The sequence below is a fragment of the Akebia trifoliata genome, chromosome 15 (assembly GCF_017979445.1).
Source record: "Akebia trifoliata isolate Shusen 1 chromosome 15, ASM1797944v1, whole genome shotgun sequence".
Lineage (NCBI taxonomy): Eukaryota > Viridiplantae > Streptophyta > Magnoliopsida > Ranunculales > Lardizabalaceae > Akebia > Akebia trifoliata.
In genome coordinates this window covers 331,159-397,300 of record NC_141389.1, presented here as the reverse complement: position 1 = coordinate 397,300, position 66,142 = coordinate 331,159, and the positions used below count along the sequence as shown (strand labels likewise).

The following is a 66,142-nucleotide window of genomic DNA, read 5'->3' as shown; positions in this document are numbered from 1 at the left end:
TTGGTTAGAAATAGTAGGTTAATGAACTTCACATATAAGATGAAAGATTAGTTATCAAACTATGGATTCAACTGAGAAAGTGGGGTATTGATTTCACTAGTCAAAAGAATTCTTTCACAGACTCTGGAAGTTTTATTAGGTATAGCATATAACTTCGAAAGCCATAAGTTACTATATTTTAATAGAATAAAAAGAAGCTTTAAATAAATAAAAAGGTATATAAAAATGAAAATCACAATGGAGATGCCAAGGGTTTCTTAGGTTCAAAAAAGAAGAGTCGTGAAAATCTAACTACCCATGTGGCACACTCAATCTACTCTCCTAACGTGACAAGTTTGGGAACCATAGATATGTACATCTCAGGATACATGATTCCCTCGTGCTACACATTTTTATGAGAAAGTGCAGTTTTGGATCCCGAGACATACATATCTACGATTCTCAAACTTGTCATGTCAGGAGAGTCGATTGAGTGTGCCACGTGGGGTAGTCAGATTATCACGATTCAAGGAAGAAAGAAAAAAAATAAAACTTATACCAAAGAAGAATTGATTCAGAAAAGGTTTGATTTAAAAATGGTGGTGATTATCATCATCAACCAAAGCCTTATCTTAAAGACTTTGTGTTCCATGTTGAGCTTACCCAACCCCACAAAAAGAGAGAGAGAGAGAGAGAGAGAATATTACAAATCCATCTTTTTCAAGAGGTTGGACAAAACTATGTTCAAAGATGGGATTAGGTAAGTGAATCATTTTTAGAGTTTGCGAAAAACAATGTATTGAACGTCTTCTTCACGAGGCCTACTAAAACAGCTTTCTAGTCAGATAATGATATAGGAGGGCTATGTTGACTAATGAGCATGGTTTTAAAACTTGTTTTGATGTCTTGTCTCGCCCGTGAATGAGATTGAGTCGTCTCAGACGAATTTGTCAATACGTTTGAGATATCTTATTCAACAATAAGTTATTCCATCTCGTTGTTGGACAATACCAAGACGACTTAGACGATACGTCTTAGACGTGTTTTGAAACCATACTCATGAGTAATATGCAATGCCCTGAAAAATTAATGACTCATAAAAAAATATATAAAATGGACAGTTATTAGGCATATGTGATGGGGCCTTTGGATATATCTTTCATTCTGTTAAGGGTATATGTTAAAATACATTGTTATATAATAGAGTCCTAATAATATGACTAGCCAAGTGGCATAATCAATTGACTCCTTGACATGGACATGTTTGGAAATTGTAGATCTGTACGTCTTGGAATACATTTTTTTATTATTATTTAAATGTGGAAGTGCAATCGTGTATCCCAAGATGTACAGATCTACTATTCCTGAACACGTCTACCTCTGGGAGTCGATTGAGTATGCCACCTGGTGAGTCATATTATATTGTTACACCAAAACATCTCTTGTGAAGATCATAATAATAATAAGATCAAGATAGGAATATGGTATATTTGATTAGATTAAATTTTCTTAGGGATATTTTTGAAAAAGCAATCAACTTTAATTTTGACAAATTTACGATTCCGGCTCACTGTGTTCATTTTAATTACCAAAATGTGAAAGGCAACAAATTCGGAGGTTTTATAGTGACTATTTCGCAGGTCTAAAGTGATTAATTGGAGTTGGAATCGTAATTTCGTCAAAATTAAAGTAATGGATCAATCCTTCGTGCAAATCTACTCTAGAAAAATACTGTCATCCTCACCAACAATTATTTTAACATTAGTTACAAATTCATCGTTACATATATTTCCAAACATTGCTATAATGGTGGAAAATAATTTCTAGGATTGCATAAAAATGTTTCCAATTTGATTTTTTTTTTATGAGAAGATGAACATCATAAATATTGATTAACTTGGGCTAGAACTTCTAACCTAATTATAAAAAATATTCAAAACTATTGAAAAATGGATGCACCAGATTGGTCTGAAATCCAATTTTTATAAGGGACGAGAAGTTTAAGACTTGATTATTTTTTATGTGGACGGACTTTTCATCATCCATATCATTTACAGATTAATTAAGTTAAACCTAGACCCATCTCCATCAATGTGTTACGCTACAAATGAACCATAGTACGAAAATAATGTGAGCGTAAGGGCTCGTTTGAATGGCCCCAATAATAGATTCGTTAGACCGAGAAATGAATTGACCTAACACTACTTAGAATAAAAATGGATTGTATTATGGGGACGTCCAAACAGTCTCTAAGCAGGAAGAATAATCTGAACGACCTTAATATATTTGGAAAAAAAAAAGATCTCAATCAGTCTTATAATCAAATAAAATAAGCTGTTTGGGTGTTTGTTGCTATGATAACGACTCTTTCGGGGTCCATAAATCAACTATTTTAATTAATTAAGTCTTTTTTATTTATTTATTTTTTTTCATTTATAGATACGAAAAAAGTCGGTGTATCGATATATTCTCTTTCTTGTGATCTCGATCTTGATCCCAAAAGCAATCAGCTAAATTAAAATAATGATTCAAAACTTACATTATTAAATCAGTTAATTAGCCGACATTATTGAGTTCGGAGATTATAAAAATGATGTTGGAAGAGATGAGAGACCTAACATAAACGTACAACCCTATCAAAAACATTATATAAATGCCTACCAAAACATATATAATTTTTTACAGTGACCTCGTGCAAAGGTTGTAGCTTTGTTTTGGATTATAGGGAATGTACATGGGATGACATCTCTTCCCATGATCTCATCACAAATATTTAATGTTTGTTTGGCAACTTTTTCTTGAGTTAGGATTCTTAGAATGTATATGGGCCATTTTGTTTAAAATGGGTTGGTTAGTAATTAATCCTAGATGATTAGTAATTAATTCACGTAAATGACCATGACCATGAAGAATGACTCGTGAGAAAACACATGATCTTGACTGTATGTACATGAAATTCATGGTGAAGATTTATATGTATCTTAACACTTCGAGGATGAATATTGACAATTAGATTTTGTGTCAATATGAGTTGAGATCATGTGTTTTTTCCATGAGTTATTCTTTACGAGTCGTTATAATCTGATCCAAATACATTTATTAAGTAATTTTTCCGATTTAAATTGGATAAAAGGTGTTTGTGGTCAGCAGGTGCACCACATTATTTGATTCCCTTTGCTGCTTTGGTGGTCTCTCCTTTAAATTTGCACCTCCCCTTCGACTTACAGCAACTAGGATTTCGAGAATACACGTACCCACTATTGTACATTATCGACATCTTTCACAAATCTCTAAACTCAATGGATTAAAATACATTATTATTATTATTATTGTAATTAAAGAATATAAAATTTATGTGACCAGGCCAAGATTTTTTATACTACGAGACAAAAAGAATAAATAAATTATGGTGTGATGTGCAAATAATTATTATACTTTTTAATAATCATACCCCCTTACTATTTTCTATAATTCTTTAAAGTTTGCTTACACAAAAAATTTTAACCAAATATTGATTTCTTCATATTCTCAACATTCGATTAAATCAATTTTGGGTGAGAATTAGGTATTTTGGAAATATGCTGAAATTGTCAAAGAGATTCAAAGCATGGCTATGAGATTTGCTACTTGTTCTTTACGAGATTTGCAACATGTTCTTCGAGTTCTTTTGGAGAGAGCAACTAAAAAGCATTTTTATGTAATTGAGGATGACGCAAATATTCCTCAAGAACTTGCGAGTATTATATTTGATGATATCATTTTGTAACTATTATCGTTCGGATTCTGAAATAAAATGGGAGCCCCCCCTCCTCAACCTCAGATTACTGTTACCGATATAATAAAAAATCTAACCATCTTCTTTATCCATTTTCTCCACCATCCACTTCTCTCTCTCTCTCATTCTTTTTATTTTTTTTTCTTCTCCTTTGCATCTAGAAAAGATTGAACAAGGGTCTTCTCCTTCTTTGATCTTATGTTTCTATTTTAATCTTAACACCTCAAAAACCAATCGACTTGAAGTCATTCATATGGATATTTCTTGTGTCAAATCTCTGGTTTGGTATACCAATACTGAATCCTTATTGTAAAATTTGGTAGGTACCTATACACAAAGATTCAACACTAGCATACCGAATCAGAGATTTACATGCACAAGAAAGTTCTACTAGATAGGTACTTATTGAATCTGTTTTGTAATGAATGGTAGGTACTTACTGAACAAAATTTTCTCATATAAATCTTTGTATTTTGTATGCCAATATATACCGAATTGATTTTATAATGTTTGGTAGGTTCCTACCGTATCAACAAAAACAAGTTAAATTTTAAACCTATTGAAGTTCGTTTGATGAATTTTGAGAATTTTATTAAGTGGGTGTAAAGAGTATTATGAAAAATTAGGTAGCTGCACAGAGACTATATGGTGGGCACCATTAACACATCTTTAAATTAAACATTTCTTTCTAAAAAAAACATACTAGCTTGACTTATGTAGTAAGACTTGAAATCTTACTAAGGATCATTGGACACACATGGATTATCAAATTAAAAAATCCCTTATGTCAGCTTTCTAGATTTTATAGAAAAACTCAAATTGAATGAAACAATTCAAAAAAGTTGAGCTTGATCCTACGTGTTGAAAATGGACAGCTACCAAATTCTCAAATTTAAAATTGAAATTCAAATGTGAAAATTAGGTTTTTTTTTTCAAAGTTCTGTTTTTCTTTCTTAACAAACCTTATAGTGCGACCCACATTTGAAAAAATTAGATACTTACAATACTCTATGTATGATGGGTATGCAATTAAAGGAATTGAAGGTATTATAATTATTTAATCATTTAAAATGATATGATTCGTGCAAGATTTTTTGGGTAAAAAAATTGGTAAAGTAAGGGAGTTATTGTAATAAAAATTTAACAAGTAGGTATATCCGGTAAATCTCTCTCTCTCTCTCTCTCTCTCTCACAAAAAATAAAAAAAAACAAAAGACAACTTCCTATCTCAAAAGAGATTTTTTTTTTAAATTGTAATCAAAAGTTACGACATGTTACTCTTCCATTCTACTTTGTCTAGAGTTAAGTCTTATGCTTTAAATATTAAAAATGAGTTTGCACTACCTTTACCAATATATATATATTTTTTTTGGTTTCCGCTAATTTTTAGGACCTTCAACTTAACTAATTCCTGAAATTGTTATAATCAATTTTTGTTGAATGTCCTTAAACCATTTCAATCAAATTTATCTTAATTTATAATGTATCAAAATAATTTCTATATTTTCTCATAAAGTTCTATTCGAATTTTAGAAAATAATTGTAGAAAACCTTTAAAAAAATATATACAAAGACAATGATTGACTTCCGAACCTTACTTTTTTTTTTTGTGTGTCACTATATCCTTATTTGTTGTGTTTTGTAAAAAGAGTTGGAGTGGTTAGGTAAATTCTCAGGTATTTTGAGTAACAAATGTGGTAAAGTAAGAGAGTTATTGTAATAAAAATTCGACAAGTAGGTCTGTCCCCTAAATCTCTCTTTAAAAAATCAGCAACTCCCTATCTCAAAAGAGATTCAATTTGAAAGTGTAATAAAAAGTTACGACATTTTCTTCTTTCATTCTACTTTGACCCCGAGGTTAAGTTTTATTAAAAATGAGTTTACACTACCTTTACTTATTTGTTTTTTTTGTGGGTGGGTGGGGGTTTCATTGTTAGGAACTTCAATTTAAATATTTCTTCAAATTGTTATAATCAACTTTCTCTTAATTTATAATCTATCAAAATAATTTCTATATTTTCTCACAAAGCTCTATTCGAATTTTAGCTTTTCCCATCTTTCTATTCAATCATTTCAATATTGTCATTAATTGAATAAAACCTAAAGAAAAAAACAAAAACAAAAGAAATTGTTATAATTGACTTTAATTAATTTGTTGAATATTTTCAAATCATTTCAATCAACTTTCTCTTAAATATAATCTATCAAATATTTTCTCACAAAGCTCTATTCGAATTTTAGCTTTTCCCATCTTTCTACTCAATCATTTCAATATTGTCATTAATTGAAGAAAACCTAAAGAAAAAAACCAAAAACAAAACAAAGATTGACTTCTGATCCTTAACTGTGTGTGTCTCTCTTTGTCCTTGTTTGTTGTTTTGTAAAAAAAGTTGGTGTGGGTAGGTAACTTCTCAAATACTAGAGTAAAAATTACCTAAGCCTATCTCTAAGTCAAGATACATGCATGTTCACTTTTCCCTCCTTCAGATTGTTATAATGATGCCGTTTATAAGACCCTACTTGTTGACATTGAAATTAAACATTTATAGGACCTATAGATTAGCCAAAGAAATGTTGGTCCAGTTAATAGTCAGTCAGACAACCTCACCAGTTCTAGTGCAACAAGAGATGCTACAGATGGTCAATATGGTCATCATCAACGTCTATAACAAGTTCATGCATGAAGAAATAAAGCTATATATATGTGTGGTACAACTTTCTACTACCAACTGCCCTAATAGCAAGTCCATATTTGATGGACCATATTGGACACAAAAGCACCTATCACCCAAAATGCCATGTGTGCACTTCTTGGGCCTACTGATCTAGGGAACTTTATGCCACCACCTTTTGTGGACCAACATATTTATTTATAAAAAAGTGCCATAAGCTTGATTGGTGATTTATAATCATTAGATTTGAGTTTCTTTTGAGGATGGATTCTAGTCATTTGAATTGGATACTTTTTGAAGTATTTGGATCTAAGGGTTAAGAATTATCAATCAAGTTGATTTTTTTGTATGTATGTCCAGTAAAACTTGGCAAAATATTCATGAGATCAGTGGACTCAATTGAGACTACTAGAAAAAAGACTTTAGGCATCACTTTTTTTAATGATGTTTATAAGAAAAAATGATGTCTATATGAGTGATGTTTATTCTTTGAATGAAAAAATAGTGTAAAAGGTGGGTTTTAGACATCGGTTTTTTCAAAAAATGGTATTTAAAGATTAATTATAAATCGATGTTTAAAGTTCCACACTTTTTGTAGTGATCCCTTCATCTGCAAAAAATGCACTTTAAATTTAAAATTAGATGTTTGTTTTTAAAAAGATTGACGTCTGGAGAAATTTTTCTAATAGTTAACCTGTTGTTTTTTCCTATTCTACTCACCTTAAAATAAAAGAAATATTAAAATTGAGAATGAGACCTTGTTTGGGAATGCGTGCATCAAGCACTTTTAGGAGAATTACACGACATAATTGATTGTTTGATGACAATATTTAAAAAGTACTTTTTGTAAAATATTTTTTTGGTATTCTTGACAATATATATATATATGGATTATGATCTGTATACACATAAAGCTACTCATAAAACTACAACGTGTTTTGTCTTATATGGGCAAAAATGTTTGGAATGGACTGATTTTTTGTGAGGATGATCTTTATAGTGAGGAGATTATCCTTGCCAAAAATCAGCCTATTATGAAATTTCTAGCCCCATGTTTACAAGTTGAAAATTTCTAAACCGATCAATTTTTGTAAATCAATTTTGATGGGGTTAGAAGTTGTGAAATGGGATGATTTTTTGCAAGGATGATCCCCTCACCATAGAGATCATCTTCACGAAAAATCAGCCTATTTTGAATCTTTTTAATCATATAAGACAAAAACGTTGTAGCTTTATGAGTAGCTTTATGTATCTACGAACCCGACCCTATATATATATATATATAATTTAAGATCATCGAATTTTTGGAGAAGTTGAAAACAAAAAGCTGATCTGCATAGATTTTGCTCTTGGCCAAATTTTAGCTTATACATTTAACGAAAAGTAGAAAATTGAACAATTATCAAACTAAAATTTAAAAAAAGTACTTTTAGAATCAAAAGCAAGGGGGAACAACCCCACAAACATTTCCAATGCTACTTAAGTCATTGGTGCAGATGTTGAGGTTAGGGCAATCATGTCCCGATTCGCTAACGTGTGATAATCTGATTCATTTTTTTGTACACACCCTCCACAAAACTATACAAAACCATAAAAATATGTACTTGTGTATCCTGAAACAAAAGATCTACGATTCTGTGAAAGGAACTTACAAGAAAGTGAGTCAGACAACCACAACTCATAAAGAAATGTTACCATGCATGTATCATTTTACTTTCAAGAAAGATATATAATATAATAGAAAAAAAAAAAAAAAGTAAACCTTATTGTAGTTGGTGGTGATGGTGCTATAATGAGAGTGGTTGGATTGTAGTTTTGTTGTTATGGGAAGGATCTCTCTTTTTAGATGCATTCTCTTTCAACCTTTGGTCAAAAAAAGGAGTTGTTAGTGATGCTCAAAAGCGCTTTTTTTTTCAACAAAGGCTGCTTTTCATGTCTTTCTTGGCAAGAAAAAGAACAACACCAACTAACCCTAAGAATCATATAGGTGATTTTGGATGTCTCCCTTCCTTAACTTACAAATACCACGTTTTGTAACTGAGGAACATGGGGTGGTGGCCGACACTAGTCATGGCCCCTACATCATGATTAAATTTTCATTAGTGTTTTACCAAAACGGTGTCAAAATTATCAGTCCAAACACATTTTTAAAATGTTTATTAAAAATTATATATTCATTTTGGGTATCTCTGTAACATTGCGTATGTTATTTTACTTTCATAAACATCCTACGATCAGAATAAACGATCGATCATTTGAAAGAAATTCAAATCAAGGGTATAAAGGTAAATTTTAATAATACGACCGAGACAATAGATACCCATTTTGAAAAAAAATTGATAAATACCAAAATGGTTAATTATATGCTCTTTTTAATTAATATTTTAAAAACATGTCTAAGTCGATTGGTACTTTCCTCATATTTCATCCATAGAGTCAATTTTCGTCAGCTAATAATACCTTAAGAGATAATTAATACATGTCAGTTTGTTTGTGTTCGTTACTTATAAGCATTTCAAGTCAACACCAATTTATAGATTCTATTTAGAATCTCAAGGTTGACGACTATGTGTTTAATAATTAAGAATAATATGAAATAATTTACATGGAATCCTTAATTACGTTTAGTAGAACTTCAAAAGTTTTACCTAACCATTATTCTTTTTAATAATTTTTTATTATTATTTATTTTAAAAGAATCATTATTTAAAGAATATAATTACTTTTACTAAACACCATTATTACTCTTAAGTGACACCTTCATGGCAGGTGCATTCCCCTTAGTGATAATAATAACCTAAGCGGCCACTCTTTTTTGACAAAAAAATAAAATAAATTCAACAAAAAAATTAAAATATTCTTTTGAAGATTTTCATTAAAATATTTTCTTACCAAGAAAAAAATATATATTCTTTCATTTGTTTTTAATAAATTTTTACAAAGAAAATTTTGCTCCATAGAAATTAAAAATTGTAAGTTCGTCTACCATCCTTTACGTCATGTCTCTACGGTCTGGAGTCGTGTTCCTTCATTCCACTTTACGAAGTCGTGTCTTTTGTTAATAAGTCGTTCTCTCGTTTTTTCAAATCCTTCAACTTGAAATATATTTTCTCTAGTTAGATTTGTAATTATTTTTCATTTAATTATCTCAGTCAACATTCTCTTAATTAAGACACATTATGTAAATAACTATTAATTTTATAAGGATTGGTGTGTCAATAAAATCATTCGTTCTTTTAGTAAATTTTCAATTACTAAAATTACTCCCTCATAAATTTTTTTCATAATGTTAATTATTCCCTTGTATTCCTCATGTATGCGAGAACATTCTGATTATTCTTCTATAAAATTTAATATTGAAAGTTATTTTCACTAAAATAACTTATCTTAGGTCTTCTCTTATAAACTAATGGTAACTGTTGGAACCTCATGATTAATACATTAGTATAATAACACTACATCCCTCTAAAATTTATGTTGTTTTTATATTTGCTCCATGTTTTGAAAATGAAAGACCATTAAATTCTTAAATTTAAAATTCAAATTCAATGGTGAAAGATTATTTGTTAAATTTAAAATTCAAATCCAACATTGAAAATTTATCTTTATAATCTTTGTTTTTAATTCTTTAAAGGGTGAATTATCATTTTGTGAGCTGAAAATGAGATTTCTACTATTCTAGCTAACTGCTCATTTTAATTACCAAAACGTGAATGATCACGTTTTCATTAAAAAAATTTCAGAAAGATCAAGAATTCGATGATTTTAACATAATTATTTCGCAGGTTTAAAGTGACAATTTCCAATTAGTCACTTTCGACCTGCAAAATAGGTATTGTTCACATTTTGGTAATTAAAGTGAACAGTGGGCTGGAATCATAAATTCGTCAAAAGTTTATCACTTTTTCGTAAATAATATCCCTTTTTAAAAACTTGTAATCCACATCCCTTACATCAAATCATATTTTATTTTTGGATTCAACCATCTTGTCCCGTCATTCGGATCAATTTGTACTGACCCAAGCATATGTATCAACAATCGGTCAAATTAGGTTTCCTTATCTCTCACGCTTCACTTCCTCGACACAATGGCCAAATTATAATTTATCCAAAAATGTTTCTTAATTTTGATTTCCAACATTTCTACTTGCAGATTTTCAAAAGCAGAAATTTATAGTTTCCAAACAAGGCCTTAGTATGTGGGGGGAAGCCATGGACCTCCTCCTTCACATGCAGCGTTATGGATCGTTACCAACTTATGAAACCAGCGGACACTGACCGACACGTGGCGTTAAAAGATTAGTATGCACGTGTAACTGAATTCTCGTCATCATGCAAAAAAGAACGAAACGGTTTCCCGAGCAGAGAAAACGTAGAAAAACAAAATAAAGAAAACTACAAAAACAATAAAAATTAAAAAAAGAGAAAAAAAAAAAGAAAGTTGGTTTGAATTTACGTTGGGCAAAGAAATAAAGGCAGAAAAAAGACAGAAAGAGAAAACCGTTCTCTGTCCTCGCAAGCGGGGACGTTACTCACACGTGTGCATGTCACACGTACCGAAATGATTCTCTTGGTTTTGATGCAAAGTGGTTTCAACTTTGAAATAAAACTCACACAATGTTCAAAAACCAAAGGCGTTACGAGTAGGGAGAATTCGATGTTTCCTTTTATACCAAAAGTTTGATGTTATCCTATATGATATCTTGTACAACATTTTGGGCCCACTGGTTTTCGAATTAAAATTTGGAAACAACAATAACACTCACAATATCAATGGTATCGTTTGCATCCATCAAATAAATAGATTTCAAGAAAAGATCCAATGGTCAGAATTGAAGGAAATGTGACCCATACTATTTAAGACTAATGAAAACCTAACGCGCAAAACTGACGCTCTTGACATGACAAATGCATGGAACCATAGATCTTTGTTTTATTTAGATCCTTTTTTTTATTATCCCCAGAAAACAAAGATCTATGATTTTGTGCAATGCCACATCAAGAGCAAAACTAATCACAATTCAAGTTCAAAATCCGTCTTCTCTTTAAAAATTTCGTGTAACACGAGTCATGCCAAATTCTCAATCCAACATAATATGCTTAAAAAGCCAAAAAAATGTGATTATAGTAAAAAAGAGAAGAAATAGAACTTATCTCATTTCTGAATTTAGTTGAGAAAATTCTAATAATCTAACAAATATTCCCTAAGATCTATCTAGAATTTCGATAAAATTTTACTATTGTATTTTGTGGTAAGCTTGATATTGAAAACCCATAACCAGTGTTTTTCCCGAACTCCTTGGTGTTGGTAAGATGTTCAAGACCACACCTTAGGATGCAGTGGTCTCAAGTTCAAATCACCCCCAAGGATTTAACCCAAAAATCACTCGGTGTATTGGGGATTAGAAGACACGTGCCCAAGGGAATAGTCGAGATATCTAAGAGGCCTGGGATATCTTGATTTCCAATATATATATATATATATTTCCTGATTTTTTTTATTTATAATTTTATTAAAAGGCATAATTATTTAATTTTAAAATTAATTATCTAACTAAAGTATAGGGAGTTTATATATATATATATATATATATATAAGTTAATTAACTTCACATTGAAGATAACACATTAGTTATGAGAATATGAATTCAAAAGAGGAAGAGCGCCAATGATTTCATTAGTCAAAAGAAACTTTTTTGAAGGACTGTTGAAGGTTTTCTAGCTTTAATGTAAAACTTCAAAAGCCAAGGTTGCAATATTTTAACAGATCAAGAAGCTTTAAATAAATAAATAAAGACAAAGAAATAATAGTTTAGAAAAAAAAAAAAAAAAAAGGATAGAGATTGAGGTTATGAGAGGTAGCTAAGTTAAAAGAAAATGAAAAAGGTAATTTTAAAGGGATTAACAAACTTGTAATCATGAAAATCAATCAATCATTTAATTTCATTTAGACCTTAGCATACTTTTGCTAGTTTCATCAACAAAAAATTGAGGGGAAGCGGGGTGCAAAAATTGGAGGGAGGTGAAGGTGTGAAGGCAAATGGGGAAAAAGGTGAGGGAGTGGGGACAAATGGGACATGTAATTAGTTGAAAATATAGGGGTGTCTCAAAGTTTTGTGGGAGCAATTACCCCCACCAACTCCTTACTAGCTCTGCTCTTATCGATTAAGTAGTTCAGATCCATATTAAACTTATGAATAGATCATGGGATTTTAGTTACCTTTAATCTCAATCTGGGGTGGGTTTACAATTGAGGGCAATGGGGGCACTTGCCCCCCACAAGAATTTTTATGTTATTGCGATTGATTACAACAGTTGAAAGAACAATCCACCATTATTGTCCTCACAAAAAGTTTTAAATTTTTTGATGATCTTAATTGCCCCCATGTAGACAAAATCCTACTCCACCCTTGACTTCAATCTAGGTATCTTCTATAGAAGCCCAACATATTATGACACCTTAGTGCATGGCTAGTCAGTATTATACAATAATCCATTCACTACCATGAATACATTAATCCCAATTGTAACCATGTTGATGATGATGAAAACTTACGATGTGTTCATTAGGGACATACTAGGGCTTACTTGACTTAGACTTAACAGAGTATAATCATATATGACTAGTTTAATGTAGAGCCCGTCTCTTTAGGATTGGATTAAGAAACAATCCGGCCGATACCCACCCATAACATCCCTACTTCTCTCCCCTTCTCCCTCTCTTTTATCATTTTTAGTATTCTTTCCCCTCTTATGCCCTCCATTTTCATTTTAGTTAAAGAGAGAGGAAGAATGAGTGTTCATGAATTTTTTTTTTAAGGGTGAATTATTATTTTGTGAGCTGAAAATGAGTTATTAACGATTCCGACTCATTGTTTATTTTAATTATTAAAACATGAACAATTACATTCCGTTAAAAAAAGAATGAAGTGACTATTTCGCATGTTTAAAGTGTAAATTTTGTAGATTTAAAATAAAATTGTCACTTTAAAATTTTCCAAATTTGTTATCACTGAGCTTGAATCATTAATCCGTCAAAAGTTGATCACTTTTTATCGTAAATATCTATTTTAAAAAAGTATTTATCCCATTTCCTTAAAATTCAATTAATTTGATTAATAAGATGTTGAAAATTTTAGAATTCAAAGGAAATTTTTTGTGTAAAAATAGAAATTCTCAAAAGACAATCTCAATGAAAAATACAAAGCATAGCAAAACATCTTACATGGAGGAAAACAAGTTCCGGTATTTTTGTCAAGGTTGAGAGAGACACGCGGAAACACAAGCGGATTTAATGAGAGTGGCTCCTACCCCACACGTGGGGTTTCTTGTGTTCCATGCAGACCAAACCCAACCCCACAAGACTTCAAAAGAAGAGAGAGAGAGAGGTGTCAGTCTCAAAGTAAGGACTCTGACCAAGAGAGAGAGAAAGAGAACCGTGTGGGTGTTCTCATCTTTATTGTTTTTGTTTTTTTCTTTCACAGGCACATAGAAAACCCCCTTCTTTCTCTATAAAACAAACCCCACTTAGGTGAAAATGGGTTTTAAAAATATATTTTTCTGTGATTCTCTTCTGATCAATCTCTCACTTTTTGGATTCACAGAAGGGAAAAAAAAATTGGGTTCTCTTTGTTTTCTAATCAAAATCAAACCTCTTTTTCTTCTTTTGTATCAGAGATACAGAGGAGAAACTAATTGGGTTCTTGCATTTTTCTCTGTTTTTTTTTTTTTTTTTTCTTAACTGAGGCCTTTAGAGGGTTTCTTGTTGAAATGAGTTCAAAACATCTGCAATTCTCCACTATGTGTCAGAAGAGTGATGGTGAAGTTTATATCAGAGGTTTTGAAGGCTTGGGCTTTCCTCCTCCAACGCCTCAATCTTGCTTCCCTCCTAGTTTTGGGGGTTTAATTTCTCAAGGAGAGAGAATATGTAAAAATGCTGAACTGGGTTTTCAGATTTTGAGCTCTGATGAGAAAGGTTGGAACTTTCAGACCTCTGAGGGCAGGGGTATAAATGGAAATGACGATGGAACTGAAGGGTATTTTGGGAATCAAAAAAATGGGATGTGCATGAACCAAGGTGGTGAGGAAGATGAGAGCTTTATAGTAGGGAAGGAATATGAGAGTGGGCAGTCTAATAAGCTCTGTTCAAGAGGGCATTGGAGACCATCTGAAGATTCCAAGCTTAAAGAGTTGGTCTCTCAATATGGCCCACAGAACTGGAATCTGATTGCAGAGAAACTTGAAGGAAGATCAGGTAATAAAGTCAACAAAAATAGAGAAAAATGTTTGATTGGTTGATCTTGATCATGCATGATTTATGAATTTTTTTTTTTTCTAATTGGCAGGGAAAAGTTGCAGATTAAGATGGTTTAATCAGCTAGATCCAAGGATCAATAAGAGAGCTTTTAGTGAAGAAGAAGAAGAAAGACTGTTGACTGCTCATAGATTATATGGTAACAAATGGGCTATGATAGCTAGGTTGTTCCCAGGTAGGACTGATAATGCAGTTAAGAATCATTGGCATGTAATCATGGCTAGAAAACATAGAGAACAATCAAGTGGTTATAAAAGAAGAAAACCCTTCTCTTCTCAAGCCCTCAATAAAAAGATGGAGATGATCACCAATCAAAACAATGCATGCAGTGAGTCAACCATTACAAATAGTTCTTCTAGCAGAGTTCATCCTAGTTTGATCACCACAAATAGTCCTCCCCAACCCTATGAATTTCAAATGGGTATTTTTTTTTCTCTTTTATATTTCAATTTTTTTTTGTTCTTTTAACATATATAGCTATTTAGTACAAATGGGTTTCTTTTTATTTTTTATTTTTTTGGGATTGTAGGTTCATCTGAAGAAAAGATGGTGGGTTTGAGAAGCTTTGAGAAGTTGGAAGGTTATGGTGATGGCTTTTATCATCCTAAAGGCATGATGATGATGATGGGTGTGGATCAATCTGGTAATTCAGATTCAAATTCTGATGTCTCAGCAACTGAATCAGTGGCCAACAATATGAAGAATCTCTATAGAGATGGAGAAATTGAGAATAAGTGTGAGAAAATCAGTTTGTCCTTCATTGATTTTCTAGGAGTTGGAGCCACTTGAGAGAGAGTAGATTTTAGTGAGGAAATAAGACAGAAAGGGTTGGCAACTTGGCATTGAAGGTGATCTCTTTCAATGGAGAGGCAAATCTTATTGTCTAATGTACAGTTATTCCAAAAAGAAAAAAAGAAAAAAAGTAGATAAAAAGATAGGAAGAAAGAGAGAGATTAAGGGGGATGGAAACAATTTTGTTGAACAGAAGAGAAGACCCACTATGACTAATTATGCTTAGTTATAGTTCTTATTTCACCTTGTTGTTTGGACTTAGTTTCCATTTTGTTAATCTATCCCAAGTTCTCTTGATTGATTACTTTGCTTATCTTACAAGAGATTGTCAATCTTCACTCTTCATTACTTGCTCTTGTGTGTGGTCCATGGAGTTTACATTTACATTGAATAAGGAGTAAAACTAAATGTGAACTTGTGAAGTGTGAATCTTTTAAGATTTGCTTACTTTTTATACAAAAGTTACCCAAAGTTTCTTTTTCCCAAATAAGGGAAATGCTCAAGTGTTTTATCCTTGCTAAAGAAATTTGGGTTGTAAAGTATATCTTTGAAAACAACCTCCTTGAAACAAATTGTGTTGTTAAGAAAACAGGTGCAATCGAATAAGGAAAACGAATCGAAAAACAAACCCAAGACAAGATGCAAACACACAAAGAAACATAAAGATTTTATGTGATTCTCTTAAGATTGAGGTACATTCATAGATCACACCGATTCCACTATGAAGAGAAAACTCACAATTACTGATTACAATCTTTCAAAGTGAGAAATATAAATGCCCTGGGAAACTTAATCACAACGTGAACACGTGGCGTGATTTACAATACCTCCTTGTTGACCAATACTATCAGGCTCCACAAACCACAATATGTGCTTCATATAATACCAAACAAAGGATTCTTAGGTAATAATGTTCCTTGAGAAATCTTAGCAATATATTTGGCCAAATAATACCATTAAATTATGTCAGAAAAAAAAAAAAAAAAAAACCACCTCCTCATACCATTATTGTTTTTATTTGATCTTAATTACAGAACTCGTTGATTGTTAAGATTTGGGCTAGAATTGCTGATCCCAGGTCCAGTTGTCTTACGGCACACTTGCCTAAAACTTGTCTAGATTGTGGCAGGAAGTACCAAAGTTATAAAAACTGGATAGAATTTAAAAGCAAGATAGGATTCATGTTGCCAATCACAAATAAATAATCGTTCATGGTTAATAAGATCTCAATTCAAGAAATTAAGTTCATGGTTACTTGGGTCATACAGACTCTAAGATCACAATTTAGGAAACCAAGTAGCCATATTAGGGGATCCCTCCATAGTCACAAAATTCTCTGAATTTTTCTGAAAATTCATGAAATTCTCAGAATAAGAGATCACCTAATTAATTATTTATGGATCAATCATCTAATATAATAATATGACAATATTTTAATCTTTCAACCTTAAAATCTTATCTTCTTTGACTCTCAAATCTCAGGACTTCTAGGGAGGTTAAAGATGATAAGTTTTTGGAATTAAGAAACCCATAAACGTCATTTGTATAATCTCCTAAAAAAAATTCTGATTTTTTTACGGAATTTTTCCAAATACCTGAATTTACCAAACTGACGCCCACCCCCACCGCACCGAATAATTGCCGAATCGAAACTTGGTTATTTCTGAAATACAAATTTTTTTTTTTTTTTGGCAGTTTACACTGCAATACTATTGAAACTATTGACCATTTTTTTCATTGAATTTGAAAGATTATTGGGCAATCTGATTGCAACCCAGAGATGAATTGTTCATTATAAGCACATTTTAATTAAAATTGAATTTCATTGTCAACCATTTAATCACCTTTTTCAGATGAAAGATTCACTGAATCATCACTAGTTTTCATTTTCCTCTATGTTCAAACTAAGACTAGTAATGACCATTTTCAAGAGACGTGACCAATCTGCAACCAAACAAATTTTCAAAAAGGGAAAAAAAATAAAAAGAGAGAAAATGAAAGAGAGCAGTTGAAAAACATAGATAGAAAAGAAAAAAAAATAAAGCTGTGTTTGGATGGAGAGAAATGGAGAAAAAAGAAGAGAAAATAAATGAGCTTCTCTCTATTTCTCTTGTTGGGATTGTTAAGCGGGGAGAGTAGAGAAAAGAATTGGAGAGAGAAAAAAACAGGTGAGTTTTCTTTCTCTCCAAAAAAAATAGAGAGAATCGGAAAAAAATCCTTTTAAAATATTTTATAATTCCAACTCTACCCCTATATCTTTTAAGATATTTTAAAATGCGTCGTGATCATCTGACTACCCCACATGACAAACTCAATCAACTACCTGACATGACAAACTCGAAAATCGTTACTCTATGCTCCTCCCTATACACAATTCTCTCGGGATACATTTTTTTATGGGAAAATGCAATTGTATATACCGAGGAACACAAATCAACGATTTTTAAGTTTGTCACATCAGGATAGTTGATTGAGTTTGCCACTTGGGGTAATCAGATTATCATCATTTTTTTAAATTTTCAAAATTGCCCCAAATTCTCTGAATTGACATGCTTAAATCACATGGGGTCAAAGATTCTCATCTCTTACCCTTAACAGTTTAGTTGATATAATGGTTAATGTGACTTCTGATGGAGAGATGGTGGCTTTGGTAAGTCATGGCATGACATACTCCCCTTTATTGTTGAAGACTTATTAGGGTGGTTTTATTAAGGAAAATGTTGAAATGACAAAAAGTATTTACTGCGATTCTCACAAATTTGACAAGCAATGTGCACATAATAATAAATGTGTTTCCTCGTGATACAAGTAAAAATCATCTACGGTTATGTATGCACGTCCACGTTAGAATTGTGAGAATCACAATAAATCCTGTGTCATCTCAGCACGACTCTTTTATTAAACAAGGATAAGGTGTTAAAAGGATAGTCCAACATCTTTTATGCGAGTCCAATCCGTACAAGACAAGGTAACCCTCACCTTGTGATTATAGTTTTGAGGTTGAGTTAGGCCCATGGACCTTAATATGATAGGAGAGTTGAGCCCGTCTGGGACTATCCTTCCAACATAAGGGGTATTTAGGATATGAGAAATTTTATTAACACACCAACTTTTACTTGCAACACACCAATGTTTTTTAAAATTAAGTTATGAATGTATTGGTGTGTCATAAGTAAAATTGGTGTGCTAATAACATCTATCTATTTTAGTCTAAAATCATAATCATCTTACGAAAATGATTGATTCTGGCTAAAAGTTGACTAATTTTACGAACATGTGATCAACTTTTAAAGTATGGTCTTTTCCTTATAACATTAAAAGTTGGTGTGTTAATACCATCTCTCCATTAAGTTGGAATAAAGTTACACAAAACCATACTTTTTCAACTTTTTTACAAACTCTACATTTGCAAAAGCATTTATTTTTAAATGACATGTTTCCCCTCAGATATAAGGATTGAGTATATACCATATTTCTTGCATCTCTAGCTTTCTCTCTTATCTTCTATGTTTTTATTCTTAATCAAGAAGTCTAATATTACGGCAATGTATCAACCTTGGTGTATTTAGAACAAATGCGACTCTCCTAAGACTTACAAGATTAATATCTTTATATGGAAAATAAAACAAATTTTTTTCATAGACGCTCCCCCAACTTGGATTAAGCTTCATAGACCCATCATATCATTCTTCCTATCTTTGTTGTGTACCAACATTCTTGGACACTTTTCACCATATTGTCATGCAAAGCTCTCTTACATAAAGGCATGGGGTTTGGTCATTGCACATAGGGGTGTACATTGGATCAGGCCAAATCGAGAATCGAACAGAATCAAGGCATTTCAGATTGGTTTTTAGCTTATCAATTTGATAATAATTCACAATTTTAAAAAATCGATTGATTCAATTTGGTTCTCTATTCAAAAAGTCCTAAAATCGAACCGAACCAAATTCATTATACATATAGGGGAATGTTAACGTCCAATATTTTATAGGGATGTTAGAATTGTTTAACACTTTTTTTCCAGTAATCCCCCTCTTCATATTGTTTTTTAGTGAAAAAGACAAATGTGTGTTGGTCTTTTACACAATAAATGTTTGTTTACATATTAAATGCTATGACTATTTAATTATTTTGAATTAATAACTTTTCTATAGTAAATGCTTTAACAATCAATACCAACATAATAAATGCATTTATTTTTTTCATTAAATGACAAAACGATGAGATGTATTAATGAAAAAAAAAAAGTGTTGGACAATACTAATATATATATAGGGTCAGGTTCAAGGACCATATGAGAAAACTTTCATTTTTCAAAATAAGGGTTAGAGATTTTGGATTGAGCTGATTTTTTGCAAGGATGGTTACTATGATGAGAAGATCATCCTCACAAAAAATCAACTCAATCAGAAACTTCTAAATCCATCAAAAGTTATTTACAAATTAGTGATAAAAATTGGTAAAAAATCGACGATCCACATTCTAAATCACTTTTAATGAGGTTAGAAGTTTCAGATTGGGCTGATTTTTTTTTTTTTTGGATGATCTTCCCATCATAGAGATCATCCTCACAAAAATCAGCTCAATCCAAAATTTCTAACCCCTATTTTAAAATTTTATTTACCGTCGAAAGTTTTCTCATATGGCCCTTGAACCTGACCCACATATATATATATATATATATATATAAAGGGCTTTCATTGTTGCTTTTTATATTCTAACAAATTTAATCACCAATCTAAGTGGTCTAAATGACATAGTCCTAACCATTTAACGAGTTTCAATTTTGAAAACAATCACTCATGCTATTAATTAGATAATTGAGATTATAGAGATATTAATATTATATGGGTCTTGTTTACGTATGCCATTAAGGCACATATTAAAGTGCAATAAATACATTTTGAAAATTAGATTTTATATCGAAAATGCCCTTAAATTTTTTTTTTACTAAAATACCCTCAATTCCAATTTTCAAAGTGTATTTATTGCACTTTAACGCGTGCCCTTAGGGCACACATTAACAAAATTCATATTATATTGCCAATGTCATTCTCTTTGTTGCGTCTTTTGATTGAAATTATTAATGATCATTGATTTTTTTAGCCGTAAGATTTGATAATTGGTACCTTGATATTTATGTTTAGTCCAAGATACTTTGTGGTGAATGTTTTGTCTAATATCGACTGAAATCAAAATATCCCATCATGGCAAATCTAAACTAGCACGAAACTTTGAACCTTGCCTATAACTTAATTGTTCAACATTTTATAAAATTTGCATTCTTTAAGTTTATGTTGTTGAATATGAGTTTACTTTTACCCAATTTCAAGATTAGATTACAATTCATGTTAGATAAAAAACTAATGATAGTTTGTGTTTCCATTTACAGCCATAAAAACTAGAGAGAGCAAATTATCATCCACAAATGGGTAAGTTAGAAGGGAAAGTGTTGTATTATTAATTATTTATTTGATCATGGTTTCAACTAAACCCATTTATAATTATACAATAAAATGCAAGTCCTATAGGCCTAATAAATATTATTTCCCATTTTAGTACTAAGAACTTTTGGGAATTAAAATTAATTAAATAAATAAAATTGAACTGTATTCTTAACAAGCTTTTTGATCTCATTTTATTACATGGTTTTAAAATTTGATTTCACATCTCATCTTGTTCATGTCAGATATCGAGTCTTATCGGACAAGTTTTTCGATACGTTTAAGATGTCTCGTTCAAAAATTTGAAAAATAAATGTGGGATTTTAAATTTTTTCTGAAAATTTGACTTGTCCATCCATCTCATCAATGCCTGATATCGAGATCATTCGGACAATATGTCTCGATCTCATACGAGTTTTGAAATCATGTTTTATAAAGTTAAATTTGACCTTATTAAATAAATTTGTAGAGAGAGAATGAAAAATTCTTCCTTCTCTCTTTCATCTCAACGGGAGCAGCGATGATAGGAAACCAATAATGACAAGGGGGGGTACCCTTGATGCTTGCTTGTTTGACTCAACTTGGACCAAAATGGGAAACTGCACCAACAGAATGGAAAGGACTAAGGAGGTGAAGGGCTGTCAATGGTCAGGTTCAGGCCGGCCTAGGTTGAGTCCAAAACCAGCCGTACCTTTGACCAGATATTAATTCTTATTGGGCCAATGTTGATTAAGCCCAAGTTCAATCCTAATAAGGTCTGAATTGATTTTAGGGTTTTATAATAGAGATAGAGTTTACTACGGCATGATCATCCTCTTTAGGGTTAAGGGAGATAAAAGAGAAAAAATAATAAAATTGAAGAGATATTATTAAGAATTAGAAGGTGACGTGCGAACACACATATATCTAAGGAGCTTATTTGTAATTTCAAATTTAATTAAAAGGTGGTTTTGAAAACTAACTATCATGATTTCAGGGACGTTGATTACAATTTCCTAGGTTTTTGAAAAAATTGAATTTGATTATATTAAGTTTAAATGTTAAGATGGGGTAATTTTGGTGTCCAATCACTTTTACTCCGCCTTCTCTCATTATAATTATAAAGAAGAGTGTAAAGGGGCACAGTTATCCTCTTTGGGGTTTAAGGGTCAAGGAAAAAGATAGTAAAGTTAGAAAAATACGATTGAAAAAGATGATAAAAGAAGAAAGATAGTAAAATTGGAGAGATTATTGAAAATGGTAAGGATGAGAGGAAAGACAATAAAATTGAAGAGATGAAGAGAAAATATAGTAAAGTAGTAGTTGGATTAGGACGTTTATTACCCACAAAATTGTAACAAAGTGGAACCCATTGTTGTCTTTTATTAGGTAGATTAAACCATTCACATTTTGAATCATTTAAAATATTTTCTATCAAAAATCAAAATTGGTCTAATCTACAATTCATTTGAAAAAATAAATATGGGTGTATATTTATTATTTTAACTATTTTTTGCTATAAAATCATACACCCAACTATATATATAGTAACCCACTAAGTGGTTCCTAATCCAAAGCTTGAGATCAAGGCCCTAACCCTTATTTGTTCAAGTAGCTCAAATTGGAGAGCCATCGAGTTAGTTGATAAGCACTTGAGTGTATCTTTATTTACTCAAAGTTCGAGATGGATAGTTTGAGAGAGATTTTAACCCGATTTACATGGTATTGGCACGTGTGAATGGGGGCGTGAGGTGCTCTTTCTCTCTTATATACAAAGCGTACAATGTAGTCTAGTATTAAAAAGTGGGGTATTTCTAGGGGTGTCAATGGGTCGATTCCTTTTTTGTTATGAACCAATAAATTTTCTCGATTCCGATTCTCAAATTGATGAATCCAATATTTGAATCGTAAAAAAAAAAACACTCCTAACTTCTCCTGCGGGCATATTCCGAACTTCTCTCTCTCTATTCCTCACTTAAAGAGCTAAAGCAACCAACTCGAGGACGATAGTCCCTCATGAATTCCCTCCCTATAGAAGGGAGAGTGGAGTTGATCAACGAATACTGCTCAACCCTTAATCAACGATTTTGTTCTCGGTTGTTATTTGTTCCTATCAATTCTAGTTTTCAATCAATTGAGTTCCAAGAGACCTGACTCTAATTGGTTCCAATAAAATGTGATCCAGGACTGTCTTATTGGTTCTTGAGATTTGAATAGGGCTATCAATGGGCTGGGCCAATTTGGGTTTGGATCTGTCCAAATCAGGAGCATAGGTCCAAGCCCAACCTTCATGAAATCGGGCCCATTTGTTGGCTGGTCCATATATTATGCATTTTGTATATAAATTACATTCAAAGCACTTGAAACCATGACCTTTTAGCAAGAAATTTTCAACAAACCATCTTTACAGAAGCAACCCATGACCTTCCATCTAGAAATACAAATGAATAATATATGGGCTAGCCCGCAAATGTTCATAGATCGAGCTAGATCCATCGGGCTTGGAGACCCAGTCTGACCCATTAACAGCCCTAGTTGTGATATCCGAGAGAAAAGGTTAAAAGAGCCTCTCTTGTATGTTTTTCATCTCATATGGTAAAAGTTCCCGACCATTGTCACCCATGGACATAGTCCATTGGGAGACGTCGGTGTGTGAAGTGTAGAGTGGACCCAGGAGTTTTCCCTTGTGGGGGTAACCAAGAGTAGAAATTTTTTTGAAGGGACAACTAAGAGTGAAAAAGAAAGAGTTGTGGGGGCAACTAAGAGTGGAATTTTTTTTTGTGGGGGCAAGTGCCCCTGCAACTCCAAGTGTAAATCCACCCTTGGTGAAGTGTCGTGACACTTCACAAAGGTGCTTTAATGATCATGAAAGGAATTCATCTATTGAGATAATTGATGTCATGGTTAGTTCTAAAATGGATTAAGAGGTGACGATTACTTGATACTTAAAAGAATTTTAGGGATGGACTAGTTGCACACCACCCAGTGCTAATTGCACTCCATCACAAAATAATAATAATCTCCTTGCACTCAGGGGCGGAGCCAGGATTTAACTCATGTGGGGGCAATGTAAGAGTGTAAGTTTTTTTGTGAGGGCAACGGAACTTGTAATTTTTTTTGTGGGGGCAACATAACAATGGAAACTGTTTTGTGGGGGCAATTAAGTGTGTAAGACAAATTGAGATGCAATAGTTCATTACTCCAAAAGAAGGTTTGAAAATTCTTATGGGGGCAAGTGCCCCCATTGCCCCCACTCTAAATCCGCCCCTGTTTGCACTCCATTTAGATGATTGCACTTCTTTTTTTTTCCCCAGTTCTTATTCAATCATACTCACATAAATTATTGTTGGTTCAATAATTTTTGAATGAAATACTTGGTCATATGACAAATATGATTACATTTTATACGAGCAAAGAAGATGAAGCCATGACACTAATTTTGAAGTGAAATTAGTAGGTTAAAATATAAGTTATGAAAAAAATAAAAATGTTTTTCAAGGTTGGTGTGCAACTAAACGATCCCTTATTTTATTTATACTATGGAGTTTGTGCCTTATTTGAGAGTTGTGGTGGATTTTAAGATAGGCTGATTGAAAATGGGGAAACATTTAAGTTGTGCACAGTATTCTAGACCCTCCATACCCATGAAATCTGTCGTTGAAATTCAAAGGAACCCATACCAATGTCATCTTTTAGATTATATTTATAAAGAGAGCTTCTTATTTCCCCCACCAACTTTTACTAAGATCACCCTAATGTGTGTGTAGAATAGGGGTAATAGAATCTTTCTTTTGGTTGGTGTGGCAATAGAATCTCTCTTTCTCTCTATATGTGAGATGGGTTTTCTCATTTGGTTACATTCCAGAATTCTTTTCAACAGTAGCTGGATTTTCTTCCTACGAGGCACATGGTTTAAATCTCGTCCAGGACCAATACGTCTCTGTATCGTCCACCAACAAGACGGATAAACAAGTCAAATGTACGGGACAAGAATTAAAACTCAGGTTCATTTTTCTCATTGTTGAATGAGATGTCTTAAGCGTATTGGAAAACTCGTTCGAGATGACTCGGTCTCGTTCACGGATGAGACGAGCTGTCAAAACGAGTTTTAAAACATGATGAGGCAGTAGAGATGTTTGGCTAGAAAGAGTTTGGACTACCCCCATCAAACACACAAAAAGTAAAGAAAAATAAAATGAAACCATGCTTCAAACAACCTTCAATTTTAATCAAAAAATAATAATAATACAAAGAAGTGGTAACAACATATGATCCCATTTTACTCTCCAAACACTTTTTTCTGTATATATATATATATTTGAAGACATATTACAATCACTCACTTCCACTCAAATTCTAAACAAACAAACACACATACACATATTATCTCTCTATCTTTCTCTTCTATTGCAATACTTAATACCACCAACATTATGAGAATATCAAATATGGGTGGGTGACAAACCCTGTTCACCTCAACCAAAATAATTAGCTCACCCCAACATTGATACAAAACTCCCTAAATTTAGCAGAGTTCCTCTAAATATAGCAGAGTCCTCTTCACACTAGCCTTAATGGTGTGTGGAACAATAAAACAGTCAGACATGACATATCAATCAGGGCATTTGAAAAAAAGACCCACCATGATATCTTCATAAATACTAAAACACTATATATATTATATAATTAATTAAAGATTATAAACTCCTACTAAAGTTAGAGGTGTTCTTTGTTAATTGTGGAGAGAATTTGAGTTGTTAAAGACTTAGAATTGACTTCCACTGAAGGTTTGACCAAAAGCCCAGTTTGATGGAGTAATGTTGTTGGAAACTATAGTGTGCCCATCACTTGTTGTGATCTTAAAAGAGAGGACTTGACCATTAAGATATAAGTTGCTCTGCCAATTCTGGCCCCAATTTCTTGACATGGATTGCCAACTAGTTTTAGACCCTTTGATGGAAACAGCCACAACATCTCCAACCCCACCAACATTAGTGATGAGGACAAGATTGAAATAAGAGTGACCATTTATTGTAAATCTGATTCCCCCAGTCTTCTTGCAAGCAACTCTGCAAGCAAAAGAGAGAAAAACAAGATAAAGTAAATAGAGATCAGGGGTAGAAATGTTTTAAAAGAAGAAAAAGTTATTTATGTGTAAAGGGTTAATGGTCCATTATTTAAACTTGAGAGTTAATATTGGCACCCCAACTTTTACTTATTATTTATCACACCCTTCAAAACATTACAAAAGTTTGGTTCAAGTTATTACCTCAACATTACAAAGAATCATAACCATATATGGTTTCAAAACTCATCCAAAACTGAGACGTATAGCCCGAGTTGTCTCGATATTTGGCATGGACGAGACGGACGGACAAATCAATTTTTCAGATGGGATTTAAAATCTCATATTCATTTTTCTCATTTTTGAATGAGACGTCTCAACCATATCGGCAAACTCGTCCGAGACAACTCGGTATCTGGTATGGATGAGACGAGAATCGAAACCAGATTTTAAAACCATGATCATAACACATTCAAACAAGTTCAACAGTTGTTTACAATTAGGATTAAGCTCATATAAAATCTTTCAAATGAGAGAGTTTCTATTGACATCCCAACTTTTACTTACTCTCAATCATTGACTTATTATTATTATTTTTTATTGGGGTGTAATAAGTAAAAGTTGGGGAACTAATAGTCACTTTTTTTAAAACTTTGATGAAGTGGGTAAGGGTAAAATGGTCTTTTTCTTATCTAACCTTCTATATTGAACAGGGACAATTCCTGCTTTGAATTGAGCTATGTGTTGGAAAACAGGTTGTGAGAGATCAAAGTGTTGTTGAGGAGGGTTACACCATCCTCCTGCATTGTTTGGGAGAGCATTGTTTGGTGGGCAAAAGTTGGTTGCAGTCACAATGATGGATCCTGGTAGGCACCACTTAGGGTCATTAACACATTTGATCTCATAACAAGCCCCACAACTCAACCCATTGTTGAACAAAGCAGTACTTAATGCAGCTGTGTCAGTCCCATAACCTTGACTATAAAGATTTCCATACCCACAAGCTCCTCCTGCCAAAAACCAAAAAAAACAAAAAAAAAAAATTAAGGGCCAGATTTTAAGAAGAATTTAGAGAGGAAATTTTTTTTAGAGCTTCTATTGCCACCCCAACTTTTACTAACTGCACCCCCAAGAAGTGTGTTAAATCTATGGTGATTTACATATGAATTGGGGTGATGTTAGCAAAAGTTGGTGTGGCAATAAAATATCTCTTTTTAGAAGGAAAAAAAACTTACCCATTGTACCAGAAGCATCACCACCTCCATAGAAAGTAGCATGGGCACTAGACCAATCACCTCCATAGCCATGAACAGTTTTCAACATGGTTAAAAGGGTTATTAAGGAAAACTTAAGAAAGTCCATCTCCTGCATAAGAGTCAAGTGAAACCCATTTGAGATTTTAGTATTTTTAGTAAGAAAAACTTGAAAAAAATGAAGAAAAATGCATGACTTGTAGGAGAAAAAAATGGGTTTATTGGGCTTACAAATAGGCTTTAGAGACTGAAATGTGAAAACCAAGTTGACAAAGGAGAAAGTGAGGTAGAGAAGGTGAGGAAGATGAGAGGGAGAGATGGGTCTATTTATAGATGTGGATGGAGAGAGAGAGAGAGAGAGAGATGTAAGAGAAAAGAATAAATAATATAAAAGTTTCTAGAATTTTTAGGAAAATTGAAATATGGGAGAACAGAATCATGACTACTAACTGAAAAAAAAAAAAAAAACTGCTAAAATAACCAACATCCACTTTTTTTTTTTTCTTTTCTAGTGTCCCTTTTGTAAAGCATATTTTACTTTTCCAGCACACCCAAAAAAATTAAGAGAGCTGTTATTGGCACCCCAACTTTTACTTATTACACTCCAATTAAAAATATAGTAAGTGAATGACAGAGAATAGGTAAAAATGTTGGGGTGCGAATAGATCTCTCTTCTTTTTTTCTTTTTTTTATTTGGCTAGATTTCAATTTTTCAGTCTAGGATTTTATATCATAAATGTAAACAACTATGGAAATTGTTTGAATGAGTGTCATAATCTTTTGTAAGGTTGAGATTATAATTTGAGCCAAAACCCTTTGAAATGTTTTAAAAATGAATTTTAATCTTTAATTGGGATAAATAATTTAAGAAATTGGCGTGTGATAAGTAAAAATTGGAGTGCCAATAGCAGCTCTAAAAAAAAAAATTTAAGGGGAAAAAAAAGTATTTTGAGCTCCTCAGAATCTTATCCTATAAAGATAGAGTTATTTTAAAAGAAAAGGTAAAAGTTGCTGACTTAAACTTTGTTTGAGACCTACATGGAAAAACATCTGCATTAAAAAGACATTAAGTGCTGGAAACCACTGAGGTTGGGAGTTGAGGATTTGAATTTTAGTCTTTTTGGTCTGCTTGGCAAAAAGTTAAAATTCTAACTCTTTTTTCTTTTATCAGCTTATGTCGAGAACTTCCAAGAATCACCCATATTAAAAAGTCAATAAAAGTAACCTTGTTCTTGAAGTAAAGTATAATTTACTAATAATATAGATTAACTAACTAAGAAGAAATATCCTTAGTTTATGTGGAGGTTTTGTTAGGGTTTCCACTCCTTGAGATGCTTTTTACCTTGATGTCAAGCTTGGTCTTGATCTAATGATTTCCTCCTCTTTAAGATGGTGATCTGACTCTTGTTGTGATTGTTGGGACAGTAGGAGGTAAAAAGGTGGGAAGGATGGGGTCTTACTGTGGTGCATGTCAAAGATCACGTTTTTTCTTACTCATCATTTTCAACCTCATTCAAGTATTAAATCTAGTTTTGATAAATACTCTTTTTTACTTGCAATGACCATTTGATATTTGATAGTTTTAGTTTAGTATGTTATCTTGGGCCTTACTCAATCTTTAGGGACATGTGTTCTCATCATAAAACGTGGTAAAAATGGCCTTTACAGTTTAAAAGTTAGATAATAACATTCAATTGGAACTACGGTAATCTCGGTCGGTCAGCGCTTCGAATTACAAAAAAAAAAATTTCCAATTTTTTCAAGAACATTATTTAATAGGTACTTCCTTTTTTTCTGTAAAATTAAAATATTATGTGTATTAGATTACCCAACTTGGCACATGAGGTGATGAGGTTATATATTTGAGTTTTATAAGTTGTAAATATTTACTTTACCCATCCTTGTTGGGAATCCACCTCTTGACTATTGGAACCACTAGTAACATAAGAAACCATATTTAAGACAGAATATTAGGACCAGCTTTACTAGACTGCCTAAAATTCAGGATCTAAAAGGTTGGATCAAAGTGCTTTGCATGTGACATGCCACACATCTTGAAAGGATAAATGACAATCTTACCCCCTTCAACCTGTCTCTCTCTCTCTCTCTACTTGCTTTTTATCCACTTTTTCATCTGTTTTAGCAAATCTTAGCTGTACCCATTTGATGATCATCAATGATTTTTAAGCTACAACCTCATTATAGTCTACACAAGTTCTACTCTTTACAGCTAAACAGAACAAACCCGGACATGGTGACTTAAAAGAATGAAAAATATAGATATTTAATCCTCAAAATCTCACTGACTCTTTGTGCTTGAACCGATTAGTTTTTCAAACTAACAACATGGGTATCTCCAGTTTTCAATTGGGTCAAATCATTTGGTTTGGCAAAGAAAAAATAAATACTTAGGCACATATCATCACATGTCAGTCTCATTAGTCATTCATTCTCTTTTATTTTCTCCATTTCTATGGTTAGAGTGATCTCACTCTTCCCCCAAGTTGAAATATTAAAAACACAAACTATTTTGACTTTCTCTCAACTTCCATAACTTCAAAGCAATATAATAAGGCTTATACTCCAAAGAAGTTCAGTTTCTTCCATGGTTTTAAATCTCATGGATTGAGACGAACTTCCATAACTTCAAAGCAATATAATAAGGCTTATACTCCAAAGAAGTTCAGTTTCTTCCATGGTTTTAAATCTCATGGATTGAGACGACGTGTCCGATACGTCTTGGTATCGTCCACCAACAAGACGGATAGACAAGTCAAACATATCAAATAAGATTTAAAACAATAATTCATTTGTCTTATTGTTGAACGAGACGATTCAAACGTCGGTCTTGTTCATGGATGAGATGTCAAAACAAGTTTTAAAACTATGGTTTCTTTTCCCTTTTTTCTTCAATTTTTGTTCTAATATTATTTTTTTGTTTAATATTTTTTATTTAATGATAGATAATATTTTTTTTTTCTCTCTTATGTCCTAAACAAATATAATCTCTAAGGGTGAATAGAAAATTGCACATGGGATCACATGGCCACTTGAAAAGCTTAGAATGGGTTGAAAAGGAGAGCCTATTTGCCTAAGTGAATAGGCCTTCCTACATCCAATTTGCCCCATATTTTATCCAAAACCTAGACTTCCATAATTCACAAACACATCAAACCATAGAAAGACTAAAAAGGAAAACTGTGTAATCACTATCACACGTGTGGGCCCACTCAACATAGAAATACCCACTTCAAAAGCCCAATGAGTAAACCATTCCATAGGACCAGTCTCGTCCCCTCCCCATGTACTTGTGTTTATGGCCTCAGAAATTGAGGCCTACCTGCCATCAGCATTGTCTGGGGTGGGCTCATGTTACATGCATGAACTGATTGGGCGAATTGGGTTACTTTTGAAGACCAACCATAGAATATATTTTTTGCTTATCGTGGGTATCCGCACCTTTCAGGGTGAGACTAATCCCACACGGTCACACGCAACACCCTCTAGGAAAGTCCTACATGCAACTAGTTGAGTCGAGGATCAACAAGACCCTGGAAGGTGGCCCCAAGGAATTCATAGCTTCGTGGGATTTCGAACACTTGTCCTACCCTTCTTGAGGAGCTTATCAAGGCTCGGCTTGCCACTAGGCCAACTCCTTGGGGTTAACCAAGCATAGAATATATGAATCGCAAAATGGTTATTTTATCCCAGAATTTAAAAAAAAAATTAGAGCTGTTCGATCCAACCTTGGAATATGTTGTCGTTGCCAAAAATATAAGGCTTCTTATGAATCATAAATGCCGCGGCCTTAGGACTTGAGGAGTGATTATATATGCCTTGTTTCGGGGTGGTGATGCTTCCTATAGAAGTGTTTCAATTGGACAATTTAGTAACCATGTTCTGGAAGTGCTTTTTGGGGTCGAGAATTGGGGAATAATCATTTATTGAAAAATATATCTTGTACAATAAATTGTGCATGAATGACATTTGTCCCTTAAAAGATAGAAGATCGTTTATCGTCACATCTTGACTAATAATGAGAGAAGGTTCAACACGAAAATTTAAGTGGTTATATATGCCCCCACTTTTATATTTAAATTTAATATAATCAAGATCATTTTAGTCAAAAATCCAAAAAAATTGCAACCCACACCCTAGAATGACGTTGCTTAGTTTACAAAATTATAAAAAGATACCCTTCTTCTATTATCTAATCTACAAAAACCCTTTAGTCAATATTTTAAATTATAAATAATCCCTTTTAATGAAAGTACAACAGTACAAGGAGGCTAGTGGTGTATTGTAATTGAAGGGAGTCATCTCAAACATGCCTCAAAACCTCCTACTAGTTGCTCTCTTCCTTCCCTTCTAGGCCTTCTCTATGAACCAAGGAACCATTGTTAGATTCTAATTTAGTTATTTTTATTAAAATCATATTATGAAAATTGATTTCCACCCTAATGACAACGTAATTTATTTTTAGTTTAAAAGAAAAACTGATATCAAAATCTAAAATCACGATCTTCTGTTGGTGACACTATTTTAAAAGTCATGATATCAGATATCTAAATGTTAAAAATTCACATTGTTAATTATCCTCTGCCTTATTGAGGCACTTCTTTGACCTATTTGGGATTTCTTGGGTTCTTCTGAACACTACTTTTTCTATCTTTCAGAGATGAGATTTGTCTTGCTTCTCGAGGAGATTGAACATTTTGTGGAGGTTTCTTTCTTTTGCCATTTGTGGGGGAATTTGGTTGGAAAGGAATGAGAGAATTTTTAGAGGGGTGATCTCAAACTTTCATGAGATTACCCTAAACATTTTAGGGCCTTTAATTTTTTTGGTGTAAGCTATACCCTAATTTCAAGAGTGCCTTCTATGAAGACTTTATCTTCTAGTAGTAGACTTTAGTAAATCGTTAGGAGCTTTTTGGGTGGGTCACCTCAACCGCCTTATAAGTCTCTTTTGTATTATGTTCCTTCGTTAATAAATTTACACTTATCAAAACAAAAACAAAAAAAACTGGAAGAAACGAATCTTTCCTTGCTTCTGATTGTATACGATATCTGATTTTGATTATGGGAGAATCACTTTTATAATTCCAACCAAAAGTTAATCTTCAAAGAATTACATGGTAAAATATTTTCTTAAAACTTTTATTATTCAAAATGAAGTGAAATTGAAAGACATGAGCTGATCTGAATTTATATATGTTGTCCATAAACATAACGCCTTCGATCTGCCAACAAATTCTCGCCTCTATGATATCCACGCTCGACAGAAATTGGCTTCATGACACAATAACGAGTGTTTGAACACGAACCACCGTTCTCTCTCTCAATCCCTTTAGAACCATTCATACCCATACCAACCCTTCTCTTATCTATTTCATGCCTTTCGGCCCTCTTGAGATTTTGCTTCCTAATTGGAGAACCAAATTTTCCTTTACTATGTCTTCTTGTTATGGGCACTGGCATAACATCGAGGCCCATCAACTTGGCTACGACACCCGGTTTGCACCAAACAACACTTTCTCCTGCTAAAGTTGGAGGCAAAGTAAGATTTCTCTCAAAATCTAAATCCCTATGAAGTCTCCCTCTTAGTCCACTACTACAACAAACTGATTTACGACCACCTTCGTACCTTCCCATGACACGATCCATGTTTCTGAATGAAGAGCGATACATAGCATCTCTCCCATCTAGAGAAAATCGAGGGTACTGATTCAATGCATTCTTTGCCGATCGTAAGACGTCAGAGTTGTTGACGCAAGACATCCTACGTCTAGTCTCGCCATATTCGTCAAGCTTTGTCTTCCTTGCAGCAGCCTCCTCTAATTCTAGCTGCAATATCATCTCCTCCAAAGTTGGTGTCTTGTCTGCTAAATTAGTGTCATCTAAGTAGGAAGAGCTATCGAAAGAGGGGGTTACCAGGCAAGGCATGTCCTGGTTGGTCTTTCTTTGGTTTAGTGTCGAAGTCGAGCCATCCCCATTGCAGAAGCTTCGAAAACCCTTCTTCATCTTGGCTCCCACTGTGTTCTTGAGAAGAAAGAAGGATAAGTCTTTCATTAGTTGTGGTGAATGAAGAAGAGGAGTTAAGAAGGAGAAATGGGGTTGAAGGAAAGGAAGAGAAAACTTTAAAGAGATGCTGGTGGGCAACATTGAACGTGAATGGAGTGAATGGGGGCGGTTTGGCTAAGAGAATTAATAGAACTCACATGACAAAAGAGGGAAAGTTTCACAAGTTTTCTCACCTCTGCAAAGCTTAAGAAGATCAAAGCCATAGCTTTGGAGACCCAACTATCACAAACTCTCAATGCTCCAAGGTGAAGCCAACAAAAGATTGACATGTGTCACATCATGCATGGAATCCTTGCACTCAAACCTCGTCATATTTATTAATTAGTTTAAACTAAACGTCAGATTCTTGAACAGATAATGTACATTGGCTCCCTATTACAGCTTTCAAAAAAAAAAAGGACCACAAACTAAAATAGGAAAAAAAAAAATGAAAAACCAGAAGTACGCAATCTCAAGTACACCTCCCACTACCACCTACTTTTTTGAGGATCTAGAGGGGCCAACTGGGTCACGGGTTGAAGACGATGACCCAGACCTGCGAAACACCTTTGTTCGAAAAAAATCTTTTCCTGCCTTTCCCTTAAATGAGAAATGCTTCTTAAAATTATTTTTTATCAAGTTACTACCACCACTTGGTTCTTGCACCGGCCGACACTGGTCTCGTTTCAAAGTGCTCTCGATTAGTTCTGAAGACTGATCACTGCCACTAATTCCCGAGGCATCAGAAATCACAACCCCTTGGTTCCTTCGCACCGATCTTAAGGCCATCTGCAATGGTTCAGAAATGGATGGGGATTCGTCCATCTCACCAATGGTTTTCAGGCACAGAGGGCAAGGAGGATCATGGATCTGAGTCTTCGGTGTTGTCTGCTCCAAGCATTCCGCATGGAAAACATGACTGCAGGCTAGTACCCCAACAATGGGCATGTCACCACCTCTGATGATTCGGTAAGAACTCCACGGGGATTTCTGCCACATAAGTCTCCCACACAACCCACATTTCTGATCTTCGGTCAAGTAGTTTGGTGATCGGAGGTTCTCTAAATCTACATGTTCTGCTAGATCAAAGCTTTCTCCATCAAACCCTAGATCATAACTGCTAGCGTTACTCCACCTGAAGCCCTCTCTTCTAGAGCTCATGCTTGGGTGAGGGGAAGCCTCAGTCTTCTGAAGCTCAGAGAGGGTTTTATGGAACTTGAGCTCGACAATTGAACTGCTATCCGGCCAATGATATGGTGAAATTCTATTGTCTCCAGGAGTCAACCTGCTAAAACTATTCGTGCCAACAGAACCAAAGGCCTCGCTGTCCGAAATTGGTGAACCAAACGCCTCACTGTCAGATATGGGATTGCGGAACACTAAAGGATAAACCGGTTTTGACATGAAAGAGCGCCGGTTTGAGAGGGAGAAGGAGATCGGTCGTTTGCTAAGAGACTCCCATTGGCTGGACTCGGAAAGAGATGATGGAGACCCAAGACTATTGGATGCTGCAGATGCTCTACTATTAAATCGCCTCTGCAATCAGGAGAAGGAAGCAAAGCGATGACACTAAGGAACATTATGAGAGCTATCTCACCTAGGGGTGCAACTTGGTCCGGTTCAAACCGAGAACCAAACTGATAGCTTTGGGCTGGTTTGGTTCGGTTTGGAACAAGTTGTAGTTCAGTTTTGGCTTTAAGAAAATAGAGAACCGATCAATTTGGTTCGGTTCTCGGTTCAAGGCATGTATAGAACCGAACCAAACCAAGAAACGGACCCTCATGCAACAATAAATAAATATTGGTTTATTATGAATTATTTTAGGAGTTGTGTATAAATTAATAAGAAAAATATTAATAGGTTAATGATTTATCATATAAATTTTATGTTCATAATCTATATATTTCAATTAACAATAGGTTACTGCCGAGAAAGTTTATAGAATATTGGCAACCCATAGAACCGAAAGAACTGAACCAACCCAACCTTAGTTCGGTTTGGATTGGTTTGTTTCTATTAGTATTTGGTTTGGTTCGGTTCGGGTGCTTTTTTAGTGGAACCGACCAATGTTGGTTCGGTAGCAATTTGTCCCCAGACCGAACCAAGTTGCACCCCTAATCTCACCCATAAAGTTGAAACAAGATGTTACCTCGGTTGAGTGAGGGAACAGAGACGTCTCAGACCTAGATCCTGATCACAATGAAAAAACATATCTAGGTTACTCATGACGAAATGGAATAATTAAATAAATATAGGAAACCAAGAAAAGATAAGCTAGATAAGGTGAAAGGCATAGGTAACTAATAACTGGACTTCTTTTCTCGGACTATCAGGTAGAGTACAATCAGCAATATATTCAATAAATATGAAGCTGAAAAGACTTTTTTGGTAGGCAAGAATACAAAGTTTAAAAATAAATAAATTGAAAGAACAAATTGTAATAATTTAAGCAAGTAGTCGACATAGTGCTGCACCAAAATTTAGATTACAGGTGTGTAAGCTTGAATGCACGAACAGGATACATTCAACCAACCTTAAATTTTTGGGATGATGCTTTTATTATGATGATATAATATTATTAGTCAAGCAGCTCCATGGTAATGACAGTATGTTTGGATTTTGGAATAGATCCCATTTTGAGAGATTTGAAAACAATATCTAGTTGAAAAGTTCCATAGATCCTCCGTTCCACAACACATTTCTTAAGTCATAATAATACAAGAAGATCAAGTGGTTTTTTTATCTGTCAAGGGCTCAGAAATGAAAGACTACAGCAAAGATCTAGTTTGCCACATGAGAAATTTAAAGAACTTATTAAGAGTCCCCCATTACTTGCTCCGTAAACTTGATTTTTCAATTAGATATCCATGACCACCTAGATAAGAGATGATGATTTTCTTTTGCCAGGCAAGTAAGGTGGTCAGTAATCGACATGAAAGTGGGTTCATTGAGATTTGAACCTAGGTCATGGGTTCAATACCCCACATGCCTTCAGCAACTTAGCTAAGTTAACACCTTTAGATAAGAGTTGATGATGCATAAGACAATGTTAATAGAAAAATACAGCAGGAAAGAATTCTTCCTTACAATTTAAAGGAATTTAAATGTTCTTAATTTCTTATTGTGCACACCAAATACACAATCATGAGATTATAGATGAAGAAAGTAAAGGACTAAGAAACTGGTACTAGTAGGAAAGACAAAAAAATAGACGGTATAAGGAAGATGATGTTGAACTAGATTTTAACCATAGCCTGAAAATATTACTAACCATCATGAGATTATAGATGAAGCTAAGATAAATCAAACACACTCAGACAGTACTTCAATATCAGCATCAACCTTAAATCATAAACAAGACACAAATGATTAAATAACTTAAGTGGGAGTTGTCACGAATCAAAGATCTAGAGTAGACATTAGTATGGGGTACATGTTGACCAAAGATAGATGCTTGACCATATTTGTGCACTTCAGTGCCACTAGTAAACTAGATTATTATTCCCCCACCATAGCTGTTGAAGTAGCTTCGCACCCACGCACTCTGTTACCTACAGATTACAGAACATATTGTTTGCATTGAATTTCAAAAACAAGCACTTCCCACTGCTCGTAAACCAGATGATTTGTTTTCTGCACCATTGAATAGTTTGTAGCAATGTCACAACGAAAATTAGTGGGTTATTAATGACAGCTATGGTCACCCATAAACTTCAAAATGAGTGTGGCACCTCCGTCTGACTTTTCATTTCCAGCTTTTATGAAGGATTCACTAATATGCAATGAAACAATCATGACCTGTAATTCTGAAAGTTGACGGAAAACAGATAAATCCAACCGGCTAGGATTACAAGTATCAAGCTATAGAGATTTGAGTCCACATAATAAGACTAAAGCACCGATGACATGTGTAAGTTCATTACAGTTCTAACCTACTAACTGGTTAATTACGTTTAAGTGAGGCTGTGGAATGCAAATTATAAGACATTGTAACTTTTGGCTTAGTTTTCCACAGCTTGTTTAGGTAACTTTTAACGTATCCTAGACGTTGCAGATCTCAATCAACCCATTCAAGTACCAGAATGACATCTGCGTTTGCTTGGACAACAGCATATCTCAATCAACTCATTCAATTACCAGAATGACATCTGTGTTTGCTTGGACAACAGTATTCAAGTCAAAGATGAGTTCATTTTTAAAGATCTAGGACCTTCATCCATACAAACATTCTTAAATCTCAGTACCAAGTTTTCGAATTAAAAATAAAAAGGAAAATGACATTGAAAGCCCAATCTTTCTAAAATGAAGAACCCATAATTGAAATATTGACGGCAATGCTGTATCAATAGCAAAGAGAGAAAATGAGCATATATTACCTCCCATAGAAGGGGTAGAAAACTCATCCGAATTAAGCTTCTGAACTGGTGGTGTCCACTGAGGGGGCTGGAAATTGTCAGACGGGCTTCCAAAATAAGAAACCACGCCATCAGACATGGAATGGTGATGATTGGGGAACTGGTCCCTGCTCAACCGGCTTCTGTGTCCTTTACTATTTGAAGCAAATGATGAACCGCATAGTGAAGCTCCTTGGAACCCATAATGTGAGCCATCTGACTGAAATCTACACTCCGGTCTCCTTGGAGGAGGAGGAGAAAAGCTTGAATTTGTCCGCCATTGAGGTTCAATAGAAACCATGGAACAGTTCCCACCCACTGTATTTGATTCTGCTCCATGTGGCCCAGCGGCCACACAACAAAGTGCACCCGTCTTAGCTATTTTCTAATACAGAAGTCAAGATGTGTTGTCGTCTCAATGAAAACTTTCATGAAAGCATTGGCCCCTCATGCCAAGCAGAACGGCATAAACGTCAAGAGCTAGAAGGAGAGACGAGAACCTTTAAAATATAAGGCTGTAGCATAGGAGACAAGGATGGCAGTGACTGTCTTCCAGAATTAACTCCAAAAATGGTGAAGAGCTAATAACCTCCCACCATGAAGATGGACCACAATATGCAAACTTATAAATCTCCTATCTTGCTCAAAGATCTAGTGAAGAACTTCTTCAAATCCAGATATTCAGGTGGGTTACATCTACTACTTACCAGTCAAGTTGTCCCGGCAAGCACCTCTCTACACAGCTAGTTTTTTGTCCAGCGCCTCATGGAAAGAGACCACCTTTATTCTGTAGAAAAAAATGTTTCAGCCGACAAAAAAAGGACAGACCTTGTACCCCCCAAAAAATAAGGAAAAACTTAAATGTGTTTTTTTTTTTTTTTGCTATTAAAATACACTTAAGATGGAATAATGTGAACCTAAATAAGTAGCAAAAATGCCTTAACTTTTAATTTTTATTCAATAAAAATAAGGAAAGAAGTATTTCGAAGTAGAGAGTGAGAAGCATTCTTATAGCACCATATCAAATAAATGCAGAATAGCAGTTATTTTAGAAACATTCTTAGAGGACATATTATAATAATCCTCATTTAGAAGTTACTTTCATGGAAAACCATTAAAATGAACGGTGTAAAATAGCCGAATCTTTGAAGGAAAGGAACATCCCATAAATGAAGTTTTCATACCCATTATGGGATGGATTTTCTATTAGAGTAAGATTTTTAAGGATTCTGGACAATTCTTCTTTGAAGATTTTTTTGTTTAAATGGGACTCTCTTCGTGATTCATAAGGCTTTTTCTTGTTGTCGCTGCTGGTTTTTTATTGTTTATTTGGGTTTTTGCCCCTTGTATCTAGGAGGGTAACCGTCTTGGCCACTTTCTCCTCCTCCTCTCTATTTTTATAAAATTGCTTTTGACGATCAAAAAAATAATAGTAATAAGTTAGTACCTTAAGTGTTAGGCTGTGTCATGCGCAGATGTGTGTCTAACAAGGAAAAATCCTAAAGGTCATGTTTGTTTACCCATCTCTGGTGTCCAGCCCAAGGGGTCGAACGACATAAACCCATATTTTTATGTTTGTCTTGTATAGTTTTGACAAAGAAATGAGGAAAAGGAGATCCCATGTAGGATTTACATATTACGTAAGCATGGGTATAGGGGAATCCCACCGCAAGCGACTAAGAAGATTTGGAAAGCAGAATAGAAGAATAAGTGATATAGAGGATATATCTTAAGATCTTTCCATTGCTTCCTTGGAAGCAAACATATTTTATCTTAATTGAAATGCTTCTCCCAGAACTAGAACTCCTTCATAGCCTAAGGCGTGCTTATTTGGTTTGGACTCCTTTTTTTCAACATTCAAAAGTTGTACATGAATTTCCTTTTTAAGGAATCTGGATTTGGATGGCTAAGAGAGTTACATGGATTTATTCTTACCATAATAGAGACATCAAAATAGTGGACTCCTTTTGCAAGACAAACAAGCTTCAGAGTAAACCTGAAAAGGTTTTACCTTAGTAAGATAAACGCCTTTATAGATTAGTGGCCTCTATTTTTGCAGCAGAAATCCTAGCTAAAGAACTATAAAACCAAAAGATATAGACAAATACAAACACATAAAGCAGCTTACCCACGAATTCTTCATCTATTATAAAGACCCAATTTACTCAATTACAAACACAAGTAAAAGGGACAAAATAATTTTCCAATAAAAAAAAAAAGAGCCCTTTTGAAGATAATACACAATCCTAAGATTAAAAAAAACAAACACATAAAAGCAACATACCCATGAATTCTTCAACGATTATAAAGACCCAATTACTCAATCACAAACACAAGTAAAAGGGGAAAATTAATTTTAAAAAAAAAAAAAAAGAAAAGTCCCCCTCTTGAAGATAATACACAATCCTAAGATAGACAAATACAAACACATAAAAGCGTGCCCACGAATTCTTCAACATTTACAAAGACCCAATTACTCAATTACAAATTTCACGAGTAAAAGGGGTAAAATAATTTTTTTTTTTTTTTAAGTCCTCTTTTGAATAAAATACACAATCCTAAGATAGACAAACACAAACACACAAAAAAGCAACATACCCATTCTTCAACGATTACAAAGACCCAATTCCTCAATTATAAACACAAGTAAAAGGGGGAAAATAATTTTCCAAAAAAATGTCCCCTTTCGAAGATAATACACAATCCTAAGATAGACAAATACTAACTAACACATAAAAAAGCAAAACACCCTCGAATTCATCAACAATTACAAAGACCCAATTGCTCAATTACAAACATTAGTAAAAGGGGCAAAATAATTTTCCAAAAAAAGTCCTCTTTTGAAGATAATACACAATCCTATGTGGAAAAAAAAATCAGGACAAATCTGTCTCTGCAACCAAGTACCCCATAAAACCCCTCACCATCCATCGTCTACCTCTGAAACTTCCCTCTCAAACTGATAAAATGGATTTCTTTTATTCTATTTTTCCCCTTTTATTTTGAAATTTCAACATCAATTATACATTTTTGAAGATAAACATTACGTATAATCTTTCAATCACCATTTAGATTATATCTAACCATCTTGCAAGACTTTATCACTGAAATTTCACATTTGGGTGAAAAATTGGATCCAAATCAAACCAATAAGCTCAGAAAATCACAAAAAAGAAGTTAAAAAACAAGTAAATTAGAGAAAAAAACGTACCTGAACTAAAAATTTATCGAATTTAGATTTCTAGGGTTTGTTTTGATGTATGAATGCGAAAAGGGGGCTAAGAGTAGAAGAAAAACCCTAGCTTTGATGAGAAACGGTGGAGTCGTCGGCGATTTTTTGTTTTATTGTCTTTGGTCCTTCTGTGAGAGAGAATAAAAGAAAGATAGAGAGTAAAAAACGTGTCCAATCTCCCGCTTTTTCTCTCCTTAGTGCTTCAGTGGGCCTTCTTTTTTGTAACCAACACTTATCATATTTTTCTGCCACGTGGATGATTGACCAATGTGAGTGCGGTTGGATGGAAGGAAAAGTACCTAATCTCTACCATAACCTTTTTCACTATTCTGCTTTTTCAGGTACACGTGGCATGATATATTCTTCCAAATCTCTACTGAGACACCAATCATTACTTATGTTACACATTTTTTTTCTAAAGAATTTGGATATGGGTAGTGGAGTCGACGGGTCGATTTCGGATCGATTCCTTAAAGAATCAGAATTAGAACCAAAACCTTTAGATTTTATCTGTTTTGATTTCGATTCTCAAATTAATGGAATCAGAACTATCAAAAAAAAAAAAAAAATTCTTTATATAGTTTTGATTCTCTATTCGTTTTAGTTTTTCTTGCTTCCAGTTCTAAATTGGTTTGGTTTGAAGAGATCTAATTTTAATTGGTTCCAATAAAAAGCGATTTGGACTTGGGGATTTTGATTTTGGTTCTGGTTTAATTTCAATTAAATCGTACCCATTGATAATCCTAGATAAGGGAATGAGAGAGAAATTTAAATTAATGATTTTGGTTGAAAAGAGAGATAGTAAAGTACTATGTAGGGGTGCAACTTGGTTCAGTTTGAGGTTAAATTGGAATCGAACTGACATAGGTCAATTCCACGAAATAAGAATTAGAACCAAACCAAATTCCATTGGAACCAAACCAACCCAAATCGAATTAAAGTCAGTTTGGTTCAATTCAATTCTACGGATTGCCAATATTCTATAAATTATAAGTAATATTTTTTAATAAAAAAAATAAGCATAAAATTTCATACAATATATACCAAATTTATCCATAAAAAGTCATTAGTTTATCCATAAAAAATCACTAATCTATGTCCTAACTCCTAAAATAATTTATTGCATAGGGATTCATTTCTTAGTTTGGTTCGGTTCTATACAAGCTCTATCCAAGAGTCGAATTAAATTGATCAATTCTCCATTTTTGTAACCCATAACCAAATTGCAACTTGTTCCAAATTGATCAGTTCTTCATTTTCATAAGCCCAAAGCTATAGGTTTGGTTTAGTTCTCGGTTTGAATCGGACCAAGTTACACCCTTAGTACTATGTTGAAAATTTAGTGAAAATTGCTTAAGACTTTAAATCATTTTCATGGAAAATCACATTTTTCATGTGTTTGATTGAATTTTTTCCATGGAAAATGGATTTTTACTTTCATTAAAAAATCCAACATCGGTTAGATTTTATTTTTCCCACCGATATACTCATGAAAAAAAATGAAATCCACTCCTAAATCACAAAATCATCATATCTTCTTTTTCTTCCCTACCACCATCACCTCCATTGTAGATTGCAATCACTACTATCAATGTTGACGATCGTCTCTCTCTCTCTCCTTAGACTACTAGTCACTATTTGCAATGTAGTAGGTACAAAATTTGAGAGTTAAGCCTTAGAAATACAATTGCTAAGTGTATCTTCTTTATTATAGTGAGACAAGGATGAGCATAATTGACGATGTAAGATTGCATTATTATATGGAAAACGTTGAAGTAACATTAAAATGTACATCAATTCTCACATTGCTGACGTGGATGTATGTACGAAATCATAAATACTTTCATCGAGATACGAGTGAAAAGCATATATGTTTATGTGTGAACCTCCACATCAACAATGTGAGAATCGATATACATTTCAATGTTACTCCAACACGACTCTTATTATACTTTTTAACTATACAAAAATACCCTACCATACATTATATTGAAATAGTGGTGAGTATAATTGACACCAATCCACATTAATTATTTGTTTTTTAAATTCTAAAAACACCCCTACACATAACATTAAATAATACAACCAACAACATAATATAAAACCAAAACTAACAAAACCCCGAGGGGTTGACTCAATGAAAATTTCGGAACATTAAGCAGTTAGTGTCCTTAGGTCGTGAGTTTGATACCTAGTATGAGCATTAATTCCTCAAGGACCACCCACAAGAGTGTACCATCACCTACCTGATGAGTGTAATGTGCGAGTGTTGCCATAGTCTATGGATTGGACAAAGTTCATATATGAGCCCGATCTACATGTAATTTTTTTTTTAAATATATTTTTGCTTATCGTGGATATCCCCATCCTTCAAGTTAGACTAATCACACGCACCAACTCCTCGAGGAGAGAGAGAGAGAGAGAGAGAGAATCATGGTTGAATTTGACCATTAAATGGTGGGAGTCGAGGGTAGGATAAGGTCAACCGGATTGACCAAAACCAAATTTTCCAAACGTAATTTTCGGGTGAGAGACCAATATGCCATTTAATTCTTTGAAATAGTAGGCGTAAAGAAGGAATTACAGAGTAGAAAAGACATACCTTTTCAAGGATCCATGGCTTCAAGAGGCTTTGATTTGATTTTCTATATTCAATGTAAACATGCCTTCCCAATGGGAATCAATCTCTCTCTCTCTGTCTCCTTTGGAATAACAAAGTTGGGCACAAAAGCATAAAAATGTCATATTTTCATAGATATAACCTGAGTTTTGGTTATAACACCTATGTCTTACTTGAGATAATCCCAATGTTCTGACATAGATGGCATACCTCTGGACTCTGATGTCATATAATAAGGCAAAGATCAAAATACCCTTGTTTCAAATTTTTGTCAAAAATCCTTTGTTTAACTCCCTAAACCACTTGTCTTCAACCTCTTAAGGTAAATATTTTTTTATCCTCGTTCTCTCTTTTTCAACATTCAAACTTCAAGAACAAGATAGAATTTTTCGGGAAGTTGAAAATAACGGATTTTTAAAAAGAAAAAAACTTTTTTTTCCTTATCGATAAACCTACTTTTAATTAGATGAATAACATGATAACGGTGGAAAATGAACTCAAATATAACTATCATCACCCATCAACTTTACCAAGCCACCTGGCATCTTATAAAAAATATCAAGGATTTTTTAGAGAGAGTTGATATTGCCTCACCAACTATGTGGACGAAACTCTTTGGTGATTTATATAGGAATTGGTGTGGCATTAGTAAAAGTTGATGTGATAATAGTAGATCTCTTTCTTAAAAAAAAGTTAAAACCATGTAAGTTGAAATGTTCGAAGATAATGAGTTTCAATAGGATTAGGGGACGATCTACAATCAATCTTATAAGGATTGGAGCTGGTGGGTATTATTCCAACAATAATCAAATCGATCCCTTTTAAATTGATTTTTATTGGATCTTATTTTTAAGATTCATATATGAAGGTCCGGATTGAAATAAATTTTATTTGATATACAAAATATAAATAAACTTCAATAAAATATATAAAATAGCATTACAATTTACATAATTTCTCACATTTTTATCGAATCAAGACATGATTGATCCAAAACTGATCTGATAGATTATTGAACCAGATCTTAACTGAACCCAAATTGTCAATCTAGATCCAAATATATTGGATCGGAACATATCAAATTTTAGGATTGATCAAATCCATGGATTAACACTAGTTCCAAGTTACGGTGCTTTGAAAACACAAGGGTATCTTAAATGAGAATTGTGCTTAAGTGATTGCGTTTCACACTGCGCTGATGTGGAGGTGTGCACGAAATCATGGATGCCTCTCACTCATATCTCTAGGAAAACATATATTGTTCCATGCACACCACGACATCAACACGGTGTGAAACGCAATCACCAATATCTAGTGAGATTTGTGGGTTAAGCATTTCTTAAACACTGGCGCACATTAGCAATTCCTTGGACTTGTAATTCTTTGGGTATTTTAGAAATACCCCTTGAAAAATGCAAGATTAAATTTACCCCATTTGATCATAGGTCAATGCTGATTATTTAAAAGTGAAACTTTGATTTATAATTGGGTGTTTTAGAAAAAATCCCTGTGAAATGGGTATTATTACTATTAACACCTCTCCACCCCCCGAGCGCGGGCGCGAAAATACAAGATGAGGTCTATCCCCCGACTTTCTTTGACCGAGTAAAATTGTTAAATAAATTGTTGGACTCTTAACAGAGATGATTAAATATCAAAAATACCTCCATGTAATTGCAATTACAAAAATATCCTTCGACAAGTTCTCCTTCCTCATTACAAAAATCCTAAATTTTGATTTTTCTTTCTCAACCCACCCAACCCCATGTTACCGTCTTCAACCCTAAATGTACTCAATACAAACAACTTCTTCTTCTTCCCCACATCAAGAAATCCTAGATTTTGGTTTTCTTCTTCTTTGTCACTTTTTTTTTTCCTAAAACAAAAGATGGGTTATAATATTGACCCTTTGATTCCAAACTCTGCCAACCCATATTCCATTCTCTCTTAATCTTGTTTCATGATGCAAGTTCAAGTCGATGTGGTTAGTTAAGGCTGCAACTCGGGCAGGTTGGGGATCAACCCGTGCCCAACCCTAACTTGATAAACATCAATCCATGCCTATCCCCAATCCGAACCCAATCCAAGTCAGGTTGGTCAAGTTAATTCTTTCCTCGTTGATACTAGGTAATTTAGTATTGATAAAGCTTTATATAAAGATAATTGACATGTAAAAGAACTTAAATTTACAATCATTTGTCCTAAAAATATGTTTCAAAATTTTATATACATACAATTATAAGAAAAAAAAGAACATTAACTTAAATAATCATTTTTATTGTTAATAGCAATTTTCAAAAAAAAAATAAAAATTTAAAGGTTTAATATAATCATTGTATGACAATATGGAATTACAATTAAATAAAAGCATTAATAACGAAATAATTATTTATTTAATGAAAGTAATCACATAATATTTTTGATATATAAATAAATAAAAGCATACATATTGAAATACTTTTAAATTATAATCATATTAAGTTCAGGTTCGAGCAAATTGGGTCGGCCGATACCTATGCACGAACCCAACCTGATTTGAGCCAAACATTTTTTTTATTGTTCCAAACTTGAGGCCGAATCCAAACTAACTATGCCTAGACATGACCCAAGGTTGGGTTCAAACCAGCAAATTCGGGTTTGACCCCCCAAGTTGCAGCCCTATGGTCTATAAACTCATGGAAAAATGGACATTTTTACCCTAGATCTATTATCTAGCACTAACTATGACTATGAGCTTACTAGATAGGATGTTGTGTAGCCTCATCTTCCTACAATGGCTTGAACCACATCAGATCCTCGTGGAAAACATGCCAGTAAAGTTCACATTTAAATGTGCAAACGATGTTACTTGAAAATGTACATGCACACAAGTGGTTCATAGATTCTTACTTTGATTTTGGTCAAACTTTCCAACTTCTCGACTTTATTAATTCTCTATTCATAAAATCCTTCCACTCTTACACACAACAAAAACTAGAATCAAAGATTGAGTTATAAATAAAGGGAGTGATGAGAGGTAAAATTATAGGTCGTCTCACAATTACAATGTTGTTGAAGGACAATTGTCGATAAGTTTTAGTTGAGATTGAAGACAACGATGTTGAAGACAATGACATTCAGCTAAGATGCAATATCTGTTAAGAGACCTTCGTTTTAATTAATGGTTTGACTCAATCAACGAAAGTCCAGGGCGTTAGACCTCATCTTACATTTTGAAGGGATAACACTAATATCATCAATTTCTCAAGAGGATTTACTAAAATGCCCTTTGTAATTTAAGTATTTGATGAGCATTTAAAAAAAAAAAAAAAAAAAAAATTTGCCCTAATGTAGTAGTTTGCAAGGGAGTAAATCTAATATTACCTATTTAACAGGGTGTATTTTTAAAATATCCAATTTTTTTTTACTGGGGTGAAATAGTAACTACGAGTCCCAAATGAGCGAAAAAACGCGATTAGTTAGGAAGGAAGACGTTAAAAAGTGCATGACGAGGGGACTCGGTCAAACGCCATGGCTCCAAACCCTAATCCTAATTTGCAGAAACACAAGAAGAAGAAGAAGAAGACGACGAAGAACTCGAACATCTCTTACAATAATACCATCTCTCATCCGTACATCTCCAGATCCCCTCTTAGTCTACCTTCCTGCACCGCCTCTCCAGAAAACCTATTTTTTTAATTTTTAAAATCTCTGCAGTGGTCGAAGTTCTGCTAGGGTTTTCGCGAGCGAGAGAAATTAGGGTTAGGGTTTTGGAGTTAAGGAATGGAGGGGAATTCGGCTGGGAACGATGTTGAGTTGCTCTGCAAAACTCTACAAGTGGAGCACAAACTCTTCTACTTCGACTTGAAGGAGAACACTCGAGGTCAATATTTGAAAATATCTGAGAAGACTTCTGCGACTAGATCGACTATAATCGTTCCTGTTAGTGGCATTGTTTGGTTCTTAGATCTCTTCAATTACTACGTTAATTCTGATGAACAAGACGTTTTCAGCAAGGAATTACAGCTCGATAATAAGGTATGAAATTTTCCCCTAATTGTTTTTTTTCTCCCCAGAAATGGTTATAGATCTGTGACACTTTGATTGTTGTTGTTGTTTGATTAGGTTTTCTATTTTGATGTTGGAGAGAATAAAAGGGGGCGCTTTTTGAAGGTAAATTTTTTTTTTTTTTGTTAGTTTCAAATGATGAAGTTTCTTAGTTATGGAAATTGTCATTTAGTTCACTAGCTGAATTTAGTGGGGAAATTTGATGACTTAAAGTTTGAAGCTCTGATGACTGCAAAGATGAAAACTTTTTAATTGGTTTCTTTTTTTTCGGCTGCATTTGTTTTTTTCTTCAACGTTTTTTTTATTTTTATTTTTAATTCCTAATAAAATTATTATTTCTTTTAAGATTGGGTTGTAGTGTATTTGTAGAGTTTTAATATTACCCATTGAGTCGCTTGAGGCTTACACCTCAAAGCAGCACAAAGGGTTTTGTCCTTGAGGCTTAAGCCTTGGACTGGTTAATAAGGGGCTTATGATTAAGTCTTGTTTTTGGGGCGTGTTCAGTGTGAGGGGCATGTGAGGTGAGGTATCCCTCACCTCATTGAGGAAAAGTATTTCATTGACTCTTTCGAAACTTACTCGAATATTAAAAGAACAATTTCTTTATGTAGAAGATATTCTAACAAGTATTTTAATCCCTTTTTTAATCCAGGTTACTGTTTCGTTGTTTGTTGTTTTTTGTTCTCCAATTTTTCTTTTGATGTGTTAAGTGATTCTAAATTCATTTTTGAAGCTCTAAATGCTTAAGAACCTATTTATTCACGATCTCCTATCAGAACTGTTACATATCTGATCTCCTGTTAGAACTGTTGTTTATTTAAGGGTCATTCTAGATATTTCCTATTATGAAGGACGTTTTTTATTACAAACCCAATTTATGGAACCTTTTAGTTTTAGGATATGAGGATGATTTGGTATCTTATAAAACTTAACTATCTTATAAAACTTAACATGACTAGGTTAGGCATGTAAACATTTTCTAATTGAGTTACATTGGAATGCTTATCGGAAAATGAAAATCTCACAGTAATGGTAAATGTCAGTTTATGTTATGCTAGGGAATGGCATGATGCAGTAAATTTCCAAGAGTTACACGGCGTATTGAAATTTGACATGTGTTTCCACGACTAGTTATCCATTTGGAAGGACCCTGCAACAAAGCGTGCACTACAAGCATGTTGGTCTAACCAGAAACTGGCTTTTAGGCTCATTAAATGCATGTGCTAGGTTGTTCTGGCCTGGTTTATGACCCAGTTTTTCTATTGGTTGTTATGCTTTCTGACTTAATCCACCACGTTTCTCAAAATTAATTATTAAAAATTTAGTACTCATAGCACTTTCTTTTATCTATTTTTTGATAAAATATATAATTTACTGAAAAAATCTACAATACAACACTTTTAGAAGGTTGAGATGACCTTCCAAGAACGATCAACAGCAAACACAGAAACAAAAAGGCCAAAAAATACACTGAAAATTTTCACCTAACATCCTAAATGGTGTGCTCCAATTTGAATTTGAAATCTTTGGAAAAAAAAAAAAAAGATCCCTCTGGAATCTCTTAAGATTGAAGACCACTTGTATGGAAGGTCCTTTAAAGCAATTACAAGTTTCTTACAAAAAAACTTCCTTTCATTCAGATATCTTCTTCTTTTTGGCTTTCCCATATAATCACAAATGGTAGGAACCCTCAATGAATACGTCCCCTAGAGGAAAATTCCAGAGATTACAAACTGTCAATTCCCAAACCGAGCCCAACATTGTCTACCCGATCCCAATCTCATTGAAAAATTAGCTCCAAACATGTGTAGTCAGATTAGTAATGGCAAGTATTTCATTTAGAGAAACAATCCGAACAAAACACTATTTTCAAAATAACTTTTGAACCACACACGATGACATACACAATAAGGCATAATTAATGGATCTCTCATAGTCTATCCCATTTTTTCTCCATGACCACAATCTATCCTCCTCTTGTAGAGAGATGATAGGAACATTATAAATGCAGAGACAATGTTAGAGATTGAATTAATTTCCCTATCATTCAAATTTCTCCAAAATTGAAGTCCCATGATAACTCCTACTTGGCTTATTTTGCTTTTGTTTCCCTTTATTGAAGATAAATTGAACCTAGTGGGAACATTCAAAGAGAGGCCTACTCTTATCTCCTTTGCCTATTTAAAATGATGACTTCTGACAAATTCAAATGAATCTCCAGGATACCTTTCCACACACTATAAACCTACAACAATCTCAGAATTCATGTATCTTAGTCAAAAAAATTGCCTGTATACTGGTCACCCCTCACCAAAAACTAGGAATGTCCTTTCCAAGCTGCCAAAGCCATTTCCTAAAATGTCAATATTCAAGTCCTTGAGGTTTCTAGTCCACCCCCATTATTATCCAATTGATCAAATGATATTTGAGAGTGTCATAGCTACAAAACATGTTTGATTAACCTTTTCAATCTCTTGGGAAAGCTGGCATGATAAATAAAGGCATATCACAAAGGGAGACTCGAAAAAGGGCTCTTAGATTGGTGTTGGTGATGGTGATGTTCGTAGATTAAGCATAGCAGTAATGTGGATGCCGATATGGATGAGTGGAAAGGCTTTTTGACCGTGTCTCCAGCTTTGAACCTGTGTCTGTTTGCTCTAGCTATAAATGAAGTACTTGTTCATATTCAAGAGCATAACCCTTTTGGTGTATGTTACTTGCAGATAACCTAGTGTTAGTTAATGAAATTAGAGGAGGAATCAAGGCAAAATTAGCAATCTTAGATCTTCTTTGGAGTCCAAGTGCTTTAAAATAAGTATGATCAATCGATAGTATATGGAGTGAGAAGAGCCAACAAAAATTGATAGCCAGGTAATACTCCAAAGAGACCTCTGTCATTACCTATGTTCTATTATCCATTAAGGGTGTGGAGGATGTTGTTTATATAACTTTAGTAGAATGATTAAAGTGGCGTACTTTTGGAGTGTTGTGTGACCAACATTTCCCAATCAAATCAAAAGGAAAATTTTTAAAGTCGACAATACTTTATTTTATAAGATGACAATAAGATTGACAATGTTTCAAAAAGCTGAATGTTGGGCAATTGAGAAACAATTTGCTTTGATTGAGTGTAGCAGATTTGAGGATGTTGACATGGATGAGTGGAAAGGCTAAGAAAGACAAAATTAGAAATGAGTGCATTCATGAAAATGTAAGAGTGGCCCTAATAGGTGATAAACTAACGAAAAATTGAGATGGTTTGGTCATGTGCAACATAGGCTGATAACAACTCCATTTTGAAAGAACGAGCAAGTTAAAGGTTCTAAAAATGTAAGAGGGAGACAAAAGAGGACGTGGATTGGAGTAGTGGGAACGGATATGAACACAATTTTATTAATAGTGTTATATACAAAATTGGTTGAAGGAACAAGATTTGTTCAGGTGACTGAATTTTTGGGATAAGGATTCCGTGATGATGATTTTTGGATGACAATGGTAGGGAAGGTGGTTAAAGTAAAAGCTGTATTAAGTGAGAATCTTTTCCATTAATTTCTTAGTGAGCGTTGGTTGTATGAGAAAGAGCTGGAAAATCATTTTTCCCTGAAATTGTGCAATAAAACTCACAATAATTTACGATTTTGGGAAAATTATTTTCCCGAAGAAGTCAATATTTTCTGTGTCCATGTTAGGTGAATGGTTTTCTTGTTGAGGCGGGACAGGGAAACTTTTGTGTTTTTCATTACATTTGTACAACATTTTCCCAAGCGGAAATGGGGAATTCTAGCATGTGCAATCAGATATCAACATACATTTTTTTTTCTTGTGAAATCAATTTTCTCTAAAACCATTTTCCTGTAAAATTGATTTGCTTGAGAAAATATTTTGTCAATAATCAAATACACCTTTAGTAAATGTCATTTCATGTATGTGCGCCCATTAGTCTGTTTTAAAGAGAGAGAGAGAGAGAGAGAGAGAGAGAGGAGAGAGAGGGGGGGGGGGATCATTAAGTTAGAAATGAAGTCATTCATGAAAATTGAGTAGACCCGATCGTTATTGTTGAAGCTTTATCCGAAAAATTTGGGGTCGACTGAACGAATTATGTTCCTCCATTCAATTATGTCCAGAGCCATGTCCTTGGTTATTAAAAGAAAGCCGATTGAAATGGTTTGGCTATAATGTGCAATGGAGACCGATTGCAATCCTAGATAGAAAAAATGTGCAACTAGTAAGGTTCTAATTTCTAAAAGAGCATGAAGAAGACCTAAAAGAACTTGGACTGAGGTAGTGAAAATGGATAAAAACGTACTTGTATTAACATAGGATGTGTCTAGATAAAATTTAATGAAGGAACATGATTCGTTTAGCCGACCCCAAATTTTTTGGATAAGGCTTTGATGATGAAAGAGGGTGGTGGGTGGAGTGGTGGTGAGGGAAAGAGTGCATCGATAAATGGGATACTTATTTCTATCTATTTGGGAAACATGTTTATCGATGAAGTGGATGGTTTTCCCATCAATTTGGGAAACAAGTTTTACAACAAGAACAAAATCTTATCTCAAAAGATTTAGGGTCGGCTTCCTAGTAACTATGGATAAGAATATGATATGGTAGAATTATCCATACAAGGTCCAGTACTAGTAATTGTATAAATAGTTTCTTGGACACTGCATGAATAATCTACCATATCATCTTCTCATCCATAATTACTTTGAAATCCCAGTAAAGGTGTTGTTTCCTGGGGCACACATTCCGATATGATACCGATATTTGCACTAAACAGTAGACACTTTATGGATAATTCTACCTCATTATATTCATTCAAAGTTATCAGAAAATCCTAAGTTACACATTGTCTGGGAAATGTTTCTACAGGAAAGTCATTCTCTAAATTGATGGGACCATTAGTAGATGTGCACCCCATCTTTTTTCCATGACCCACCCCTCTTTCAAGCCTCTGTATGCAAAATTGACTTCAATTGCTTTGGCGATACCCATATTTTTTTCAGTATCTTATCAAATGTATAGGAAACAATACCAATGTGTTTAATCCTAATTTTGTGGGGATGTTGCCTAGCCCCATATTAGCTTACTTATGAGCTATGTACTTACAGGTCTCAGAAGCATCTGTCAGCCGAAACCGTAGTACAATTATCGTTCCTGCTGGAAGTGCTCGAGACGAAGGGTGGGCTGCATTCAGAAACATATTAGCGGAAATCAATGAAACATCAAGACTTTTTGTCCTACCCAATCAGGTTTGTGTATTTGACATGAATATTCTATTCAAATTGTTATTTTGTTATTTTGGAGTCTCATATGTTTTCTTGTTTTCGTTGAAATAGAAAATTTCTGAGCCTTCCGAACGCCTTCCTGGGCTGTCAGATGATGTTGGTGCTGGCTTCATATCTGGCCACAGTACCCAACCGCCCTCGTCTTCAGATTTGAATGTAGAAAGATCGGTTGAATTGCCCCCACAAGATGAAGTCAGTGGCGTGGGGGTCTCTAAGGTGATCAGAGCTGATCAAAAGAGGTTCTTCTTTGATCTTGGGAGCAACAACAGGGGCCATTTCTTGAGGATATCTGAGGTGTGCAGAAGGGTTGTATACTTTTGAGAGCTTATATAGCCACACCAACTTTTGCTTACACCACCCCAAAATTTGTGCTAATTCTTTGGCGATTTACCTATGGACTGGGGTGGTGTTAGCAAAAGTTGGCGCAGCAATAGAATCTCTCTACTTTTTATTGATGCAAGTTTTCTTTGTTCAACTTAGCTTTGATTGTTTGAAATCATGTTTATAGGTGGCCGGGGCTGATCGTTCCTCCATCATTCTCCCATTATCCGGACTGAAACAGTTTCATGAAATGGTCGGTCATTTTGTGGAGATAACCAAAGATCGAATTGAAGGGATGACAGGTGCAAATGTCCGAACAGTGGAGACTCCACAAAGGTGAATCTAAGGAGTGTGGTTTGCTGAAACTTGAAATCTGGCATGTTAGAATTTTTTATATCCGTTTGATTAGGTCTGTTCTTTGTTACTGCTATCTTTTTTACGTTTTTTTTTTCTCGTTACCTTCTGTATTTGTTTGAAAATAATCTAGTTTCTCAATTTGATGATTTAAGGGGGATCTGGAAGTTTGTTTGCCAAGCTTAGTTGCAACTTAGGAATAACGGAAACAGACAATTAAATCTTGTAATTCTTGCAACTGTTTGTATGAAAGAGTGATTATTATCTGTCCATGTTATATAATGGATTTTTTTTCGATTGGCTGCATCTTGTTACATTTCGTATTATTTTGTTCATATTTGTTAGGTATCAGTTATCAACATTACAACAAGGTTAGGTCGAACAGCAGCCTCGTGTATCATTTTTGGTTTGACATGGTACTCTCCACCTGAGACAATTTAGGGTATGTATGACTTTCCATGGAATTTGAAATCCATGGAAAAATGGTAGTGGAAAATAGGTAGGGTTGGAAAATCAAATTCCATTGTTTGATTTTACTTGGATAAAATCACGGGAAAAATATGAGGAAAAAGAATATAGAGAGGAGGAGGAGAAAGAAAATGAAAGGAGGGGGAAAGGAATAAGAAGATGAGAAGGAAGAGGGAGGGGGGAGGATGTGGTGGTGGTGGCAGAGGTAAGTGAGGAAGAAGAGGGGATAACATGGTGGTGGTGGTAGCGATGGCGGTGGCAACAGTCATAAGTGAGGAAGAAAATGAGGGGAGAACGTGGTGGTGGTGGCGGAGGTGAGAGATGGAGAAGGAGAAGAACAGAGAGAGAGAAAAGGTGATCAGAGATGGTGATGATGACGATGGCGAGGTTAGTGTGATGGTGATGGTAGGGAAGAATATACGAGCAGGGAAGAATTGAGGATGAAAAATATGAGTGGATTTCACTTGCCTATCCAAATGGGTAGGAAAGTGAAATAATCCATATTTTGGTGAACCTTTTGATTGGAATGAAAAATAAATTTACATGGATATGTGCAATCAAACACTTGAAAAATGTCATTTTTCATGGAAATTGATGTTCCACCGTATTTTTCATGTGCAATCAAACATATTAGAGTTTTTCTTCGTCATGTTTGATTGTATCTGATTTGCTAGGATATATAATCAGATTGTAGAGATGTAAAAAATATTGCAGGCACCACATGTTCTAGATTACTTCTAAGGTCTCCGAGCAATTTTACCTGTTTCAATTGAGGGAAAAACATTGCACCTTTTCCTCAAAGTGAAGAAATTATTTTCTGGGTCTACCATTTTCAATTGAATCGAACACTTATGAATTCCTTGAGATAGTTTAAGCACCAAAGGTCCTCAAATTTTTTTCATTTGGAGTTTTTTTTTCTATGAGAAATTTTGCTTGTATGGTGTATCTGGTGATGTAAAATAAGAGAAACATTTTCTAGAAAAATCAATTTCCTTCCGAACTTGGAATGATAAACTATGAAGAAAAACATACATTTTACTGGGCTACTAAAAGCACAATACGTGGGTTTATCCCAAATGACCAAAATGCCCTTCAATTTTGAATGAGCTTGAATTTGAATGTCCTAACAAAACCAAAAATGTTGGTTATAAAAGTACCATTGTTCTTCAAGTGGAATGAAAAAAGAAAAGTGGAACACAAAGGTCTTTAGTGTGTATTGCTGACATAAAGGTACATGCAACCTCAAACTAGTCCACTTCATCTTCTCTCTCAAAAGCAACACTTTACACTCCCATCGTCATCCTTTGATGGATAATATCAAAGCCACTTGTAGAACAACTCTTATCTTCATTTGAATTATTAGAGAGCTTTTTCTTTACTAAAATTAATCCTATTTTTTGAAATGTAAAAGCCAAGCATCTTTGAACCCACATAATGGAATAAAGGGCTCCCTCCTTTAAACCATTTTCGGATAAAAATTTCAATTCCAACTACCAAAAAAAAATAAAAAATCATAGAATACTGACCATATATTTGATTCATAAAGAAGGGTAAAGCTTTTTTAATTTAAGATTCAAAAAGGGGGAATTTTTTTTTTATATAGTCTTCCAACAAACAGAGAAAACATCATCCTACTTAGCAAACAAGGGAGATACCCAAAATTCCAATACTTTCAAAGCAAACCAAAATCTCTCTCATCAAGTCTTAATTACAGCAGGCCAAATTTAAAATTTAAAATTTAAAATGCAATTACATAGGGCACATATTTTGTATAAAAATGCAATAATTAAAAAAACAATTTAAAATAACACTTCCTCCCTCACACACCAATTACATGGATGGTTTACATGGAAAAGAAATAGGTGACAATTGTTCAAATCAATCATCTTCCACCAACTATGAGCAAGGTTTTCTTAATGGTAAAGTTAGAGGGATCTTTAAGTTTGCAAGGGCTGGTTCTAGTTGTGCTGCTGGCTTTGCTGTGTAATTGAAGCAGAGATCTTTGTTTGCAGCCAAAGCAAGGAACTCCAATTCCTCTAGCCCTTTTGGTGGCCCAAGGCTGCATCTTTCTGTGGTGTGCTTAGCCAATGCATCTTTGAATTTCTTGATCTGTAGAGATCACAAATTGGGCTCTCAAGATGATTTTTAAACTAAAACTTTATCAAACAAAAAGAGGAATTTTAAAATGGGTAGCTTTTTAAAGACACAATTTTTGGAGAACTTACAGTGGCATTGGTGCAGCTAAAGCTGCAGAGATGACCATGGGTACCTCTGTAAAACCTGAAGAAGGGAAGAACATGGACATTAAGGCTGTAACCCATTGATTTATGCTCCTCATAGTTCACCTGAAAGAACTCAACATTTGGGTTCATCTCTGCAAATTGACAGATCTGTAACAAGTAACAACAAACAACACAACACAAACACCCTCAAATATCTCATCTTCTACAAGAGTCCTGAATTAAATATCATCTTCGAGTCTTACCTTTGGATGAAGAGCTTTGCAACCTCCACAAATAGGGGAAAAGAAATCCAAAATAACAAGATTATCTCCTGATTTTAACAAGGAATCAACAAGATCTTGTGCAGAAGTGATTTCTTTCACGTTGGATTGAAGCCCTTTGTCCCACCATCTCTGAGCTTTCCCAACACAAAGGCTCATCTGCAAATAGTAATTCCACCCAAAAACAAAAATCCCATTTACAAAAATATCTATCTTGAAAGCTTTGAACGAAAACCCATAACTGAAACCCAAAAAAAAAAACTGATCTTGAAACAAGAGATGGACATCTTGACAAACCTTGATGGGCAAAGATTGCAGATTTTCTCTCCTGGGTTTCCTTTCAACTTGTTGGAGAATAATCCTAGTGCCATTAAAATCACAGTTGGAAGAAGATTTGAGAGGTTGGAGTTTCAGAGAAGATGAGTTCTTGGAAGAATCAGAGATGAAGAAGCAATGGCGAGGGCACGGAGAAGAAGAAAAGAGATTACTTTTGCTCAGAATCTCAGCCATGGATGTTTCAGACAAGAAAATATAAGATCTTCAAAGCTCTTATTTCTCTCTTTTTCAAGTTTAAGAGAGAAGAGGGAGGGAAGATGACCTTTTTATGTGGATCATACCAATATTACCACGTGGCATGCCAATTTGGGACCATTGATTCATTAACTTTTGGCCCTGCTAGACATTTTCTAGACATTGCTTGAGCTAGTGATCAATCCCATATATATATATATATATAATTTTTTAAAGTACATGTGGTCAGTGGGCTCAAACAGCTATTTGTAATCAACCATGCTGTTATATGATCATAAAGAGTATGAGAATCGAAGTAGAAGAAACTTTGGGTTTAACATCCCACAGTTCACAGTTTACGCTAATTAGCCATGGATTCAGGTACAAAGCCATTAACTTCAATGGAGCTACAGCCGGGCGCTTTTTGTACATCACTTTCTTTCATCAATGTTCTGACCTTTGTAGCGTCGCTCCATCTATCCATGCCCGCATAAGTGTTTGATAAGAGCACATAATTACCGCTGTTACTAGGATCCAACTCGAGAAGCTTCTTTGTGGCAATCTCTGCCAGAACCAAATTTCCGTGAAGCTTACAAGCACTAAGCAATATCCTCCAAATAATGGCATCCGGGGCTATGGGCATTTTGTTAATAAACTCATAAGCCCTATCAAGATCACCTGCCCGGCTCAGTAGATCGACCATACACCCATAGTGCTTCATCTTTGGCTCTATCCGATAGATGTTTGTCATGCTTTCAAAATGTTTCAATCCTCTCTCAATCAATCCGGCATGAGTGCAAGCTAGTAAAACCCCAATAAAGGTCACATCCCTCGGTTGAACACCTTCGTTCATCATTTGTGAGAAGCACTCGAGTGCACTATTGGCATGCCCATTGACAGCAAGTCCTGTTATAATATTAGTCCACGAAACAACATCCTTCTCAGTCATCTCTTGAAACACTTCCAATGCCTTGTTGATGCACCCACACTTGCAATACATGTCTATCAAAGAATTCCCCACATAAATATCCGCTTTTATATTATGGGTTCGAATGTAGTCATGAACTGCTTTCCCTACGTCGAGTGTGCCCAAATGGGCACAAGCAGAAAGTACACTAGACACAGTAATTTCATCTGGCTTTACCTTAGCGACCATCATTTCTTGAAAAAGCATCACGGCTTCGGAATCTTTGTTAGTCTGAGAATACCCCGCAATCATAGATGTCCAAGAAATCACATCCCTTGTGGGCATATCATCAAAGAGCTTCCTTGCTTCAATTAAATTCCCTGCCTTTGCATATGCCATGATCATGGTATTCCAAGAGACTATATTTTTCTCAAGCATTTGATCAAAAACCTTCCAAGCTAATTCCACGGACCCGCGTCGCCCATATAAATCTATCAAAGTATTCCCTAAATAAACATCCATCTTCACATTGTTTTCCTCAATATATTTAACCATAGAATCGGCCAATTCATGATCCCCCAAATGACTACAAGCCAAGACAACCTTTACCATGGTCACGGGATCAGCCTTCACTTTCTCAGCCTGCATTGCTTCAAAAAGACTCAAAACTTCTCTAAACCTATTACTCTGACTATACCCACAAATCAAAGAATTCCAAGAAACCAAATCTCTATTAAGCGTTCCATCAAACAGTTTCTGGGCAAAACCCAAATCACCACATAACGCATACATATTAATCAAAGAATTCGCAACAAAGAGATAAGATTCAAACCCAAGTTTCAAACAATGTAAATGAATCTTTTGTCCATGTCGAATGTCTGCTATGCGAGCGCAAGCCTTCGAGACAAATATGAAGGTGAGATGGTTAAGTGCCAATCCTTGACACCGCATTCGATCATACACGTAAATTGCTTCAATTGGTTGATCGCTTTGGGAGAAAGCTCGGATCATCCAATTATAAAGGAAGGTTTTTGGGCGTGAGATTTGATCGAACACGTTACAGGCTTGGTTTAGAGTGCGAGGGTTTAAAGCATAAGAGCGAAGAACGTCAGAAACTGAAGATGAGTCAGTGTGGAGTTCATTTCTGATGAGGTGGGCATGGAGTTCTCTAACAGCTTCAATGGACATTGGATGATTATTAGAGCATTGGTGTGTTGGCGGGGTTGCAGAAGAGCTGCTGAAGAGACGCGAAAATGGTTTCCTCAGTTTCATGATTTGTGATTTATTGAAGAAAACGAATTGGAGATTTGGGCATGAAATGAAGAATGACAGAGGCGGCGGTGCTGCTTCTTCTCATGGTTCCATGAGTTATTCAAACTTCGAAGTTTTAGGCTAGTTTTGGACTGAGAGAAATGGAGAGAAGAGAAGAGAAAATAATTGACTCTCTCTCCATTTCTCTTGTTTGGATTGTTAAGTGGGAGAGAAGAGAAAAGAATTGGAGAGAAAAAAAATATGAGTTTTCTTTCTCTCTAAAAGTGGAGAGAAATCTTTTTAAAATATTTTATAATTTCAACAATGTCCCTATGTCTCTAGATCTGTCAATCCAAATCATGGTTTTTAAACTCGGTATTTGGTCTCGTCTCGTTCACCTCCGATACCGAGTTGACTAGGACGATACATCTCGTCTCGTCGAGTCGTCTCGTTCAACATTAAAACAATGGTTTTTAACCATTTAAAAAATTTGAAAAAATCTGAAAAATTCAGAATTGATTCCTATTAAAAAATGAACCCCTCAAAAATATAAAATTAAAAAAAAAACTATAATATACCTATCAATCAAATTCAAGGTAATTAAATAAGGGTCCCGTTCAATGGCTAACTTTTTGGCAAAACATTTTTCAAAACATGAGTTAGAAGTTTTGGAATGGGATGATTTTTGGTGAAGATGATCTCTACGGTGAAGAGATTATCATCACCAAAAATCAGCCCAATCCAAAACTTCTAACCCCATAAAAAATAGTTTACAAAAAATGGACGGTCCACGATTTTTCAACTTGTAAACATGGGTTAGAAGTTTTGGAATGGGCTGATTTTTTGTGAGGATGATCTCCTCACCATAGAGATCATCCTCACCAAAAATCAGCCCATTCCAAAACTTCTAACTCATGTTTTGCCAAAAAGTTAGTCATTGAATGCTAGCCATTAAATAAAACACATGTTTCCTAAAGATTAGTATAAATTTCTAATGAAATTTTCATCAAAAAGCTTCTAAAGAAAAAATAAAAGAAATTTTCAAAAATACATTTAAGTATTTATCACAAGAAAGTAATAATATCACTCAATAGCTATTGCTTGCAAAAATAAAATAGAAATTTTCATTTTTAACTTTTTTTTCACAAAACTCGGTTGTCTCGGTTAACTTGGACGAGATTTTGAAAATCTCGTCCGATACAACTCGTTTGTCTCGCGAGTTAATGTAAAATCTATAATATCTCGGATATGTCGTTTGTCTCGGACGAGTTTTGCGAAAATATCGTCCGAGACGACTCGCATATCTCACGATATGCGGTTGTCTCATGACTCATTGTGAGTTGGTATCGTTAGGCTGCGATACCGAGTTAACTCGGACGATACGTCTCGGTCTCGGACGAGTTTAAAAACCATGATCCAAATATGGTGGAGAGAAATTGAATTTCTCTTCTCTCTACTTCTCTCAATCCAAACATAACGCTAAGGTTAGTGCCTAGTAGTAGTGTGAAATGGTTTCATAAAGCCACCCCATGTATTTTAATAAGGGCAACCCAAACAATTAAAACTTATGAATACATATTTTTTTAAGTTTTTATCCTTATTATAGGGCATCCCACAATTTTTACTTATTCCACCTGTTTCTCATTTCTTCCATCATCATATTTGAACCAAGGTGGTGGAGGTTTTTCCTACGCAAAAAATTCCGATCAATTTCGGCAGCTCCAACAATATATTCCAACAACTATATTTTCTATCATTTGTTTGTTGAAAATTTTAATTTAAGATAAAAAATGGAAGAAAGTGTAAATGGAGTTGAAACTTCAACCTTTCATTCCAAAAGTGGAGAATCTCATCCAACTACACTCTTGATGCGTATTAGATCAAAAATGAGAAAAAAAGGTTATGTTTTTAAAAGAACTTCGACGGTGATGACTCTGGTGGAGTAGTGAAGCCAATTTATTCAAATCGAAAAAAGAAGATGGTGAGCTTTCATCTGCTCGGGTGCCCTAATCGCAAAAACAAATTTTTTTGGGTGCCTTTAATACATAGGTTGCCCAAATGAATGATTGGGGTGCCTTTAACATCACCTTTTGGAATTTAAAGGATTTTACTTTTAAGAATTGGGAGTGTTTTTTAATGTTTGGGGTGCAAAGAGTAACATATTCCATTCTTGAAATTAGAGATTTCCTTCGACACTACCCTCAATACTGCATCGACGTGGTAGTTTTTTTTTTCTTTTGGAAGGTAAATAGGAACTTAAGCAGGCCATCCTCCGACTAGATTAATAGAAGTGGAAGCTTACAAGGTCACAGGACAACCATTACATAGTACCAAAAAGAAGTCAGTTAAGCATTTTCCAACGCAATAAGACCTTTTGGCAAAACATCGTAACCAACATTACCAAAGTTCTATTTCAAAACAATTTGGACTGGTTGAATGAATCTTGTTATATCTTATATAATTACTAGAGTTTGTTCGTACCTACTGGCATGGGCATCCTCTTTAGGGTTAAGAGATAAAAGAGGAAAAACAATAAAGTTGAAGGAATATTATTAAAAAATAGATAATAAAAGAAAGACAATAAAATTAGAGGGATATATTATTGAAAAAGGAGAAAGAAGAGAAAAGATAATGAAATTGGAAAGGCATTCTTGTAAAGAAAAAGAAAAGGAAAGACAGTAAAATTGATGTCGTCCTTCAGATCCGTAGAAGTATATTAAATCCCAACCCCACTTCAGGTGGGGGGATAAATGGAGTAAGGTCCATGCTGTTTTATATTAGAGTCATGCTAGAGTAACATTGAAATGTACATCGATTCTGACATTCTGACGTGGTGGTGCACACATAACCATAAATGCTTTTCACTCGTATCTCGATGAAAAACATCTATGATTATTTGCTCACCACCACATCAAAATGTACAATAGATGTACATTTTATTGTTACTTTAGCATTATCCTTTATATTATATAGATATCTCGAATTTAATTTAAATCATGCCTATCAATTAATGTGGCTAAAAAAAAAGGTCATATGGTTTTGTTCGGACTTGTATTGGGCTATGAGCTTGAATATTTCCATCATGACATTTAAATTCACTTACCCAATAAGTTAAAAAAAAAAAAAATTGCTTCAATGATTCAATCTTGACCATAATTTTATTTCTCTTATCTCACAAATTTTACTCATGTGGAACGAATACACGAAGGAGGGGGAGATTGAAGCAAGTTAGGTTGTTTTGTTACTCTATAATGGGGAGGGGCAAACTATTGAGCACTAACATTTTTGTTGATTCAAGACTCAATAATACTCCCAATGAACTTATTTACAAGAAAAATAAAAGATCAAGAGTTTCTTGAGGATTGGTGGCAATCAATATAGGAGGTAACCATTTCTTGCATCTTTCATCACCCTTACATTCTTCTTCAACAGCTTCATTAAGGGTTGGATTTTCTATGATAAATTATGTATGATAATGTCGGAGAAAACTCTTTAGCTGTGTGATGGATGTCGAGCAAGGCATTTTTACTATGTATGCATTTGATGGGTTTACATTGATACCACAGTGGTGTATAAACTCAAGTCTCCATTCAGAAGATCGTTTTAAAACTCAATTTCATGTCTCATCTCGTCTCGTCCATGCTAGATATCGAGTTGTCTCGGACAAATTTTTCGATACATTTGAGATGTCTCGTTCAAAAATTTGACAAAAATGAACGTGGGGTTTTAAATCTTGTTCGAAAAATTGACTTGTCCGTCCGTCTCGTCCATGCCTAATACCAAGATAACTTGGGCAATACGTCTAGGTCTTGGATGAGTTTTGAAATCATGATTCAGAATGATCCAATACTCCAATATTGGAGGTTATTCATTGACGAGATGGGCTCCAAACAAAGCGGAAAAAACTTGGCCACTTGCTCCTTTTCTTGATCTTTCAAAATTCAAAGGTGGGACTGGGATCATTCTCACAAGAAGACCACAATATTGACTCTAAATTTTCAGGATTTGAAGCAATTTTTTTTTTTTTTTTGGTAGTCCAGGGAGTAACCCCACCTGAGGTAAGACTAGTCTTCTTGGTCGCACACACCATCTCACCCTGTCACATGTTACAGTAGGTAAGTAGTCACTTTACGTTTAGGGGCATATAGAGACTCAAAGTCACAACCTAGGGCCGTAGGTTTTGAAGCAAATTTGTCATGTAAAGGGGCTAATAGTCTTGCTCTTCGGTCTATTATGGGCTTATGCCTAGCCCACAAAAATGTGTCACGGACCACATCTAAGGCTTATGACCTCACTTAATCTACAAATGAATTAGCGAAGTTCGATTATTTCACAACCTGATGATCCAATTAATCATGCCAGAATGTGATCCACTTGATTTTGCAATTCAATTAGATTATGTTTGACAAAATTTGTTAGATTAATCTTGTTGGAAAACCTCATTAAAACATTGAGTTTGCCTTCCTGATCTTCTGTTATTTTTATATATTTTTTTAACAAATATTTGCTTCTAACATTAAATTAACAAAGTTGATTAGTTGTACACATTTAAACAACAATAATAAAACATTGAGAGTGTTTTTCTTCTCTTCAATTAAGCAATATCTATCGTCGTTTATGTTTGATGCAAGCCCCAACATTTAATTTTGTAATGAAGTTACTTCACGTAAACGCCTTGTGATATAAAACCTTAAAAATTCCAAGTCACCAAACTAATGGGATTAAGATTTATAACAGACAACTGACGTAAATATTCCCCACAAAGATCCACGACGACACTCAACCCATGTCGTGAAGCCACATTAAGTCTAAAGTTTCTTTCGAAATCTGATGATGGTGTAAAAAAGATTCATAATCACTTATAGAAAATTCTTCTGTACTAGACTTTGCCCAATACCTCTGATGTCCAAGAAGTTGACTTTGTATTTGTTGCTTTGTTTTCTAAATTGGCTCCTTTGAGTGAAGCCTTGCTATATGTCAAAACCCTGCTTTAATATAGAAATAGAGCTGTGAAATTACATCTTCATTATATTATAACTATATCCCAAATGGGAGTGTTAAATTGTTAAGTAACTATACCCCAAACCTTCCAATTGATCACCCTAATCTACTTCTACCAAACAAAATTATCTAAATTTATCATTTTTGAAAATGATTAGATTTTTTTTAATTTTTTTAAATGCTATAAAATTGGTTTTTCGTTCTTGGTTTTTGTAACTTCTACCTGAGAAATACACTCAAGTGGTCAATCAGCTACAATTCAATTGAGTATTTAAAATATTGCATACCTTTACCTTCGTTTTGTATATTTTTTATGTTTTTTCTTTGCAAATTACACATGCATTGATGTACCAGTGGTTCATTGGGTTGATTCGGATATTTGGTGTCACTGAGATCACTCGTCCCCTTTCATCATATCATGATCTCCCCTTACGATCATGGATTACACCCTTTATAACCTTTTCACATTATTACCAATCATGGTTTAATGGGACATATGGAATTGCTTTTGTAACTGTTCGTGACATGACAGAGATGATATCATCTTCTTATGCGTGGGTTCGCTTTCATCTTGTCAAAGTTAGGAGGAAGGTTTCGTCTCACAATTGACAGGGATCAGTGTCGAAGGGGGGTAATTCTATTTCATTTATTACAAGGATTTATTCTAACCTCACACTACATTCATTAATATAAATTAAGATAATTTTGGAAAATAAATACATATTTCTAATTTTTTAAATATATATAATATAATATAATATAGGGAAAATGTTGCATGGACCGAGGTCAACATTTGGGCCATGTGGACTACTCCTTTGGTCCAAATGACAACGCAGCCCTCTTGTTTGTGGTCTAGATTGGGTTCTAAAAGAAAAAAAAATCTCAAAAAAGTATTTTTTGGAGTCAGATCTTTGGTTAAAAAATGAACGGTCATTGACCTCCTTGATTTAAAATTTAAATCCAACGGTGAAAAAAATCTTTTTTCAATTCTGTTTTTATGGGAGTTTATAAAATTTCATGCTCTATATACATGTGACACTCAATGGTGTATTAGGTCGCTACTTCGACATGTGATTCATAGAGATATAGATGGTCTTTCAGTCCATATAACCCTATCTCATATGTATAAGTCGGTCCAATCAAATTAAATCAGTATTATTCGAACACGATGACAAATTATTGGTCCAATCAATGGTTCAGTTTTTCAAACATTCATTACTAAATTTTTTTAAAATAATCCTTTAAAATGTTGATCAAAAGGAAAAGAATAATTTTAATAATTGATAGAAAACATTTGATGAGAGAATCTCTCACTTTCTCTCTCCTTAAGTTTGGTCACTTTCATTATAAGTGGTAGAGATAAAAATGATTTCCACATAAATTTATTAATGGATAGACGTGCAATCTTTTTCCCATCTCAATCACATCATCTCAAACTTCTCTCTCTTTTTTTCTATGTGAGAGGGAGAGATATAGAAGAATATAATGTCACCATCTTTCATTATATATCTCATTTTATCTTTCTAAAATTAAAGAGAAGTTCTAGAAGAGTCCTGATAATATAACACCCTCCTTCGACACACGCCCCAATCAAATAATCATAGATCATTTACCTCAAGATACACAAGAAAAAGATTTATAATTATGTGTATCTCAAAACAAATGATCTACGATTCTATGATAGGGTGTCAGAAAATCATTAGTCAGACAACCCCCCTGACACACACCACCAAACGATCCCTGACATGACATGTGCTCCAATAAGAGATTCTTTTTCTTAAGATATACAATTTTAAATATTTATGAAAATGTACAATTATGTATCTAAGGAAAATCAGGACTCAAAATATGAATATGAATCCTGATAAAATGACTCGTCAGGTGGCATACCCAATCGCTTCATTGATGTG

General features: G+C 34.2%; 6 protein-coding genes and 1 pseudogene across 16 annotated transcripts; 2 read left to right on the top strand and 5 right to left on the bottom strand.

The window, feature by feature from the left end:
* Nucleotides 1–13,943: 13,943 nt before the first annotated feature.
* On the top strand, nt 13,944–15,813 carry LOC147383729 (uncharacterized). The gene is made up of 3 exons (XM_086425855.1): nt 13,944–14,680; nt 14,772–15,161; nt 15,270–15,813. The coding sequence occupies exons 1-3, from the start codon at nt 14,197–14,199 to the stop codon at nt 15,527–15,529; spliced, it is 1,134 nt and encodes a 377-aa protein (XP_086281981.1). The 5' UTR covers nt 13,944–14,196; the 3' UTR covers nt 15,530–15,813.
* Nucleotides 15,814–25,648: 9,835 nt separating this feature from the next.
* On the bottom strand, nt 25,649–27,652 carry LOC147383728 (expansin-A1-like). Of its 2 annotated transcripts, XM_086425862.1 has the most exons (4): nt 27,508–27,652; nt 27,259–27,388; nt 26,721–27,033; nt 25,649–26,027 (listed from the first exon to the last, which is right to left on the bottom strand). In XM_086425862.1, exons 2-4 carry the CDS (start codon nt 27,383–27,385, stop codon nt 25,724–25,726), a joined length of 744 nt encoding a protein of 247 aa, XP_086281988.1. In that variant the 5' UTR covers nt 27,386–27,388; nt 27,508–27,652; the 3' UTR covers nt 25,649–25,723. The 2 variants fall into 2 exon arrangements, with proteins under 2 accessions (XP_086281988.1, XP_086281987.1); XM_086425861.1 differs by lacking the exon at nt 27,508–27,652 and having other exon boundaries at nt 27,259–27,394.
* A 4,653-nt stretch (nt 27,653–32,305) lies between these two features.
* LOC147383727 (uncharacterized) lies at nt 32,306–33,671 on the bottom strand. 4 transcript variants are annotated; one of them, XM_086425860.1, is made up of 3 exons: nt 33,531–33,671; nt 33,208–33,315; nt 32,306–33,120 (listed from the first exon to the last, which is right to left on the bottom strand). In XM_086425860.1, exons 1-3 carry the CDS (start codon nt 33,624–33,626, stop codon nt 32,482–32,484), a joined length of 843 nt encoding a protein of 280 aa, XP_086281986.1. In that variant the 5' UTR covers nt 33,627–33,671; the 3' UTR covers nt 32,306–32,481. The 4 variants fall into 4 exon arrangements, with proteins under 4 accessions (XP_086281986.1, XP_086281985.1, XP_086281984.1 ...); XM_086425859.1 differs by having other exon boundaries at nt 33,495–33,627; XM_086425858.1 differs by having other exon boundaries at nt 32,306–33,315.
* LOC147383726 (RING/U-box superfamily protein) lies at nt 33,650–41,111 on the bottom strand. Of its 6 annotated transcripts, none has more exons than XM_086425851.1 (6): nt 40,942–41,111; nt 39,666–39,726; nt 38,438–38,517; nt 37,713–38,319; nt 35,486–35,526; nt 33,650–34,872 (listed from the first exon to the last, which is right to left on the bottom strand). In XM_086425851.1, exons 4-6 carry the CDS (start codon nt 38,029–38,031, stop codon nt 33,832–33,834), a joined length of 1,401 nt encoding a protein of 466 aa, XP_086281977.1. In that variant the 5' UTR covers nt 38,032–38,319; nt 38,438–38,517; nt 39,666–39,726; nt 40,942–41,111; the 3' UTR covers nt 33,650–33,831. The 6 variants fall into 6 exon arrangements, with proteins under 6 accessions (XP_086281977.1, XP_086281979.1, XP_086281975.1 ...); XM_086425853.1 differs by having other exon boundaries at nt 37,713–38,060; XM_086425849.1 differs by having other exon boundaries at nt 37,713–38,517.
* A 5,944-nt stretch (nt 41,112–47,055) lies between these two features.
* LOC147383725 (transcription factor Pur-alpha 1-like) lies at nt 47,056–53,889 on the top strand. Of its 2 annotated transcripts, XM_086425752.1 has the most exons (6): nt 47,056–47,193; nt 47,279–47,599; nt 47,687–47,734; nt 52,741–52,881; nt 52,969–53,211; nt 53,426–53,889. In XM_086425752.1, exons 2-6 carry the CDS (start codon nt 47,345–47,347, stop codon nt 53,576–53,578), a joined length of 840 nt encoding a protein of 279 aa, XP_086281878.1. In that variant the 5' UTR covers nt 47,056–47,193; nt 47,279–47,344; the 3' UTR covers nt 53,579–53,889. The 2 variants fall into 2 exon arrangements, with proteins under 2 accessions (XP_086281878.1, XP_086281877.1); XM_086425751.1 differs by having other exon boundaries at nt 47,070–47,599.
* Nucleotides 53,890–55,768: 1,879 nt separating this feature from the next.
* Nucleotides 55,769–57,256, bottom strand: LOC147383724 (thioredoxin-like 1-1, chloroplastic). The gene is made up of 4 exons (XM_086426106.1): nt 56,861–57,256; nt 56,546–56,722; nt 56,286–56,450; nt 55,769–56,169 (listed from the first exon to the last, which is right to left on the bottom strand). Exons 1-4 carry the CDS (start codon nt 57,071–57,073, stop codon nt 55,957–55,959), a joined length of 768 nt encoding a protein of 255 aa, XP_086282232.1. The 5' UTR covers nt 57,074–57,256; the 3' UTR covers nt 55,769–55,956.
* Nucleotides 57,257–57,434: 178 nt separating this feature from the next.
* On the bottom strand, nt 57,435–59,522 carry LOC147383723 (pentatricopeptide repeat-containing protein At2g22410, mitochondrial pseudogene; annotated as a pseudogene).
* Between the last annotated feature and the right edge of the window lie 6,620 nt (nt 59,523–66,142).

Excerpts from the sequence above, each read along its gene's own strand:
- LOC147383724 (XM_086426106.1), bottom strand. The coding sequence starts at position 57,073 with ATGGCTGAGATTCTGAGCAAAAGTAATCTCTTTTCTTCTTCTCCGTGC. Across the intron at positions 56,451-56,545 it reads GCAAAGCTCTTCATCCAAAG|ATCTGTCAATTTGCAGAGAT; the intron begins GTAAGACTCGAA and ends TACTTGTTACAG. Across the intron at positions 56,170-56,285 it reads TTAGCTGCACCAATGCCACT|ATCAAGAAATTCAAAGATGC; the intron begins GTAAGTTCTCCA and ends TGATCTCTACAG.
- LOC147383728 (XM_086425861.1), bottom strand. The coding sequence starts at position 27,394 with ATGCAGGAGATGGACTTTCTTAAGTTTTCCTTAATAACCCTTTTAACC. Across the intron at positions 27,034-27,258 it reads TGATGCTTCTGGTACAATGG|GAGGAGCTTGTGGGTATGGA; the intron begins GTAAGTTTTTTT and ends GGTTTTTGGCAG. Across the intron at positions 26,028-26,720 it reads GTCCCTGTTCAATATAGAAG|AGTTGCTTGCAAGAAGACTG; the intron begins GTTAGATAAGAA and ends TTTTGCTTGCAG.
- LOC147383725 (XM_086425752.1), top strand. The coding sequence starts at position 47,345 with ATGGAGGGGAATTCGGCTGGGAACGATGTTGAGTTGCTCTGCAAAACT. Across the intron at positions 47,600-47,686 it reads AATTACAGCTCGATAATAAG|GTTTTCTATTTTGATGTTGG; the intron begins GTATGAAATTTT and ends TTGTTTGATTAG. Across the intron at positions 52,882-52,968 it reads TTTTTGTCCTACCCAATCAG|AAAATTTCTGAGCCTTCCGA; the intron begins GTTTGTGTATTT and ends TCGTTGAAATAG.
- LOC147383727 (XM_086425857.1), bottom strand. The coding sequence starts at position 33,626 with ATGTCAATCTTTTGTTGGCTTCACCTTGGAGCATTGAGAGTTTGTGAT. Across the intron at positions 33,316-33,494 it reads AACTTTCCCTCTTTTGTCAT|AACACAGTGGGAGCCAAGAT; the intron begins GTGAGTTCTATT and ends TTTCTTCTCAAG.
- LOC147383729 (XM_086425855.1), top strand. The coding sequence starts at position 14,197 with ATGAGTTCAAAACATCTGCAATTCTCCACTATGTGTCAGAAGAGTGAT. Across the intron at positions 14,681-14,771 it reads GAAACTTGAAGGAAGATCAG|GGAAAAGTTGCAGATTAAGA; the intron begins GTAATAAAGTCA and ends TCTAATTGGCAG. Across the intron at positions 15,162-15,269 it reads ACCCTATGAATTTCAAATGG|GTTCATCTGAAGAAAAGATG; the intron begins GTATTTTTTTTT and ends TTGGGATTGTAG.
- LOC147383726 (XM_086425849.1), bottom strand. The coding sequence starts at position 38,031 with ATGGTTTCTATTGAACCTCAATGGCGGACAAATTCAAGCTTTTCTCCT. Across the intron at positions 35,527-37,712 it reads TTCTACCCCTTCTATGGGAG|GATCTAGGTCTGAGACGTCT; the intron begins GTAATATATGCT and ends CATTGTGATCAG. Across the intron at positions 34,873-35,485 it reads TGTTCCCTCACTCAACCGAG|AGGCGATTTAATAGTAGAGC; the intron begins GTAACATCTTGT and ends TCCTGATTGCAG.